This window comes from Chiroxiphia lanceolata, chromosome Z (genome assembly GCF_009829145.1).
Source record: "Chiroxiphia lanceolata isolate bChiLan1 chromosome Z, bChiLan1.pri, whole genome shotgun sequence".
Taxonomy (NCBI): Eukaryota; Metazoa; Chordata; class Aves; order Passeriformes; family Pipridae; genus Chiroxiphia; species Chiroxiphia lanceolata.
Genome location: NC_045671.1, coordinates 49,616,672 through 49,687,915, shown reverse-complemented (window position 1 = coordinate 49,687,915; position 71,244 = coordinate 49,616,672). Strand labels below are relative to the sequence as shown.

Here is a 71,244-nt window from a genome sequence, read left to right as displayed (position 1 = left end):
ACACAGTAGGTTCCGGCTGGAGTCACGAGGCAGTGTGCAAAGCCAGCCGAGACCAGTGATTCCGGCTTCACCCGGGCAAGAAGCCAGAAAGACAGGCTTCTAGGCCTTTTCTCTAAATGCACCTACGCAGACCCCCGTATCCATCCCAGAGAGAGAGCTCAGCAGTCTGACCTGTCCTGTGTGAAGGCAGCCAGCAACTCCCCCCGTGAGCTGGGCCAGCTACCAAAATCCCAATCTCCTTCTCCCCCCCCCCACTCCAGCTTTTGATGGGCCATTAGCTAGGAATGCGGCCTTGCTGGCTAGACTTTTTGTAAAGCTAGTTGATTCCCTTCCCCCTTCCCTATTCAAACTCCGTTCTTCCCACAGCGGAGCAAGGGAAGAAAAATACCACTCCTGGGATTTATAGCCTATAACTAGTGTATTTCTAGGTGAAAGGTTCTATGTTGCTGCACTGTGGATGTGTGCATTGTATTGTGTCATGACCTTTCCTGGTGTATAGTCTCCAAGGGCTTTCACTATTGAACTTCTAATTTAATTTGAGAGCAACGTGCTCTTGGACTGTGGTTGCTGTCAGCCTAATAAATTGGAAAAATAATACTGTCATGTACCAGCATGTGATACTTGTCTTCTTAGTTCAAAAGAGCTGTGGCTTGATGAGAGAACTGTGTAATTTTTTGTTTCTCACTATTGCTCTTTCAGTACTCTGTACAGTTTGTTTGTTCAGGATGATGGAAAATATTCATAAATTTGGATCAAATTTGCTGAACAGCTTTGGTCACAGTGCACATTTCCTTTGTTAAAAATTCTTCCAAACCTCAGACCACAGAATGATGCAATACTAGTTGTAAGTCAAATGAGTAACTCTGAAGCTAAAAGATATTGACATCAATGAGTCTCACTTGAGTAGGTGGGAAGTGCTGCTTTCCTGTATGATGAGATGGTTCTTTTTTTGAAGTCCCACTCACAATCCCACATCCACTGTGAACAATGCCTCTGAGGTATGATTGTCCCAAAAGAATCATGTAATAAATGGAAAATCCAATCACTTAAAGATACTTTTACTAGCAGAAAGATAGTTATATACCTGAGGTATATAACTGACAACAACAGTATAGGTAAGAGACTATCAGTTGGGAAGAGTCATACAGTGTCCTTCTCCCACAGGCTGAGACTTATTCCAATAGTCTAATTCTAATTCTGCCAGTTTCACCACTTTGGTAGAGCCCATCCTGAGATCGCTGAGACCAGTGTTAGGTAATGAAAAATTCTGCTGTGAGACAGAGCCTTCAGTAAGCTAACACTCACCATATGTGGATGGGCCTGATCTCAAGGCACCAAATAGCCTGATCCTCCACAACTAGAATTGAGCAGCCCTTCCACTGGGTGTCAGCAAGTGTTAACTGGATGAGGACTGGAGCCACTCACAGCCATTTGGAGTTCAGCTCTAATAGCAGAATATTTTCAGTTTCTTAGCAAATCCTGTTCACATGGGCTAGGACTCAGAATTTAAAATGCCACCATTACCTAGACTGTGAAGTGAGTGGTCAAGGGAGCACACCAAGTATTTTTCAAGAATCTGCTGTGACCTGATGTTTGCAGACCCACTTAGACTACCCAGCTTTTGTGATCAAGTCACATTTTTACACTTTGCATCATTTTATATATAAAATATGTTCAGATAAACTGTAAAGATTCCAATCTAGAATTTAAAAATTGTTTCTTTGGTATTTTTATATATTTTTAGAGACAATTTCTCTCTATTCATTGAAGTCCAGAACCTTGTCAAATATCTCACTTAGCTGTTAATGCTGCCATGCTTAGTCATATGAGAGGTAATGTGTGAATCTGTCTCATTCCAAGCCTACAATTTTGGAAATGTGGTAAACAGGTAAAAAACCACATTGGTAGCTGTTTTGCTGCTAATGGTTGGAAGTGAATTTGTAAGCTATCAATACCTGTGCAGTGCAATCCCTGGCAGCACCAATTCTAAAACACTGTCTGGTACAAAAGCTGTGTCAGCTCACTGACATCTGCTGAGGATCCTAAAACCAACCATGGCCTTAAAATTCGCCTGGTTACTTTTACCAGCCCTAAGTGGTCTGCTGAGTTAACAAACTTGCTACCTTGACCCTGAAGCTTAATTGTGTCTTTTAAGCTAGTGTTGCCTTTCACTTTTATCACAATCCTTGCCTGTTCTTAGCCTAATCTTAGCCTATTTTTGTAGACACAATAGTAACCCAAATCAATGGAGAAGTCAGCTGATTCCTTGGCAGTTCAAATTTAATTCTGATTATTAAACACTACTGTAGCTTTTCCAATTGGAATGTGGGCCTATAGAGTAGACTGACCTATCTCTGCCTAATGAAGACATCAGAGAAGAGTACTTATTAATTTTTTATTTACTTATGGCTACAATTACTCTTAAATGCCAGATCTAGTCTCAACCTCAGCCTTTGCTCAAGATCTGCCTCATTTAGCAGAGGCAGTTTCAGATATTACCACATCCGTCTCTCTACTTCACTCCTTTGCTGTGTGTTACCACTTTCGTAACTGAAGGGACAAAATGAAATGTATCCTCACTTCTGTCTAGCCCAGTCTATTAACACTTTTTGCTTTAAAAAAAAAAAAAATAAAAAATTCAGGCTGTAAAGTATGATAGCTGTAGTTCAGAAATGCTTTTTGCTCTATTATAAGGCCTGCTATACAAATCTGCTCCTGTCAAATACCAGCTGTGGAGCATGTAAGGGGGGATATGTTCAGAATAACACCCAAGCCCTGAGTTAGAAATCAGTATAATATATCCTTATTTTGTATCAAGGGCGTCTATCTAGGGAAGGATATAAAACAATTATCAAGAAGTTAATTAACACCTATGTTTACAGCACAATGATTTCTGCAGATAGGCAAGCTGTGGGAGACTAGTAATTGGCAATAGGTATGATCTTATTCAGCAATTTCATTAGTTTTCCAGAAAAGAGAACAAGCACCACATTGAGGAAATATGCAGATTTTTTTCTAAACCAGGAGGAGTTGTGAGCTTTTTAAAAAGAGGAGTACCACAAAGGAACCTAGAAGGAATAAAAACCTCAAAATATATACTGGTGTTTCAACTAATAAAAATAAACCCCACTACATTTTAAGATGAGTTTGAAGCACGAGACCGTGACGCTGCGAAACATGACTTCAGCTACTAAGCATCATACAAGAAACGAGTTTTCAAAGTCATAATTAATTATGTCCAGTCATATTTCCTAGTACTTACAACCAAAATCACTTTTCATGTCATAGACATTGAAAAGAAGGCTTCAAAATACGTGGTTCAGCTGCAATGTAGGCAGAATTTACTGCAGAAGAAAGAGGCAGAAGTAATTTTTAACATGGTCACGCAGATGCAAGCTGTAGGCTTGCCTTAATGCTGACACAAAACAGTTGTGTCAGTAAGAGCATTCAATACAATTTTATGGTCATTTAATCCACAAAATAAAGCAAGGAGATAATGTGTTATATAAGATCACTTTTTGAACCACTTTCTTGATAATGTCTGGAACATTCTGTTCAATGTTAGTACTAGACTATTAGAAATAAACTTACTTCCAGAAAAAATCTGAAGTGATAAGGCCATTATAAGGAAAGGTTTATGAGGAAAGAGAAAGGGTTAAGCTAGCAAAGTTGGCAAACTGCTGAAAAATGTAATGGGAGTTACCAGAACCATGAAAGAAATAGCTAACAGATAATACATAATATGGAAATAAATAGGGATGGAATCAGTTGAAATTGAGTGCTTAGTCTTTTGCATAGATGAATACCTAAGGTTAATGGATAAAATGTAGAAATAAACCCTAACTGGTAATATTTCTTTTAGATGTAGAAAAATCCTCGCATTTAGAGCTTTGAAGGCCAGTTAGAAAAACATTTCTCCCCTGATTCTCCAGGTGGCAGACCTGTCCTGAGAGATGGTGGGTTTACTATTTATAGACTTACTGTATCAGTCTTACAGTTCCTAATTATATGATGAGTCCACATATATGATTATCCCCATTTGTGTTTTCATCTCATGTGACTCTTTTCAGCTCAGTTAAAATATCTTCTATTCAGCCTTAAAGATCTGAGTCTGTTCTGAAGACTTCTGCTTTGTGTAAAAAATCTAAGACTATGTTTAACCCTTCCTTTTTGGGTCACTTTTCTCAAATAGCTTTACCTGTGTGCAAGAGAACTCTGCATGCAAGATGTGTATGCATTTTGAAAGTATGAGGCACATGCAAAAGAGAGCTAGGATTTCCTAGGTGACCAGGCAAAGCATTATTTGCTCACTATCCTGATAAAAAACTTCTACGGTGACAGGGTTGGTATGTGTCTTCCTTATATGTGCCTTCTAGCAGTGACTAAAAGATAGGAAAAAAGGAGAGGAAAATGTCATGTAGGAAGAAAATGGAAATGAAGAGCTGATAGTTTCAACAGACTTCTACTTAGAGATTATTTTTAAAAAATCCCTTTATTCCACTGTCTGACATCAACATCAACAAAGTGGATGATGCAGACTTTATGTATGGCCAGTCTTTGCGAACGAAGATTTGGGAAAGGTCTTTACCCTTTGAGCCTGCACAGTGGATTTTTTAGGTGAGACACAGAATGCGCTGAGCTGAGCCCACCCTTTAATCCTAAGGTTCATCTGCCAGGGCCGAGCAAGCTTGGACAGTGGCAGCGAGGTCCTCAGGACGTAGGTTTGTTTAGAGTGACCTTCTCTTAGATGGATGGCCTTACAGGGCTGACGAGCTCCATCTGCCCGGGGGAGTTTCCCTGACCGGGAATCGAACTCGGGCCGCAGCGGTGAGAGTGCTGCAGACTTCATAGTTACTGTGAAATTACCTAGTAAGTATAGGAGATTCCAGGAAATTCCAGGAAATTTATTTATGTTTGTAGTTTTCCATTATTTTCAAAAAGTAGAGCAGCAGGAACAAGCTGAGATTTACCATATCTCACCTATCTGAATGTCAGTTCTTGTTCTAGCTGGGGCTGGCCTTCCAGCTATTTTTCATTTTTTATAGTTTCTGATGTTTCTGATCTAGGCTATGCTGCAATGGTTAGTTAGTGCTACAAATACCTCATTCTTCTATTCAGAAATGTAAATTTGTAATTCTTACAAGATTTCATGTCAGAAAATATATTAAAAACTAATTGATGCATCCGAGTTAAAAAAGTCTGTTGAGGAAAAGAGAAGGAGGGCCAAATGTTACAAATAAAAGAGGCTTTAAGGTTATCACATTTACCTCAGCATTAGGGCAGCATCATATGCACTGTTGAGGAATTGCTTTCTTCTGTTTCCAAACACCAGGCTGCTTCTGGCTCAGTTGTTTTATAAATTCTCTCAGTCTCAAAGTTCTTTCTCAGTTTCACTTTTGTCCTACAACACATTTCTTTCTGAGACCAAAATGCAATATCCCACTAAATTACCCTTCATCTTGGATGCCTAATTCTCAATCCTGATCTGCATTGCAACCCTTTATAATATTTCTTTTTTGTTAACTATATTGGTGGGTAGCTAGAATATAGCTGAACTGGAAAAGAGTAAGAGCCAGCACCACCAGCTGCAACAGCAGAAAGAACAAACCCTCTCCAAAATAGGTCTCTGACACTGCTTAATCTCTATAATTTCCCCTAATAGCACAATGTTTCATAAGCAGCAATTTAAGCATCTCATAAATAAATACTGATTCTACACCCACTGCTTAGGTAACATTTGTGTTAGGTTATAAGGAAAATTGGTTCTTAATTCCTGTCTTTTTTTGTCAGTCTTTAAATTGTACTAGGATGGGATCAGTTGCATGCTGAAATCCCAGCAGTTTATGTTTCTCACATTTTAGTTCTATACATAAAAATAGGATTCCTGGAATATGTTATAGACTGAGCTACATGAATATCTCTAAAATATTTCATAAATGTCAAAGATGAGAAGGAGCAGAAGACACATTCTTTCCAATAGAATCTCATCTTGCTTTCACAATTATGAAGCAGAATTTTTCCAAAATGCAAATCTCTTTATTTGAATTCTCTAAAAATTTAAGCATCAAGTATATAATACTGTATTCTCACTTCTGTTTGAAATGTCTTCTAGGAATATCTGAAATAAAAGCAATAAAAGCAATGTTTGTTGGCAAGCCTAACATCTAATTATATTTTCAGAAGAAAATAAGTACTTCTGCCATTTTACACTGAACTTCAAATCCTCTCTTCACAAGAGACCACAGTTTTTAAAATAAAATATCAAAGGTAGTTTTTGTCTCTAACTGCCATTTGTATTATTCTGCAAAGTGTCATAGACCATTCTAAAATTTCTTTTCTTGAACTTCAATATGACGATTTGATTTTAGTAGCATTTTTTTCACTGGTGGTTAATATGGATAGAATGACTTTAGGATATTTAATTAATTATGAGGTAAAGGATTCACCCTATTGTCCAAGTTTTGCACATGCAGAAAACTGTGAAAACTAATCCCTCTGAAGTGAGAAGCAACACATGACAACAACACACAGAATAAACTGGTTTTAAATCATGGTCTTTAGCTGGATAGAAACTGATGTCCTACAGTTTGAATGTCAGCATAAAAGTTCCCTATTTATTTGCTAAAAGTAGGTAAGTTCCATAATGTATTTTGTGCCATTAAGAACAAATTTGTGGAAGAATGATGACAATAGATAAGTTTCCTCCAGGTCTGAAAAAAATATTGGTCAGCTGGATGGATGGTGGCTCAGTACAGGGTAAGATCTTAGAAAATATCTTTTGCCAAACTGAGATACAGTTGTGAAAGAAATAAAGTCTAATGTTGCTTCCTAATCAGCAGTGACCTTAACTTGAAATCAGGGTCCCAGTCGCTCCTAGAGAATTTGCTTATAACTAAACTTTAAGGAGTACAGCTCTATATTGATCTGTATTTATTTCAATGGAAATAGGAAGGTTCTGTGCAGGGTTTCCATGCAAACAGGATCTATACTTATGACTTAATAAGTCAGTGAAACAATACAGTTTTTTTAATCTTGTGTACTCAAATAATTTGGATTTTTTACCCCTCTGGTAAAAGGAAAAATGTCTACACTCCACTGATCTAAGAAAGTCAAAAGAAAGAGCAGAACAGATATGGAACTATTCTATAAAACTCAAAAATAAAAATAAAAATAAATGCACAAGATCATGTAAGTGTCTAGGAGCTTCTTATCAGGCAATTTCCTGGACTTGGACACTTCAAAGAAATATGACTTAACATCTACTTCAATCCCATTTATAATAATTATTATAATAAACTATTGAAATTAATAGACTTTCCCCATATTTTATCTTTTTTCCTATGATTTTTTTTCTAGGTAATGGAAAAGAAAGAATATTTAAAAAAAAACCAAACAGACTCAAAATTTAAACAGGAGGATTAAAATATTCTGTTATGAAGAAAAAAAGAAAGACTTTCAAAACTGATAGGCTGTAACAAACTTCCATATTGATATGCTTACATGTCTATATGTAAGTTCAAGAATCAAGTGGGATTGTTTTATATCTGTAGAGCCAAAAATGAACCTCATTGTCAGAATGTAATCCCTTAGACAACAGGTTCTTTCTTCTGCTGACCAGGCTTCAGATGCCAAGTGTCATCTGTTTGTCACTGCCCTGAGCTGTATGTCATATTTTTACATACAAAATTTCTATTTATACATCACTCACTGCCATAGTCCTGCAAAATGACATGAGGGGAGAGGAAGGGAGGGGAAGGGAGGAGAGGGAGAGGAAGGGAGGAGAAGGGAGGAGAGGGGAGAACAGAACATGAGCCAGCAGTATGCCCACGTGGCCAAGGCGGCCAAGGGCATCTTGTCTTTTATCAGCAATAGTGCAGCCAGGAGGACCAGTGAAGTGACCGTCCCATGTACTCAGCAATGATGAGGCTGCATCTCAAATCCTGGGTTCAATTTTGGGCTCCTCACAACAAGAAAGACATTGTCTTTCATGCTGTCTACTATGTGCTGGTGCCCCTGAAGCCCTCCCGTGGACACTTCTTCTGCCTGTAGCTGAGCACTTAAGGGAAGTGACCAGCAAAGGACTTGCTCCTCCTCCACATAGAGCTGCTTTGTACCTGGATGAGGGGGCAGCTGCTAGAGGACATGCTTCCTTCACCATGTCGAGGAGCAGCTGAATCTGGGTCCCAGTCTCCTAAGCACCCTCTGCTCCAGCCCCCACCTGGCCATGGAGAAAACACCCTCTAGTTCCAGATATTGCTAAATTCAGCTCGGAGCGCTTTGAATCTGTCAGGACCCTGCCGTCTGACGGTGCTGCCTCCCAGGTGACCCTGCAAGCTCGGGCTGACAACCGCTTCGCATAGAACCCTCCCGAGGGAGCTGATGCTTGGGTTGCAGCAGGGTGACTTGGGCACCTTCCTAAGCCTCGAGTATGAAGAAGCCAATGCTTCCAGCAGCACCTATCCTGGGACCTGATGCATCTGAAAAAGCCATTTGCAAGAAGCCTTGCAGGAGAGAATCCCCCGCCCTGATGGGATGGGGAGGAGAATTGGTTTTAATAGGTTGTTGAAGCTAGACACCAAATTAACTCGTTTGGTAAACAAAAGAGCGATCGCACCGTGGTTTTCCGGACTAGGCGGGACGGAGAAGCCGTGGCAACAGCTGCACCTGTTGAGCCGCCCTGCACCCCGGGCTCGGTGCTGGTGCTCGCAGCCACCCACAGGTGCCGCTGTGAGACAAGGAACTGGCGGCTCCGGCCCTGCTCAGCCCCTGCCCTGCTCAGCCCCTGCCCGGGCTCACCAGCGCCCACTGCCTCAGTGTCCACCGGCATAAGGAAGTGGCCGGAATTTTAAAGATGGAATTGGTGGTTTCCCCAGTTTACAATTTCCCCCCCCTTCCCCCCTCCCCCCCCCTTTTTTTAGCCATTCTTTTCTTTTCCATTTCTGGTAGCTTTTAGATTAGTCCTTTCTTCTCTTTGAAAAATCTACCTTCTATTGATAGCCCCTCTAGGCTTCTGTCCTTTCTCCACCATGATGCTGCACTGCTGCTTCTGGGAATTAACTCTCTCTCCTATGCTAATCTAGAATCATAGAATCACAGAATGGTTTGGGTTGGAAGAGACCTTTAGAGATCATCTAATCCAACCCCCTGCCATGGACAGGGGCACCTTCCACTAGATCAGGTTGCTCCAAGCCCCATCAAACCTGGCCTTGAACACTTCGAGGATTGTCTGGGCAATCTGTGCCAGTGCCTCAACACCCTCACAGGGAAGAATTTCTTCATAAATTGTTCAAAGAAATGTTTGCCACAAGTTTCCCCCATGAACTTAAAAATATATTTTTCTTATTCATGGCACTCCTGTTTTGACTCTTGTTTTCAAAAACCTGAGCCAGAGGCAGTGATTGTGCATATAGAGGTTACACTTATGACAGGACTGTCATGTTAACTTTAACGAAAAACAATTTAAATGTAGGGGTTAATAGCTCCCAGGATGAAGATATTGACTGGGCAAGCTTTCGGGTGTACCCTTGATGATGAGGAAGTCAGTATGCAGCCCTAATGGAGAAAACAAAGATAGACTGTAAAGTTGGTAGGCCTAGGATGTGGGAACCACAATAAGGCCTTGAGCTTTGCCAAATGTATCACCAATAGATCCTAGCCAATGAAAACACTGTTGCTTGCTTACCTAAAATAAGGTTATTGCTTGCTGCTAGCAAGGGGTATAAAAAGGCAGATGAGAAAATAAAGTTAGACATCTTTTCTGCACACAACTAAACTCTTTGTATGTTTATCAACCGTCATGACTCTACACCAACATTTAAAGTTTGTCAGCTTTAATGAGAAACATGCATGCATGTTGTAACTTTTTACATTTGTTTTAGAATTTAATTGTTTTCTGGAAAAAACAACTTCCTTATCTGCTCCATTTTCATCCATACAACATCTTTCTTATTTTCTAATCCCCTTTGTCTTCTCCCATTCCTAGTGGTTTGGTAAGGACTTAGCTGGATGCTTTGAATTTTTGCTTTTTAATTTTGAAAGACACTGTGCCCATAAATATGATTGAAAAATTTCTAAAGTCTCGAAGCCTTTGTGGAGATTTCCTCTTCACTTTTAATACTGCTCATTCACATATTATAATTGTTTTACAATAAATGAGGCTGGTGTTCTTTGATCCTGGAGTGGCAAAGTTTTTCAGCTTAACTCCTGGCAGAAGTACTGGAAATTGTATGATGCAGAAGGTATCTGAGTATTTAATCATTCTTGGTAAATGTAGTTTGATTACATTTTTAACCCATGTTGCAACTTGGTGTGTCTTCACTGAAACTACATCAATTTATATCACAAAAAGAATCAAGCTTGGCATAAAATGTACCAGCAATTTTGAAATATTAATAGACATTGGCATAAGCAGGGACCTGAATATGGTACATTTGTACTTGTAACACATACTTTTATTTTTATGCATGTCATGGTTTAACCCCAACCAATGCACCATGCAGTGCCTTGCTCACTTCCCTGCCACGGTCCGAGGGTAGAAGGGATAGGGATGCGGCACCACACAAAAGGGTTCAGACACAGTTGAAAGTCTGGGTGCAATGCCAATTTATTAAGAGCAGACAGGGATTTGTATAGGGTAAGGGTGAGGGGAGGATTCATCACTGGGGTGGAGCATGGGATTGACAACCTAGGGTAAGGCAGGATTGGGAGACAGGGGAAAGGTGTGTGTGACTCATGGGTATCCAGGGGAAAGGACCAATGGGAGCTCACTCTGCACTGCAGCAACCCTCAGCCAATCAGTGACAGAGGAGCGGGAAAGCCAGGGGAGAACAGGGAAGTAAACAACTTTAGGCGGGAAAAAATGTGAGGGCAAGTACAGACAAGCCCTGCACCATACAAACTAAGGGGAATAACATGGGGGTGTAAAACTGGGGAATAATGTGAAAGTCCATGAGATAACAGTCCTTTCAGGCTCCATAAATCTCTCTCCAAGCCTGAAATCGTTCCCATTCCAATTTTCTGTCCTCCTTACTTCCCCCTCCCTCTCCCAATAGGATGGAGAAGAGAATCAGGGGAAAAAAACCCAAAAAGGTAAAACTCCTAGTTTGAGGTAAGAAAAGTTTAATAATAGAAACAAAGTAAAATATAACATTTGTAATAATAATAATAATAATAATAATAAATTAGTAGTAGTAGTAGTAGTGATGCCTCGGAGATTTTTTTTTTAACTTTTGTAGATTTTAGTAGTTGTGTAGTGTGAGAAATGAAAACCCAGTCGGGCAATTTCCAATCAGAATTTATTATATGATAAAAGCAAATTCAGCGCTGGGTGATCAGGGAAGGGGTTCAACAACTCCCAACGCCTGTCACGCCCAAAGAAGACAGTTGTTCTACATTTATTTCCAGCTACTACATGAATATTCATTATACATAAGTATAAGCATTACACATTGTTAGGTACATGAGTATAAACATTATTTCTTAACAAGAATGTTATCTATAAGCATAATATATTGTTAAATCAGACATTCAGCAGATGTTTGCTTGTTATCTATAAATTTTAAGAAAGGTGCTATTATCTAGCTAACTAAACAAAATTCTCTCACTATAAATCCTACACAAGGTAAAACGGAGGTAACTTGTTTTATCTCTTTGTAGGGGCCCAATTAAGTTTTACAATTTGTTTTTCTTTTCTCTCTCCAGGTCATATTGACCTTACACTGTTTTCTCTTAATTAGCTCGAATCATTTTCTCAGTTTATCACATGTAGTGAATACAGATTTTAATGTAGCTGTATTATATCCCTTATCCTTAACATGGTAGTTACACATACCCAACTCTGTTACCCCATTCCATATCAATCCCTCTAAATTCCGTCAGCGTGTTTAGTCTTCTTTTCAAGGTAGAATTGTAGAAAAACACCCTAAGGCGCGGATCAGAAGATATCACACAGACACAGTGACCTTCAAGCCCAGAACTCTGGAGGAACTCCAAGAACTGTGCGTACTGTGAAGAAGATGAAGATGAGGAAGAAGGGGTCCCAAAGACCCCAGACCCAATTCCTGAAGGGCTGTAGTGGGGGGCAGAACCGGGGTGGACAGATCTGCTATTGGATGGACCTTATTACAAAATCATAGAACCACTGTCTGAGGGTGTATGTGTCATGTGTATTCCCTGGGCCTCAGGCCTGAGATTAAAGGGCCTACTCTCTTTATCTTATATACTAAATTGGCCTGGAGTCTTTTTTTCTCCGCAGTCGCTTAAGGTAACAGTAGACAGAGATTCTAGCTGTCTGCTACATCAGGCAATAGCTCACCTAAACTGATGAGAGCTGATCCTGCTCTGTCTTGTAAATGTATATGTTACACATGAACTTCACAATGTGTTTTGTCAGCATCTTTCTCTTCTGATGATTAAAGCTGATAATTTCCAGAAAGATTTTTTTCACAGCTATTTTTTTTGTTTGTTCATAATATGTGTCCAGGTGGATAATTTGACTCAAGATCACACCAAACCAACATTGGATATACTTTGCTCACTATTTAAAAGTCTCTCGTCAGCCAAAACATGAGTTTCCTCATAGTGCTTGGATTGATAGGAATATTGGTGCCAGTGCCAGTACACTACTGTAGTGGGTCGACCCCGGCCAGATGCCAGGTACCCACTAAAGCCACTCTCTCACTTTCCCTCTGCAACTGAACAGAGGAGAGAGAAAAAAAACCAGCTAAGGATTCATGAGTTAACAGCTGGGAGAGGTCAGTTACTGATTACCTTCATGGGCAAAACAGACTCAAAGTGGGAATAGTATTTATATTTATTAGTAACAGGATAAGAACCAAAGAGTGAGAAATAAAACAGTCTTAAAATCACCTTCCCCCCACCCTCCTTCTATGTTCTCCCTCCTCCCCCCCAGTGGTGCAGGGGGACAGGGAATGGGGGTTATGGTCAGTTGTTGTTTCTGCCGCTGCTCAGAGAGAAGAGTCCTTCCCCTGCTCCTGGGGGGTCCCTCCCATGGGAGACAGTCCTTGATGAACCTCTCTGGCGTGAGTCCATCCCTTGAGCAGCAGTTCTTCTCAAACTGCTGTCCCGTGGGTCACTCCTCCACGGGGTGCAGTCCTTCACCAATGAGCTGTACTGACATGAGTCCCCCACAGGGGCCACAAGTCCTACCCGGGAAAAACCTGCTCCAGTGTGGGGTCCTCTCTCCATGGGCTCCAGGTCTCCAGCAGAACCCTGCTCCATCTTGAGCCTCCCACGGGGTCACAGCCTCCTTCACGCATCCACCTGCTCCAGCATGGGCTCCTCCATGGGCTTCAGGTGTGTCTCTGCACCCCGATGGTCCTCCATGGGCTGCAAGGGCACAGCTGCTCCACCATGGGCTGCACCACGGGCTGCAGGGGCCTCAGCTCTGGAGCCTGGAGCACCTCCTGTCCCTCCTTCTGCACTGACCTTGGTGCCTACTTTGTTGTTCCCATGTTCTCACTCCACTCTTCCCTGGCTGGAATTGCTTCTGCACAACAGTCTTCTGTTCTCAAATATGTTATCACAGAGGTGTTACTATTCCTCCTAATTGGCTTGGCCTTGGCCAGTGGCAGGAAGTTTGTCCTGAGCTGGATGGCATTGGCTCCATGAGACAGGGAAAGCTTCTAGCAGCTTCTAACAGAAGCCATCCCTGTAGTCCCCCGCTGGCTACCAAAACCCAGTCACAGAAACCCACTACACCTACCTTATGTTTGGTTGATGTGAAAAGTAGAACCCAAGTTCTGGGAAGGAACATGAACTGGTCATGCTGTACTTACATGACAATCAGTATTTTAAGCAAACCTTGCAGCAGTGAAATAGCCTAAGGTTCATTAGGTCTGTATCTGCCCAGCCTGATCTCATAAATGCCTCTAAATTTACATTCTTTCAGAGGTATTTGTTCAAAGCACATCCTGCAGGTGTCCACCTGCAAAAACCAGCTTTCTAGGGACAGATTCACAGAGTCAGGCACTCTTTAACAGAATGACCAGTAAGAGACAGATAACTGGTGAGTCCAGATTAGAAATTTCTGTTCATGCTTTCTGCCAGAACTGCTGTGTTCTGACCTCCCTGTCCAGTTCTGATGTTCTTCTCATTTATTCACAAAGTAACCTAGAAATGGACAACCTAACCCCAAAAACAGACTTCATGGATGAAAGTCCATCTACTCAAATATCACTGTTATCTGGGATGTAATTTTAGTCATTCTCATAAAATTTGAGAAGAGATAATTGCTGGAATAAAATCTCCTTAGGCAATATTGAAGGCAACTCAAATGAAGGGAATAATTGTCACATAATTGTTATATTTGTCTTTGGACTGTAAACATATGCCTTTTTCTGTTGGTTCAATATATTTTTGATAATGAGACATACATGGTAAGTTTTTAGGTTTTATTAGATGTAAAAATAGCTGTTTAAAATAACAGAAAACTCACAGCACAATATTTCTTCTACTTGTCTAGATGTTAATTATTCTGGTTGAACTCATGCTAATTTTTAAATAGCATAAAAAGTTTAAAATTTTGAGAACTATGTCAGTAAAAGTCCCTGAATGATTGTCTCTGAGACTTGGTTTGCCGCTTTGAAAGTATATGTTCTCTAACTTGGTAATAAACCACCTTGGATTTAGAAGTTCTTTGAAAATTATGTAGAGTGCAGAGAAGTAATTTTAGAATATTTCTTAGCAGGAAACAAAACACAGTGTTTTACTTGTATAGCCATAGTGTTATTTAATCCAGACACATAAACTTTTGCATCTTATCTGCAGGGCATTTGGAGAACACTGGGGTTTTTGCCTATGAAAATAACTTTAAAATTCACCAACTACTAGGAAGAGGAATTCCATGTTTTAAAAAGTTAATTCTCCAGATTACAAAGTAATGCATAAAATCCAGCCAAGAAACTAAATTACGACACAGTAATATATATATGATATGATATGATATGCAAACAAGACAATTGATAAAACTCATATCTGGGAAATTTATGAAAAGGGGAAAATAAGTGTCTTGTAAACAAGTGTCTTGTAAAACATAGGTTAGATGATAAAAGAATAGATCTACGTTTTTAAAACAATGAAAGCCCCGATCCTGCTAAATTCTAGACATTAAAATAACCTGAGTGCATTAAGCTCTTTGATGGATTAAGGACTAAACCAAAATTTGTTTTTCAAAGATGAACAAAAATTATTATCAAAGATGATAAAAAAATACACCAACTGTACCATTAAAGCAAATGCTTAGTATTCAACCGTAAATATTTTTTTATTCTTGAATCTTAAAGCAATTTATTTTCTTTTAACAGTTTTGTAAACTCTTTAGTTATTTCTTTCTTCTGCTTTTGTCAAAATATCGTAAAATCATTTCCATCAGGCCTATGACTCTTTTCTATGCTTTCATTTAAGAACAATATTATAAAATACCATTATGTTTTAAAATCCCTAGTTCTTGAAGTTGTATAACTTATGTTTTTATATCAATATTTAATACTTCCCATTTTACCATATTTTTTAGGTAGTAGAAGGCTTCATATTTTCAAATAGTATAATACCATACTTTCTGTCTATATGACATCACTGTTTCGCCCACAGAAAGCTAAGCTTTCGGATCTTTATCAAGTTTCTTTTCCAGAAAAGTTAAGGAACATGGTGGAAGATCTGAATGTTTTTTATAACACATGTGCTTTATTGTACATTTTATGACCATATAGAACAGTATATAACACATGAGGTTTTTAGGAGTTTATTTAGTTAAGAACATGTGAAAAACACCAAGATTTTTGAAGAATGTATTCCATCTAATAGATGAGAAAGGAATGTTTGAGAATAAGAGCAAGTAGAAACCTTTAAATCAAACATGTTATTTCTTTCTCCATTAATTTGAACTAAGAATTTTGATTCCTTTCTTCAGTCTCTATTGTTTCAGAATAAAGGTTTGGACTTCAGTGGTTTGGACTATCTGGAAAGGTCCCAGCAGAAAAGGACCTGGGGGTGCTGGTTCACACTGGCTGAAAATGAGTCAGTGTGTGCCCAGATGCCAAGAAGGCCAACGGCATCCTGGCTTGGGTCAGGAATAGTGTGCCCAGCAGGACCATGGCAGTGATCATCAGGACACTGGTGAGGCCACACCTCAAATCCTGAGTTCAGTTTTTGTCCCCTCACAGCAAGCAAGACACTGAGGTGCTGGAACATGTTCGAAAAGGGCAATGGAGCTGGCAAGGAGTCTGGAGCAGCTGAGGGAGCTGAGGGGGCTCAGCCTGGAGAAAAGAAGGCTTGGGGGAACCTTATGAGGTGGGGGTTGGTCTCTTCTCCCAAGTAATGTGACAGGACAAGAGGAAATGGCCTCAAGTTGCACTAGAAAATGTTTAGATTGAATACTAGGAAAAACGTCTTCACTGAAAGGGGTTGTCAAGTCCTGGGACAAGTTGCTCAAGGCAGTGGTGCAGTCACCATCTGTGGAGGGATTTGAAAGATGTGCAGATAGACATAGAGCACTTGTGGACATGATTTAGTGGTGGGTTGGCAGTGCTGGGTTAAGGGTTAGACTTGACAATATTAAGGGTGTCTTCCAACCTAATTGATTCCATGATTCTAAGACATGGAAAAGCAGTTTATTCCAAGAATAGGTAACTTGATTTCCCAGGCGGCAGATAAAGTGTTAAATTTCTTGGAGTTTGATGAGCTGAAAGACTTTGCTTTGGATTTGGTTTGACATCTGTTAGGCCCATAACCTTCCATCTGACCCTTACTGGGTAAACAAGGGAAATTCAGACCTGCTGTGTAGAGCACCCAGCAGGAAGAACTGTTTATCAGTTCAACAGAAGTTTCAATTCACCAGAATTTTAAGTTCATGGCTATTAGACATGTGAGATGCCAAGACCACTCAGTTACAGATACAGTAAAGAGAAAATATATCTTTGGACTATTCTGTCTAGGCTTTCTGCGTATGTTTCATTTATCTTTACCAGCCAGTGAAGCAATACAAGCCATATTGATAATTGCAGTTAAGTTAGTCTTGTATCTGTTCAATAAAATCCACTTGTTCAGACAAAAAAACCCAAAGTACCAGCAATGGTTGCGGAGGGTACTACATATTTTCTTGCGTATTTTTATATCAAGGGATTTATGGTCTGAAAGGGCCCTGATATTCTGTTATTGCAGAAAGCAAAGCTATTCATAGCCCAAGTACATCTTATACACACACAGAAATTAGAGAGGAGAAGGATTTAAGAGGTTGTTATGCCCCAGTCTGCTCACTGGGTTTAGGGCAAGGTTGTTTGATTCACTCTGGGTGGTGTGCAGGAGAAACAACCAAATTCATAGGATGTTCAATAACAAACTTTTACTTGTAAACTTTATAACTTATTAAGGCAGAATAAGGCACTTGGCAAATTTTAAAGCGACATCCAGACTGACTTTAACTTTGCTAAACTTTGCTAACTTTGCTAAACTTTAACTTAGCAAACTTAAACTTAACCAATTTTAATTTATCCAGAAACAATAAGGCACTTAATAAGGCATCAACTGGAAATTTTTAGTCTGGCTTACAATATATTTTGAGAACAAGAAGTTAGGAGAAGAATGAGAGAAAGAAAGAGGAAAAAATTATAAAGATAGAAAGATATTACCACCCATGGATCCAGCAATGAGACTTGGCTGTTGCAATTTTGATGTCCGTGGGTTGAAGTGACAGCCACAGTCTTGGTCCCTCAGGGGCAGAGTAAGCCCACAAAACACATAATTCATTAGGTTAACATATGCTCAGACCAGTTGGGAGTGCCTGGGTACCTCCCTGTATGATGTAAGACTGTGGATCACAGGACACTTGAAGATCTTTGCTGGTTTATGACAGAACAGCTGCCTCCAAAGTCAGTGCAGTTGAGCCAATTTTTCCCCATCAGAAGCAATGAATACCCTCAGACCTACGTGTGAATGTCCTGGTACTTACCCAGGGGGAGTTTTCACACCTAAGCATGTTATGTAAGAGAGGACATTGGCATGATAAAAAGCACTATCCCGCCTCTGCAGGATCTGTTTCTTGTTAGCTCTTCCCTTGTCGGGCTCAAAACACAGCTTCTGGCCAAACAAAGGCTCATTTGGTGGTCCTCCTCTGGTGCTCGTGCTCTCTGCACCCGGACTGTTACCTTGACCCTCCTCAGCAAAGCACTCACTGCTTTCGCAAATCGTCTATTGTTTGAGCCATTGCCCATTAACGTTTCAGTCCCTCACAGAGCTGTATTTTCCTGTATTTTCCTGTTATACAAATGTGAGGTCCTGCTTGGCAGGCCTCTGCCCCCCTCAAGCACTCACCTGCCTCTGCTTCCAGGCACAGAAGCAGGGCTCCTGTATCCATGAGCTGAACTCCTCTTCTCCTGCCTCCTCCTGTCACTCGCAGCGCTGGGATCTGTTTCCTCTTTTCTGTGGCACTTTATGGTGAAATCTAGAATCAAATGACAGAGGAGAATTCCATACAAATTGGACTTTCTACCAACAGTGTAGAACCTCCTGGACTGTTTGCTCTTGGCTGCAGACATCTGTGTTGCCAGCAGACATCCCTACCTTGTTCCATTCCATCCCTCTTTTTGGTGCTCGTAACCATCCTCAGTAAAAAGGGAGCTTGCAGTTCTGTGAGATACGCAGGCCAGAAAATAAAAGATCAAGTTAGCTCAGAAATTTACTCACCTTCTCCAGGCTGGAGATTAGAGTGCAGCAAATGACCTAACAATGTTCTACCTCCAGGTACATATTCGCAATGGGCAGGACAGAGATTTAAACTCCGCATCCACCATGGGATCTGATCCTGCAGGTTTCCCACAAGCCAAAGGGAATGTGTTGTTCAAAGGCACCAGGAGCCCAGTGCTGGATGGAGAACTTTTTTATGAAGGTCTGACTCGGGAGGCTGTAGGAAAGGTGGTCAAAGAGGGGATAAGGGGCAGATGCACCCATGGTGCACCCACACTGTGACGGCCACTCCAAGGGCACTCCCTGCCGTACACGGGACATGGGCACTGCCCAATGCAGAGGACGCATCCCTCAGGTATTGACAACACAAATGCTATTCAAGTCTCATAAAAACACTATTCAAGTCTCATACAAACACAGGTGGGATGAATGTCTCTTTAGCCTCTACATTTGCAATGGGGCCTTGAGGCAGCCAAAATTTAGGATTCAGGGAAAAACAGTGGGAAAAGCCAAGCAGAAAAGCTGCTGCACACGCATCACCTGGCTGCTGCTGTGCTATGATAACTCAAAGAAACATTTTGGGGCCTGTGACACACCTCTGGGACCTTCCTTGGGTGCATCAGTGAGCCCTAGAGACCTACCTGTGATGGACAGAAAGAAAGAAGAAAGTTCAGAAGCCTCATTCCCCCTCCTCTCATTTTTAAACTGCTTTTTCTCTCCCTCAAAGGGCAGAGAAATGAGGTTCCCGAGCACTTTAGCTGTGACAGCTATACAGTCCTGGGGAGCAGCCACCAAGCACAGGGACAAAAGAGGGCACAGAAAGAAGGACAAAAGCAGTCCAAGTACAGAGACTGGAGAAAGCGAGACCTGGGAGAGCTAACGTGCTGCTCGATTCTCTCTGTAGGAAAACTCTTTTCTGTTTCAAGGCCCTGAAAGGCATGAAGGGCAGGGCAGTCCAAGGCAACCATTCTGCTCAGCCTCCTCCTTCGAGGATACAAAAAGGATCATTTTATGATCCCCGAGCCCAAGACGGCCTCCAACCCTCATGGCACCCACCAGTCCTTCTCTGTTCACACACAGCAGCCCAGGTGACTTCCCTTGTTGGCTCACTCACCAGCTGTGTCAGGAAAGTCTTTGCCACACACTCCAGGAACCTTCTGGACTGTTTGCTCTCGGCTGCACTGTGTTACCAGCAGGCATCCCTACCTTGTTCCATTCCATTTGCAGAGTTTCACACTTGTTATCCATGGGCAACTTGGAAGGGGGGCCAGTCACAGAGGAGACATGCTGGTTGCGCTGGGCAGGAACAAAACCCTCTGTAGTTGCAGCTGAAAGCCTGTTTCTGCACGAGATGTTGTGGCTGCCCCACACTTCATTGGGTTTTGGCTGGAAATGCAACTGCCCTTTCTTCCTCTTCTCAAAGTACTATGGCAAGGCAAAAACCCACCGGTGGGCCGTATTCCAAAGGCAGTTCAGCGCGGAGTTGATGAACAAAGGAGAACCTTCACCAATTCCAAACCGTACCTAAAACGCATAAACAGGACTTTCCATCCTTAAGAAACAATGGACAATTCAGAAGTGAATGTAGAGCTTATTCACAGGGTGGCAAGGAAGGGAATCTGCCAATCGAGTTGGAATTTCATAGTTTTTATTCAGAGTCCAATCAGAGAAGATGAAAGCTGTCCTGAAGTGGTCCTTCTTATCTCCTTTACTTCCTCCACTGCTTCACTGCCATGATCAGAGATGCCAGACAGGAGAGAGGCGCGGCTGATTTTAAAAATGGATGCTGCCCCAAGAGAAAGAAAAGAAGAAAAGAACCATTACTTTCCAAACCCAGCTCCTCACAGGCTCAAGTAGGATTGCTCTGACTCCCAGAAATACAGAGAAATGGAACTGAGGGGACCATCTGCACCTCCATCTTCATGTTTAGGACCCTGCCTCCCCAGGCAAACAGGGACCATAATCCCGCTAATCCGTTCATCAGGATGTCTTCAGCTTGCTGGGATTTTTGCCCTGACAACACTGTGGGAATACTGCTTGCTGTCCCAGGGCTTGGTTCCTTTCCTCAGGAAACTCCAACACCTCTAAGAAATGCTGATCTCAGTAGGATTTAGGTCCACGTGTTCTTCTGAAGACCACTGAGGCCCAGGTTTTTAGCACCAAGTCATGGCGGAGCGCTGATGAACTCAGCTCTCCTTTGCAGGGAGAACAGTGTCTACCTTTCCATCCCCTGCCCTTCCTGTGCTGGCTGGCATCTTTCTTCCCAGCAGGGACAGCCAAGAGGCACATTCTGCAGCTCCCTATGTGCCACACAACATGGCAGTAACCCTGCAGCAGTTCTTATCTACTCAGCTGTGCCAGGCAGCAAATGGGACTGGGACAAGTTCCGCTCAGCTGTCCCTGTTTTGGCGTCAGAAACCTCTACAAGTGGGGCTTGGTGGCAGAAACCTCTAAGAGTTGGGCAGCAGGGACAAGCTGGGGCTCCTCTGAGGCTCACAGCCCCTTCCTTCCCACAGCCCCTTCCTTCCCACAGCCAAATCTCTGACTGCTTGGCTGGCACTGGTTTCATTGGGTTCCTCCACCACCATTTCAGGCCTCCGCACCCAACATCCTTCTGCTTCCACAGAATCGGATAAAACTGAACACACCACCAAAGTACAAAACAGTCAGAGGATGAAGCACTACTCCCATGAGGAAAGGCTGAGAGAGCTGGGCCTGTTCAGCCTGGAGAAGAGCAGGCCCTGAGGAAACCTTATGGCCACCTTTCAATAATGCATAGGGGCTTATAAGAAAGATGGGGACACAGTTTTTAGCAGGGCCAGTTGCTCTGGGGAAATGGTTTTAAACTAAAAGAGGGTTGATTCCGATTGGGTCTAAGGAAGAAATTTTTTATGAGGAAGGTGGTGAAACACTGGCACAGAGTTTCTGTAGGTGCCCCATCTCTGGAAACATTCAAGGTCAGGTCAGAGGAGGGTTGGGAGCAGCCTGATCTACTTGAAGATGTCCTTGCTCATGGCAGGGGGTTTGGAATAGATGACTTTCACGAGTCCTTTCCAACCCAAACTGGTCTAGGATCCTCTTTAATTTTCATTTGAAAAGCACCAAGACTGGATATTGATATGAGGGAAGCCACCTGATGCCTCGAAGTTTACCTGAGGAGCAAACACTGACATCAGGCAGCTGTTTTGCCCGCAGCTGCTCCGCACTCTACCTGCAGGAGTTCCTTGGCAGAGTCTCGCTTGTCCTCATCCGTCTGCAGGCAGCAGTCCAGAAAGTGACACAAGAGGAAGGAGTGTAGCCAAGAGTTCTGCAGCTTTGGTGTCCCTCGTGTGGCTATCAGGTGGCGAGCCTGAAGAAAAAGGAAACATGAGGCTCCACCTGTTTCTTCCAGCTCCAGAGCTGCTCCCCTAGACCCCACTTTTTAAGCTCCAATCTCCACTGGCAGTTTCTTCCCTGGCGGAGGGTTAGAGATGAACTTTCTCTACCAGAACAAAAAAACCCAAACGCAGCCACAGCTCTTCTCTCTGGCGACCAGTGACAGGACTCAAGGAAACGGCATGAAGCTGAGTCAGCAGAGGTTTGAGTTGGATATCAGTAAACGATTTTCACCCAGAGGGTGGTCGGGTGCTGGAACAGGCTCCCCAGGGAAGTGCTCACAGCACCAGGCCTGACAGAGTTCAAGAAGTGTTTGGACAATACTCCGAGGCACATGGTGTGATTCCTGGGGTGTCCAATGCAGGGCCAGGAGTTGAACTCTATGATCCTGATGGGTCTCTTCCAGCTCAGCTTATTCTACAATTCTATGATTCAAACTGCCTCTCAAAGGGTATTGATCACACCTCTGAACTTGGCGCTGAGAAATTGTTGTCATTCAGAGATGGAGTTCAAAGAGAGTTCAAAAATAACATGTGAAATTCCAAGCATTGCTGAAGGCCAAGATAGCCCATTCTGAACTGGCTACGTGCCACTTCTCATCTGATGTTCTCCCATGGATGGAACCAAAGGTACAGCAGATGATGATCTGCTCCACAGACATTTTTAGAAGTGGATCTTGCTGGAACTGGTTCAGGCTGGTGGGAATGGGATTTTGTCTCATGAGAGACAGAACATGGGACAGAATAGAAAGAAGACACTGGTAGCTGTGCGGTGCTGGTAGCGCCTTACCATGAAAGTGGTCTCCTGAAAGTAAGGAGGTTCTCCTTCCACCATTTCTATTCCTACGATGCCAAGTGACCAGATGTCCACTTTGGGGCCGTATGGTTGGCATCTCACAACCTCTGGTGCCATCCATTGAACAGTCCCGACCATCGAGCTCCGTTTACTCTGCTCAGTGGTGAGCTGAGCACAGAGGCCAAAATCAGCTGAGGAGAAAAACAAACACTGTTAAAGCCAGCTTCAGTCAGGAAACCAGGCAAAAGGATTCCCCAGTCTAAGACTGAGAATGCACTCTTGACTCGAGCTGGAAAAGCGGCCGTGCTCTGTTTCCTCAGGGATGCGGCCAAAGAAATATGGAATTGGCCACTTAACAAAACCTCCAGGGTTCATGCAGTGAATTTTAGTTATTCACTGAGGCTTTAGAGTGTAACTCCCTCCCTCTGGAAGGGACACACACAAAACAAACCCACTCTTGACCTGTTTCTTACAGTACCTCTCTGCACGTTCCAATTGTGCTCTCAGCTGGCAGCAGGGGTCCCTGCACTCCCACAAGCACCACTTCTGGAGAACTGGCAGTACCTCAAAAGCAGCCCTCACAGCACATCCTGGAAATGCTGCAGCTGACCAAGAATACCTACCCAGCTTGACAGATCCGTCCAGGCCCAGGAGTATGTTGTCGCTTTTGATGTCTCTGTGGATCACCTTGTTGGAGTGAAGGAAAGCCAGTCCTTGCAGGCACTCAGGGGGAAAAAAGAAACAGGAGGGTAAAAATTAGTGATCTGATTTTGTCACACAAGAAAGGAAACTGCTCTCAAAGATTTAACTCCTGGGGGAATGGTCAGAAATGGCACAACATGGTATTGTTCTGAGGAAGAGCTTGTTGCTCCAACCCTAGTAGAGCAATATCTTTCTAAGTCGAGGCAGATCAGCTTTTGAAAGAGAAAGGGCAATTGCTGTTACAGACTGTGCCCTGCAAACCCAGCCAGAACGACTGCTGCTGCAGTGTATGTGCTCTCTCTCCATCCAGAGGACAAACGGGAGTTTGCCAAAAATGGTAGGAAGTGGATCTCTTTTGAGCAGGTGGCTGCATGACAAAGACTTTTATTGCTGGCCTCCACAGCAGACTTGGAAGTAGCTCATTAGTCAGTTTTCAGAAGCAAACCCCATTTTGGGTGCAATGCTATCTTTGTAAGCTGAGGACTGTGAAAAACGAGTCTCTATTTTTCTTTGCCATAAGTTTAACATTCTGCCACCGGCATGTTTGCTTTTACAGGCAAGGAAGGCAATGCAGACAGGCTCCAGGCAGATGTTTAGAGAGGCAAAATGGAGAATAGCAAATAAAAGGAAAAAAGAGAGAGAGAATGTATCACAGCAGGATCATAACAGAAAATGTGACACAGAGTAAGAACAGAGTAGTGTAAGTGCAGGCACACTGACAGGTAGTTCATTTCAGATGCTCTTTCTTCTCCATGTCATAACAGCACCACAGAAGCAAAGGTCTGAGTATGAAATCACTCCTGCTCTTACCACTTGTCTCAAAAGACAATCCTGCCCAAGCCATCAGAAGCACCAGAGGGATCCCTTACCTCCTTACACACAGCTGCTATCTGTTTTTCACCCATCCTGGTCTCGGTAATGACGTCAGTCAAAGAGTGTCCATCCATGTACTCCATCACCAGCCAGAGTTCCGTACTGACAAGATAGCTGAAAGAAGAAAACAAGGGCGTGGAGATGCATGTGCACAGCTAAATTGGCTTGTGGAAAAGACCACAGCTGAGTTTGCTTTCCAGGCCGCTTCTAAATGAAGACAGATTAAAATGGAGACACATTCCATCTAGGCTATGCAGTGCTTGCAGTCTGTGCAGCCTAAGTGAGAAAGGCACATCCTTAAATGGTAAGCAAAGGAAAAAGGCAGTTTAGTAATGGCAAAGATAAATCTGGAACCGGGTCACATCCCATCAGCTGGGTCATCATTTTAACACATAAATTCCACCATGAACTCCAGGAACAAGGAGACACAACTTTCACTACTTTTGTCAGGCGAGCAGTGTGTGCACCACTGAGGACAGAATTTGGTCAACCCTTTGGAAAACCTTGCATAAAGTGCATTCACCAAAAGGAAAAACAGATTTTAAACTGGCAAATTATGTGTTTCCGCGAACAAGAACCTAGGTTTTGGCACCCACAGCAATGGAAAATAGTGGCAACAGTCCAAGGGAAATAATTTCTAGGATGATTTATCAGCATGTATATCATAAGACACCCAAAACAGATCAAAGCCCAAAACAACAAAACAGCATGGAGAGAGTGAACTTACAGGCTGTTGAGTTCATAAGAGAGGGCTGATCCAGATTTTTGAAAACACTCTTCAAACTATGTGTGCCAGGAAAGACTAATACAGACAAAACGCAACATCCTCCCATACATTGTATATGAGTAGATTAATAAGGAGAAAAAGATAAATTTTCTGACCAGGAGTAGAGGGCTTTTTAGTCTTTGCCTTGCAAGTAGGTAAATGAACATTCACATGATAATACCAGAACTACTTACCTGCCTAAATAGGTAACAATATTGGGGTTCTTCTTGTCCCTCATGATCCGGATCTCTTTCAACAGTTCCCTGGTGCGCTGTTGTAGGAGATTGATTTTCTTTATGGCCACCTAAAATGGCATTGGAAACCATTGACTGGAGCAGTCTGTTGCACGAGACCGCAATGAACATGGAGTGCGCGATTTTGGAATGACACAGCTGAGCTGTGCCAAACTGCCTTGGGGTTTGACATCAGAGTACTTAGGAACTGACATTGCAACAGCCTGTTTCTCTGCTCCCTTGGCTGCCAGTCACAGGAGACATGACCATAGACGTTTTGCTTAGGAGAGGTCTTTGCTCTTGATAAACATCTCCTTAGTCCCGAGCTTGTGTCAACCAGCTTTGCTAGGTCTGAAACACATAACTGTGTTCCAAACATGATATCTCTTCCATTAGCTGTTGCATTGCACTTTGGTGAAGAAAATCGATGGGAAAAAATGCTAAATCCTATCTGTGTCTGCAGCTGGGATTAGGAGAAATTGGACCTGAGTGATGGCAGTCGCCATCAGCTGGTCAATGCCTATTTAGCAATTAAGACCGAGCCAGAGCATCCTTCTCTGAAAGATGCCACTGCCCTCCTTGCATTCTTCCTGGTAGTTCAGAAGGACAAAGTCTGTCCCAAATTCATTGGGCAGGCTGACACTAGTCTGCGCTTCTTTTGCCTTTGCAGCAAAGATCTACCAGCGACCCAAAGCTCCAGTAACAGCTCACACCAGAGAGGAAAGAACTGGAGAGCTGCAGAATCAGTGGGGGTTGTTGACACTCACCTGTCCTCCTGTGGCGGTATCGAGGGCTTTATAAACGGTTCCAAAACCCCTAGAAACAGAACAGCACCAAAGAAAGGAGAAACACTTTAGCCCCTAGGAGTGGAAGCCAGCCCAAACAGGACTGGCTTTATAAAACACCTGGCTTCATCTACTCTTCAACCAGCAGCACAGCAGCCCTCTGCCATGCAAGGTGTCCAAGAGAAAAAACTTAGGTCCAACAGGAAGAAAAAGGGCTGGTGCCAATCTCAAATCCACACCTGAATGATTTGGGGATTTTGTGCAAGTTTCGAGCTGGCTTCCCGCCAAGTCTCCAAAACTCAACAACAGAGCCTGCTTCCCAGAGAGGGAAGAAAAAAAACCAAACAGCCAAAGTATAGCAAAATATATATATTTTACATATAAAATAGATATGTAGTGAGAATACTATATACCTATAATCCCGGAAACACCAAATAGCTTCCTAAAAGGGAAGAGGGGAAGGGAGAAGGGAAAAAGGACAAAGAAAAGGATGCAAAGGGACAGAAACAAAACAGGTACGCACAATCTGAAAATCTAGTAACCAGCAAAATAAAGAACTGGCGCAATCTCACTACTTCCCTTAAGAGAAGCAGGACAGCTGGACGCGGCCTAGCACCCACCCCTCACGTGTGGCAGACAACAGCAGTCGATACAGGCCTCAGCTTCAGATAAGCAAGACCATGTAGGGATCTACTGTTCTCAAACCTCACCGGAAGAGAAGAGAGCGAAGCCTCTCCAGTCGGCTTTATTTATACCTCAGGTTACACAAAGGAATAGCATGGAATACTTCCTTGGTCACCTCCGTAGTTCCTTCCTGGTTACAAGTTGGTCTCCAGGAAGGCCTAGGGTGAAACCTATCACAGGTTTTCTTTCCCTTTTTCCTTTCTGTGTCTGTCCGTGTAGGTGTTTTTTCCCAAGCTGCGTATAATCCTGTTGGGCTTTCTCACTCCACTCTTTTGAACCTATGTGCCAAACTCAGGCAACACCTCACTGTCATTCGGAGAAGCCTGAACACATGTGACAGCTGTTCGAGGAAAGGATCTAGACACAGCTTTCTCCAGCATGCAAGGAAACCAGTCTCCAGCCATCCTGTGAGATGGCACAGCTAGAACAGGTTAAAGCACCATTGTTCCACACACAAGTGGAGGACTCAAAACAGAGGATCCTTAGGCAGCTTCCCTCTCTGTCAAGAGCCCTTGGTAGCAGCTTTTTTTAGGAGTACCAGGCACCTGAAGGACCCTCCTCTGGAGGTAATTTCTTTGGCTCTTGCCTCCTGACATTCACTAAGCAAAGCTGGGTTAAAAAAAGGGTGATTGTTTTCCATGAACCCCTAAAAACTGCAGGATCCACAAGAGGTCTGCCATTGGGCAGATGACGTGTTTTCCTCTCAAGTGCGTTGGTTGTCTGTCCATTCCTGCATTTTTGGGATTTATTGCCTCAAGTGGAAAAGAGAGTTCATTTTTTCATCCTGGTTTCAGTTTCTAAGCTATGTGATTATAATCCTGACCCCTGAATATTGTTTTCAGCAAAATATCAGAAAGAAGTATTACTGAGAACTGTTATCTGACAGCTATCACGTGCTAAGTTGCTCTTTTGGGCAATAAAGTTTCTTCTCCTTTCATTAGCGTGGTCGTATTATTTTGAGACATACGAAAAGGATTTCTCCTAAGAAAACAGGCAAATAGGTGCCACACACTTGAGGGACAGGAGGTCTTCCACATTCTGCTCTTTGCTGCTGGCAAGGCATTGCCAGCAAGGAGTTGTCTTTGACGATGCCTTCAAGCCACAAAGTCTGACCCGCACTGAGAGACGGGACAGACTGAACCCAGTGTCTGAACATTCTCAGAGCCTGCCTGACTTCATGCTTGATATTACACCAGCAAAATACCTGGCCCATGGTTTGGTAGAAGTAACTGTGGTTGCACTCACCCTTGGGCAATGTTTTCCCATCCAGTGTATTTCTTCATTGGATCTCCGACGTTCACAGTGCCCCCTGAAAGAAACAAAATGCAAGATGCTCAATTCAAAACAGCATCAAAACCAATTTCCAGCAGATCCAAAATGCAGCCCCACTGTCTGGGGGGGCTGGGAGCCCTTTGTGGTCAGTTGGGTAACAACAACAACAACAACAACAACAACAACAACAACAACAAGACAGGCAGCTCCGTACCAGAGATGCCCTGCAAAAAGTCTGATTTTTTACAGTCTCTTGAAGGGTTACGTTGACAAGAAAGTAAGCACAGGGAGATATAGTCAGAGCAGAGAGAGATCAGAAGAGAACAGGTACCAAGGCAAATGTTTGTCATCTATAAGCCATAAGGAGACAGCTGGAACAAACCCTTCTTTTCTTGGGAATGAACACTGTGGTGGATTCAGCAAAAGGTTTAATACTGCCAAAGATTAAATGCACCTTGGTATCTGGCATGAATTGTTATGAACAGATGCAATTGCAGAACAGGAAGAATGTTACAAAGTGTTTTCCAGGAGAGGAGGGCATCTTCTCCACCTTTCAGCAGTTGGCGAAAAGAATGCCTTTACGTTTTAAAGAACAGCAGGGATGGGTCCCAAGGGCAGAAGTGCTCCTCAAGCGCTGGCCTGACGCAGACAGCTGCCTCAATGAGATGCTGATCCTTTTCAGAGTCCAGGCAGAAGCGAGACCAGACCAGAGGCTGCCATCTTCCGGCAGCTCCACACTGCAGCGGTGGGGCAGCAGCTGAAATCTCAGAGCTAAGGAAGGCTCCAGCCTCTGCACTCACACCAGCCAGCAGTGGCCGGGCAGGTACAACCAAAGGACTGGTAAGGCCACAGCCAGTCTGAGCCCTGTTACAAGCCATTACCCCACTGCAAGACAGAACCTTCTTGGCTTTGTGACCAGACCCCAGGAGATGCAGATCAACCCACTTTTTTCCCAACTGAAGGGACCCCTCTCAGGAGTCTAAAGAGAATTTAGGAAGCCAACTATTCTGTTCTGTTTGGCCTCACACACGCAGGAATTCCTTAGGGCATTCGCTCACCCAGGAACATTCTGCTCACCTGGGAACATTCTGCTCACCCAGGAATATTCCCTGCTTTTGCCTTCAGCCTAGAGAGATGCTCAGGCAAACTCAAACCAGTCTGAGCTGCCCTCAGGGGCAGGAGGAACACCCCAAGTGCTCTCTGGCTGCCTTAAAGCACAACAGCAGTTTCTGTGGGGAGGTGTAAGAGCCTCTGTGACACTCAGCTGAGGAGGAGCCTTTGGTACAGCTCATGCTGAGACCTGCCCACAATACACTGCTCCATGGGACAAGAAATACAGCAGACATACTCAGTTGCTTTAGGCTCTCCTCCTCTGTCATCTCTGGCCCCCAGTCTGTGCTGCTGAACAAACTGTCTGTGCCTGAGTTTTCAGGATGGGGAGTGGAGGCTTCTTCAGGTAATGCTGCTGCAGCAGCAGCTTCGATGGCAGAACCTGTGTAGATCTGCGACAAGAAATGAGTTTGTGTCAGAGTCTGCAGCAGAGATGCCTTGAGATGACATTTCAAATGCAAGCCCTTAGGAAGATGCTCTTAACTGGTTGGGTTTTTTTTGATGTCCACTTCTCAAACTGAATGGGTAAAACTAAGAGGCTGATTTTACACAAGGTCATGGCCAGTTTCATATTACATTTTCACAGATTTTTCTGAAAAATGACTGCAACGATGACTGCTCCATTTCTTCCCAGAGACTTCTTTTCCCCCTCCAAGGACTGCAGACACACTTGTAGCTCCTTGTTCTGATTGCTGTTCCCTCCTACTGACTTTTCTTTTCCTGCACAATCTTATGCAATTGCTCAACCTCCAGCACATTCTGACTTAACAGTTCCCATGCCTCATTCAGATCGTGCTCAGCTTTGCAGCCAATCTGTTGCTGCGACTCATAAAATATTCTGGATTGAAAGGGACCCACATGGATCACTGCGTCCAATGCATAAGTGAATGGCCCCTACGGCCTTCAAACCCACAACCCTGGCCTCACTGACATTGTGCTCTAGTCAACCGAGCTAAACTCAGGTCTTTGGAGGCTGCTGGCTGAGATGTCGACTCTTCCACCTCGAGTCAAACAGAACAAAGCAGTCAGAGACCACAGCTTGTCACTGTCAGCCATAGCAGAGACTGAAAGGAAAGGGAAAGACCAATCTGCAATTTCACTCCATCATGAGGCCCAGATTCCCAATGGAACTGGCAAGCCGGTTTCAAATTCTAGGTGGGTCACCCTGTTGACTGGGAAAAAACACCTCAAAAAACACGGCTAGCAGTAGCAAACCAGCAGAAATCCATTGGGATGATTACTGGCCAACAGGCCAAGGGACCAGCCCTACTCTACTTCCATTTTAACCCTTGCTTCCTGGTGCTGATCTCCGGAGCCTGCCACGCTCTGTGCTCTCAGTGCCTGCAGCAGTCCTTGCCTCCACAGTCCCAAGACCTACATTTTATACCCTTGTTACTGTCTCTCACTCTGTTACCTGGCTAGTCAGGTGTAGCTGCCCATTCTCTCGACGCTCTCCCACCTCCTGCCTGAGCTGCTCTAGCTGCTGCCGTGTTTGGAATAGCTCTTCCTGAGTCTGCAGGAGCATGTGTAATAAATTAATGTTCTCACACTCCTTTTCTAGCAGGACCTGCACAGAAACAAAGAGAAGGCAGGTTTAAACGTCCCATACAACATTTGTGTGGCAAGACTCAAAGACTGATGGGCTCACGCATTCCCAAAGCACTGTGCTGCTGCTGTCGTGGGAGGCACAGATTCCTAAGTGAGGCTGGCAGCATAAACATGGTCCATGTGGGACTGAATCGCCAACAAACTCTTAGGTGGCTAACAGGAAGGGTGTGGTGTTTCTTGAGTGTCTGGCCTTGCTGCTGAAGGCCTCCCTCCTATAGTACTGGATTGGTAACTCCAGTGTTTGTGCCTCTGTGCTTGCGCAAGTTCTTCTTTTGAACTCGACCCGACTCACAGTGTTAAACTGGCTATAAAGAGAAATCAAGTCCAGCTGCACCCAGCCCCCTGATCCCCAGGACCAACTGGAACACAAAGGGCTTGATTTTCTGCTGAATTCCCATTCTCAGCAGAGAATCCCCTAGGCCGCCAAAGGGAACGGTTAACTGGAAAGGGATGCGTAAGGCCCTACAGGCTTGCCTGGCACTAGAAGAACTCCTTCATGACAAATGTCCCTAAAACACCCCAAAACTAGGTGTTTTCATGCAAAACTACTGCATCTTCCAGAACTGCCTCCTTGCAAACTAAAATTCAATCAAAATCTATTTTGGTGCCAGAAATTTGCCAGAAAGGTTGAGCAAAAGCAACTTTGCTTGCTGAAGAAAGTCACAATAAGCAGGGCTTCTCCTTCTGAGAAAAAAAAAAAAACAGTAAAAAAAGATGAGAGTGTCACCCACTTCAGTGTGTAAAGCAGTTGCATGCAATGAGGGAGTGCTTGGCAGGAAAACGGCCCGTGTGGTGAGCCCTGTCATTTAGTGATTTATTGAAGTCTAGCTGAAGGTCTCCCCTGAGCTTCCTTTTCTCCAGGTTGAATACCCTTCTCTGGACACACTCCAGCACCTCAATGTCTTTTGGTCATGGGGGGCCCAAAATGAACACAGCACTTGAGGTGTGGCTCACCAGTGCCCACAACATGGGGACAGTCACTGCCCTGGTCCCGCTCCCACACTACCGCTGATCCAAGCCAGGATGCCTTTGGCCTTCTTGGCCACCTGGGCACACGCTGCCTCATGTGTCAGACAGCTGCTGACCAGTACCCCCAGGTCCTTTTTCCCCAGGCAGCTTTCCAGCCACAAAGTTGCACGTATGCCTTAAAATACAATTTCAAAAACTTCAAGATGTCCTTCCTGTTCTGAGCAGTACAAGACAGCAGCCATGGACTTGCAGCTTTGTCCCTCTCTCTAGGCTCAAGCAAAGGGACTATGCAAAGTTGCAGACTTCACAACAAAAAGGATCAGTAGAGACAGGTAGCCCTGTTTTCTGCCTTGGAAACAGGCATCAGAACTACAGAGGTTCTTTTGCCACACATGCGAAGAGTAGCCTCCCGCAGATTCACGCACAACACAATCTTCTCTTTGCAGCGTATCAAAAGCCAAAAAGGAGGCCAACGCTGACAGGTGTGCTGAAAGTCTCTGTAGAAGCAGAGGACGACTCAGAGAACTACAGAACAGCTCTGCAAGCCATCCACAGGTCTGCAGAAAGGGGTAAACAAAACCTTCTGACCTCCAGCACTACCACCTGGCCCTTTGACAAGGGCACTGCCCGGTCCAACAGATACAACTTCACTGAGCCAAGCAGCTAGATGCCCACCTGGATGCACCAGTTTTTTGGTCTCACCTGATGGACTTGCTCTTGCATTTCTGCCTTCTCCTCCGCCATCATCATCAAATCCACCTGGAGCTCCTCCTGTTTCTCCTCTGTTTCCTGGAGTTGCTCTTGGAGTTCTGCCTTCTCGTCAGCCATGATGATCAGGTCCACCCGCAGCTCCTCCTGTTTCTCCTCTGCTTTCTGGAGTTGCTCTTGGATTTCTGCCTTCTCATCAGCCATGATCAGCAGATCCACCCGCAGCTCCTCCTGTTTCTCCTCTGCTTTCTGGAGTTGCTCTTGGATTTCTGCCTTTTCATCAGCCATGATCAGCAGATCTACCCGCAGCTCCTCCTGTTTCTCCTCTGCTTTCTGGAGTTGCTCTTGGATTTCTGCCTTCTCATCAGCCATGATCAGCAGATCCACCCGCAGCTCCTCCTGTTTCTCCTCTGCCTCCTCCAGCAGCTGCTCCAAGTAGGTCTTCTTTGCACAGATCCCTTTATTTCCTCTTTCACGCAAGTTCATCTTCTTTGCCATAGGGATCTTTGTTCTCTCCGTCTTGTCCACTTCAGCTGATGGAACTTCCTTCTCTTGCTCCAGCTACACTTGGAAGAACGGAGGAAATCAAATACAGGAAGATTTACCATGAAGAACGTTTGGCTCTCACAAAAAAAGGAACATTGCCATAGTCAGTCAGTCATGCTGCCGGAAGGCAAGAGGTCTGAGGAGAAGAAGCAGCTGTAGACAAACAGTCGGAAAGTCCCTTGGCAGCTCTGCTCACCTGCAGCACATGCTGGTTCAGGTGCATACAACGCAGTGCAAGAGCCCCACCAATGCCGCCCATCTTCACTGCTGCAAGATGGAGATCTGCTATTTCTGCGCTCAGCTGACTCTGAGCCCCTGTCAGCTCTGCTACTGACTGCTCTGCCTGAGGAGACCAAAGAACAGTATGACAACAAAGGCAGCAAAATCCCTGACTTCAAGCAGCAACTCCACATCCCCAGTGTGTCTCTGACATACTCTCAGCTCAGTGCTCCCGATAAGCTCGTCGACACTAACCACCCCAGGGAGCCTGTGTAGTTGGATTGCCATTTTCCAAGAAGGAGAACGACATTGTCCCCGTCTTCTACTGCCCCAAATACCATCCATCTGTGGTGGTCTTGCTACCACAACTTCCTCTCCCACAAGTGCTACCTAGGAAGAAGGTGACCATACCTTCAGCAGTTCCAGGCCAAACTCCTCCTTCTCTTCTCTATCTCTCAGCAGATCCCTCTGAAGCTGTGGTTGCTCCAGTGTCTCTCTCACAGCTCCCAACTCCCTCTGTAATAGGGAGTGCTTCCTCTCAAGGGCAGCTAAGCCTTTCAGTCTATGAGAAGGGGAAAGACAAACAAGCTTTTAAATAGCAAAACAGTCTAATTTCCAAAACCAAGGCTACACACCATGTCCCCAGTGTGGCAGTCTGAGTGATTTCCAACAATATTCTAGTTCCACCTAAAGGATTTCCTGACTAGAGCTGCATCACTCTTTGTCACTGACATTGAGAAAGTAAAACAAGCTTCCGGAAATCACACACCATTTCCAAAAGAGCTCAGGTATTCTCAACTTAACGGCTTCCTGCCTGCTAGGTCTTGTGCTCCTTTTTGCTACATTGGACATGAGACTTCTCAAAGGTCTTCTTTGGGGAAGACAGACTTGGTAAGGCCAGGTTAGTATTCCCACAGTGACTCTTGCCTTCAGCAGTGAAACAACAAAAGAGCCCTCAATGTCTGCGGGCAGGAGATATGTATGAATTTCCAATCCAATCATCATAGGACGACAGGATGATTCAAGCTGGCAGGGACCCCAGGAGGCCTCTAGCCCAATCTTCAGCTCACGGCACTTGGGGTCAGCTATGGGATCCCAGCAGGTTGCTCAAGGCTCTCTGCAGTTGGGTCTTCCAAATGTCCAGGCTTGGAACCTGTGCAGCCTCTCTGAGCCACCTGTTCGGCTGTGTGGTGGTTTGGGCTAGGCCTTCCTTGGTAACCAGTTTGTAACCAAGGAAGGGTCCAGATTTACCCAGTATTCCCTACGATTTTTACATAAGCCAGATTATAAGAAGAAAGGAGGAGAGGCCTTCACTCTCTTTCCTTCTGGCGGCTTGGAGGTGCAGGTTCCCTGCTGTTGAGTCTGCTGTGTTGGGGAGCGAGGCCTGGTAAGGCCTTGTCGACCTTGGGAGGGGGAGGTTGCCAGCGATCGTCCCCGAGCGACTCTCGGTTGTCCTAAGGAGAGTGGTGGGATATTCTCTTTGCTAACTCTTTAGTTACTAGATCTCGGGCTACTGATTGGGATATATATATATATACACATATATTTTATTTTGGTTTTGTTCCCTTTCCCTTCCCCCTTCCCCTTCCCTTGTGAAATTCTATATATTTTAAATTGTATATATTTCAATTGTAACATAAGTGTAAATATACTTATATATATCACTTTAGCTGTCTCTCTTGTTTCGGGTTTTCTTAGTTGGTTGTTTTTCTCCCTCCTCTCCCTGAGGTTTGGTGGTGCGGGGGGGGGGACACACTTCTGGTGGTAAGGTTTGGAGACTTGGCAGGGAACCAGCTTCAACCCATATCATGATTGCCTTCAACTCTTTCCTCTCCCTAACCCAGTCTGAATCTCTCTTGTTTCAGCTTTCGTCTGTCCCCAGCCACTCTGGTCCTGTATGGAATGATTTTTTTTATGGTTCATAGAGCAAGCACAAAGAGGCAGCTGTGCTGTGTGTCAGGAGGTAGCCAGACCTGCCCATGTGCTCCCTTCTCTGTTCTGTGCTACAAATGATGAGCGTGCAAAATTCGTTCTTTGACGATGGGCCTCCCAAAGTGCAGCACTGCCCATCCCTACCCAGAGAAAGTGAGAAAGCTTAACACTCACAGGAGCTCCCAGACACTGCACCCTCTGTGCATCCTCTCCTGCCACTCCACTTTTTTCACCTGGGCTGAGGAGTCCTGGCTGGCCAAAAGCTCTTCTACCAGGGCCTGCAAGGAGTGGGCAGGGAAAGAGCACAAACAAGCAATAAGGAGCAGGGAAGACGGCTCCGGAGATTTGGGAGAAGCAGCAAGCAGAGACACAGCTCACCTGACAGCAAAAGCTGTGATGAGGGGGTCTTTACAGGGGTAACAAAATTACTCTGGAGTTAGAAGGTAAGTGTCTGAATAGAAGCAGGGGGCATTTGCCTTTTCTGATCTGTTCAACTAACTTCCCCTCAGTATTTCAGGCTTTAGGGAGCAGCTGCTAGGAACTGCGTTCCAGCCCTTCAGAACCCGACCTTCTCTCTATGATGCAGAGCTGTGTAGGATTCTTCTCACCAAACCTGAGTCATGTCAAGTTAAGAGTGTAGTCTAAGTTGTGCCAGTGGCGACTTGGATATTCTGTGGAGAGGGGCAGGAGGTCCCTCCAGGGAACAATTTCTCCTGCGTATCCTGTGAGGCCGTGACCTGTGTCTTTGGACCACTTTATCTGCTGGTGACAGGGACTCTGCATACTGTGCACAGAGCTGCGCACTTTTACAGCGGTAAAGTGAAGCGTTATGTCATGGCATGACTCCAGCCCTCAGTGCCTTCAAGCCACGAACGGCAAGTGCTGTCTGACCAGAAACTTGCAGTTCTGTGTTGCACCAAGGACTGTGCTAACCTAAGCTGGCACTTACTGGCTTGGGATATTCACGCCATGGTCTGACAACAGGTGGAGAGTTGTCCTTGTATTCCTCCTCTTCAGCCTCTCCTTCAGGAACAAGTGGAGCCAGAGGAGATTCGGATGCTGGTTTTCTGCTTGGTGGAAAGACAGCAGCGTGAAAAGCTGGGATTGACCTGTCCTTTATAACCCTTCTCCTATACTCAGCTGTTTCTGGTGGCTCCTTTGTATCTTCCGCATCTTTAGCCTCTTCTTCTGCCTCTTCTTCAGGAAGAGGGGGAGCCATCAGAGCTTCTGATGCCACTTCTTTTTTCTGTGGATAGACAGTAGCATAAGGGACAGGGAGTAACCTGTCACTTATGACCTCATTTATATACCCAGCCCTATACCCAGCTGTGTCTGAGCTGTTCTTTCAGCTCCACAGATACTCAGTCTCTCCAGAGGACACTGTCTCCTATGCATCCTGCAAGGCTGTGACCTGTGTCTTTCGACCGCTTTCTCTGCTGGCGACGGGGACCCTGCTCACTGTGCACAGAGCTGCTCACTTTTACACTGGTAGCATTTACAAACAAAACGCTACTTCTGATCTGATACCAAGAGAGATTCATGTCCCTTCTCTGAATCCCAAGAATCTGATGCCCAAAGGTGAAAGTTCAAAACCCTTCTTCCAGGTGTCAGTGGCTGGGGTGAAGCGTTATGTCATGGCACGACTCCAGCCTTCAGCATCTTCAGCCGTGACCGGCAAATGCTGTCCGACCAGGAACTTGCAGCTCTGCGTTGCACCAAGGACTGTGCCAACCAAAGCTGGCACTTACTGTTTTGGGCTGTTCAGGCAGTGGTGTGACAACAGCTGAACATTTGCCGTCATTTTCCTCCGCTCTAGCTTCTTCCTCAGGACCAGAGGGAGCCAGAGGAGGTGCTGGTGGTTTTGTGCTCTGTGGACAGACAGCAGCGTGAGGGACAGGGAGTAACCTGCCATTTAAAACTTGATTTCTATTCAGCTCTATACCCAGCTGTACAAAGAACTCATAAACTTTGACAGAAATGGAATTCTAAGTCATTAGAACTAAACCAAAATGGGCTAATGAGATGGCACCACATAGTGTTCTGAATGTGATACTCCACCCTGGCTAGAATCAGCCAGCAACCTCCTTTCTGCAAAGCTAGCTTTTCTCTCTTGAAGAGCTCTTAGACAGAGAATTAGAAAATAGCCAGCGACCCCTTTCCTGCTGCTGCTGCTGCTGCTGCAGCAGACACTGAAATGGACTTTCTTTCAGCCTACCAGGCTGACACTCTACACTCTACTGCAACAGGCCAAGCTTGCAGCTTGCTCCACAATTCTTAAACACCAGGAACGTCAGAGATTCCTTTCCCACTCACCAAAGGATGCGCCTCTCTCCATCCATGGATCAGGTGACCTGCAGCGGGCAAGGGAAAATGAACCAGATGCTGTTAGAAAACTGCCTGTGGTGACAGAACAAGTCAATGGAGAGCATGTACCTTTCACAAGACTCCTCCAGGATAAACAGTTCTCTCACACAGTAAGCAAGAAGACAGGACAATAGGCTAGGTTGTGCCTACATGTTGCCCTGTTCATGTACTGACCTGTTTGGTCAGTATATATAGAACAGCAATTTGGTCAAGAAAATGCAAATTGTTCTTTAACAGCCGGTGCGTCTGTTCCATCCAACAGCTAAAGCAGCTTTTTTCTCCTCTCTTTCCTGTACTTTACTTTTTTTAATAAATTGCATGCACTAATTCCCATTGACTTGCTGAAAATATTTCCCCAGGAAAGCTTCCACAAAATCCCCTTTAATCATGGCAGTTCTATTCTGAAATAGCACAGGAACAGCTCCTGGGTTCAGGAGCGTACACCAACTGTTTTGGAGTTGGCACTTCATGGCAAAAGGAGTCGCTAGTTTAGCACCCAGCAAAGTGTCAAGTTAGAAAGCCAAATCCTTTAATGACGGAATTGAGAAAAAAATGATGCTTTCTCTCACTTCTGAAGAGAACCACAGAGTTTTCAGAGGTATTTCTGGGGAGCTCTCCCTGCTGAGAAGCTCTCTTGGCTGACAAGCTCTCCCAGTCTGCGTTTTAGAAGTTGTCTTGGTTGAACAGCCAACTGAAGAAATTACAGACTCCACTGCCACACACTATCCGGTGGAGGGAATGGAACCCCTTCCGGTTACATTTCAAATGCTGTCTGCACCCCGCTGGCTACAGACACTCCTTTTGGAGCTGAAGCTCTTGACAGGAGCTTTACCAAACTAGTGGCATGTTAATGGCATTTTTGTTTCAAATCAACTCAGTCACTCATGAAGAGCAGAAAGGACACAGTGATACCAAAGCCATATTTTGCTCCACCCAGGAAAAGCCTGTACTTACGTGCCAGATTGGTCAAATAATATCCTGAATAAGCCACAGTGAAAACACTGCAAACTGCAGCAGAGAGTGGCTCCATGATTTAGCAGTCCTGCACAAGTTTGCGGACTGTATTCCACCAAGGGGAAAAAAAAAAGACACCCCTGTGGGGTTCAACTGTCCGCTGAGATAAGGGAAAATAAAAGACACCCCTGTTGGGGTTTCAGCTCACCGCTGAGAAAAGGGAAAATAAAAGACACCCCTGTTGGGGTTTCAGCTCACCGCTGAGAAAAGGGAAAATAAAAGACACCCCTGTTGGGGTTTCAGCTCACCGCTGAGAAAAGGGAAAATAAAAGACACCCCTGTTGGGGTTTCAGCTCACCGCTGAGAAAAGGGAAAATAAAAGACACCCCTGTTGGGGTTTCAGCTCACCGCTGAAAAAAGGGAAAAGAAAGGACACTCCTGATGGTTTTTCACTGTCCGCTGAGAAAACTGAAAGAAAACGACACCCAATTGGGGTTTCACCATCCACTCAAAACGCCTCAAGCAGCAGAGTTCGCTTGCAATGAGCTAGCACCAGAGCTGCTCAGGACACTGAGGCCTTCTGGGCACCAGGGCAACGTGCCTTTGACACCACAAGGACATAGCAACATTGCCTTGACATCACAATAGCAGCTTCTCGAGGTTGGTTCATGAATTTATGCATAGCAACCAAACCTTCTCTACAGCAAACACAAAAATGGCCTGGAAAGTTCTCCTGTCTCGAAGCAGCACAAAGCTCCTAGTACTCCATAACCTGTTTCTGAAAGGATCCAAGAGTAAGTCAAACAATGCACCAGGCACATGCACCCTGTACCCCAGGATGAACACTGAGAAGAAGCCGGGATGTGACCAAACCAAAGGAAACATCACCTTTGGCCACTAATGCTTCCAACTAAAAATGGGAATGCTTGTTCCATTTACAGACCTGCTCACACACATCACTGTGCTGCTGCATCTCAAAGAAGCATCTGGGTCCTGTGACTTCCCTCTGGGAGCTTCCCTGGGCACATGGCTGAGCCACAGAGATCTGGCTCAGAGCCACAGGCATCAGGACAGCAGGGTCAGGAAAACAGAAAAGCCATAGTGATTCCAAAGTTTGGTAGCATCCTTCCCTCTCCTCTCACTTTGAAACCACCTTTTTTCTCCTTCATGAAAACACATTCCTGAGCATTAACAGCAAGTGGCTGGGAAAGTCACCTGTGGTGTCTTTGTCAGTTAAAAAAAAAACAAAAACAAAAACAAAAACAAAACAAAACAAAAACAAAACAAAACAAAAACCACAAACATAAAAAGAATAGAGAGGGCTTTTGCTCTTTGTCTAGTTCTTTTGAGGCCATGTTAGCATTTTTGAGTGGCTCTACTACGTATCATCAACACCAAACATCGGATACCTTTTTCTATAAAATCCATTCTTAATCTTAAATTTGTCAGCTACTACCTTTTAATTCTTCAAATTATGTGCTACAGTCTGTTTTGTCAGATAAGCAAATTAGTTCAAAGAAAATACCCCCTAAGATCTGAAGATCCTAACAACTGAATTCCCATGAATATATATGCTTGCAAATACGTGGGGCATTTGAAATAATCGTACGGTGTCCCACTCAAGTGGCTCTGCAGTGGATTGCGTTGATCAGCCAGAGTATTAATGTGCTGGGGTCTCATCTTTCAAATATAGGCTTCTTCCTTCCTTATTCAAGCCAAACATGCAATACCTAACGTGAACAGCAGCTTTCCCACAGAATGGACCAGGTGCTGCCAGTGCTTCTTTCCTTACCCTACTGAGTACCACTATAGTAGAAATACTAAGGACCAAAAAATTGGGAACATGGTCACGCTTACTAAGAAAAAAGAAAAGAAAAAAAATTATGTATATTTAAACATCAGAAGTTGCCCAGAGTTGAAAGATCCTATGGATAGAAAAAGGAACTGGCATTTTGACACAGAGAACTGTGGGAGCTGGGAGAAAAAAATGCTGAGAACTAGGAGGTTGTGTCCATGCTTTGGACAGGACTTTGAGAACTGTTCCCAGACCTGCAGACTATGGAAATGATGCAACACTTGGACTGGATCAAAGCAGTACAGGGAACAGAAAGATCAGTTGTCATCTTTTCAAAATCCAACAAAGAAAACCCCCACAATTACCAATGCCCAAAGAAAGCAATTTCAAAACAAACTCTTAAAAATAATTAAATAACCCCACACTAGAACATCCAGTTTCTTTTTGTCTCCATGTAACGTTATCCTCACTGGAAACATGCACAACACATGGTCAAAACAGCAGGAAAAGACAGGGAAAAAAGGAATACCTGCACCAGACTTACTAAAATCTATTATTGTAATTTACATAATGTGTATTATTTCCAAACTCTGAAGGTATATGCACCCATTGGCCACATGACAGATAAAGGCATTCATTTAACAGGCTGAGGCAAAGGCTAAGACAGTTTGGTTCATAATTGCATTCCCTACTGGACTTCCGTCAGGAATCAATGATTTCAAGAATTCGCATTGAAATACCATTTAAGCTTTCTTTTTTATTTCTTCCTCATGTCACGTCTACAAATTATCTCCAGAAGCCTCTTGCCAAGTCTGAGGGCAACATCGTATCTTCTCTCCACACCTCTTCACACTCTCCATATCTCTCCAAATGCTACCACACATTGAGAGTTCATGTTCCAGTAACTTGGAGGCAAGTAAACTGTGCAAATTCATCAACCGCTCTGACCTTCAGGAAAGATTTTTTTTTTTATTATGTCTTTTCTGATTTTTTTTTCTTTTTCAAATGGTCCTCTGTATGTTAACTGATTTTAACTGGTAACTGGTTAGTAGTAGCATGAGAAGTCTGTCATTGGTTTTCTTATGCCGCATGTTATCTTCCTTGCTTGAATTACTCAAGTCTCCCAGTGCCAATGCTCTTGGAACTCCAGTGCTTATAGCACTTGCTACTTTCCTGCGAATACAAAAAGTGTTGCTAGAAACAGAAACTCATTTCAATGCATTTTCATGGCATCTCATTGTATTTTCAGAGGATAAAGGAAGTACCATGGAAATAACCCTCCTTTTATTCTAATGATTTATAAAGAACATGACCATTCAGTAGGTGGTCAGCAAGGACCAAGATGGAAAATGAGAGCCAGAGAAGATCTCTCTAGGGAATTAAGAACCATATGTCAAAGTAAGCAGAATGAATGTAACTTACAAAACAGGGGAGAAGTTCATGAAAGAGCGGGGAAAAAAGAAAGAGTTTACCGAGTTCAAAACAAAAGGAACAGAAACATTGAGAGAAAAAGAGAGAGAGAGATTTGTCATCCTACAAAGACTCAAGAAGAAAAAAGCCTCTATAGCTCTTGCTATGAAAGTAGAACTGCTCCGTTAACTTTTTGCCTGCAACTTCAAGCATATTCCTTCCCCCTCCTCTCACTTTGAAAACACTTTTTTCTCCATCATGAAAATTCATTCCTTAGTGCTAACAGCAAGTGGCTGGAAAAAACACCTGTGGTTTCCTTTCTCAGTTAAAAAAAAAATAAAAATAATAGAGCTTGTTATGATTCGGTTTTTAAAATTATTAGAAATGTCTCTGCCCAAATTAAGGTACAAGCGAGACCATATGCCAAAGTCAATAATATGGATTTTATTTAACAGTAAGGCAGAAAGAGAGATATATAAAGAAATAGGAAATAATAGAAGGAGGGGGGAGAACAAGAGTAACAGAGGTTAAGTATGTATTGTATCACTTGTATCATATGCAGTACCTCTGGTGGTAAAAGGTCTTAGGAATGAGTCTGGGCTCTTTGCGGGTCTTTGATGGTTTATGACCCCTTCTGCTGCCTTTCATGTGAATGTCCCGTGTGTATGTGGTCTTTCTGAAGAGAGCTAGTTTACTCCTGTTTGGTATGGAGAAATTTTTCCATCGTACACCCAAAATCCTTCACCTCCACCACCCTCTGAGCCCAGCTAGGGGTAGTGATACAGCTAAGATAATACAGATCATTTACGGTGATATTAAAAGTATTGTTAGTACCACTAATCACAAGGTCAGGAGTGGCCAAGAAGGCATATGGGTGAGAGGTACACACCATGACATTATGCCAGTTAGTAAGAGTTAGTTGATACAATGAAGTATTCCTAGAATAGTGTAGGAACAAGTTAATCCAGCAGCACCTGCATTCAGTTAATTAGAATCAGAAGGGAATATTTAGGCCTTGGAGCTGAGAAGGAGCGTGTGAATCAAAACACTGAGTTTGCAAAAAGTCCTGGAAATTCTAATTAATTGAATGGCAACACTAGGTGCTGTTTACATGAAGAGGTTAATAAAAGGGGAATGCAGAGAGAGCTCTGTGGAGGATCCTGAAAACTAAATCATTGTGTGTGTGCAGCCTCATGTGCAGCTCTGAGATATGCGAAAAGATTTCAGCCACCAGTCGGGTGAGGCCCTTGTGACCTGGCTGTTCCCATGCTGGGATATCATGGCCAGCGATATGAAACCAGATGGTACTGAAGCCAAGCAACTGGGATCCCTGTTCCCAGGATGTGGGCATTAACAGGGTGTATTGGGGCTGGCTGAGCTGGAGTTCATTTCCCCACAGTAGCCCTCACAGTGCTGTGCTTTGCGCTAATAGTTAGAAGGGTGTCGAAAACACACCAGTGTTTTGGCTACAGCTGAGCACAGCATCAGCACTGTAACCAGGGGGATAAGGGCACAGGAGGGTCTATGGGCAGCAGTTTGAGAGCACCTTGGCTGTCCCAGAAAGTGGTAAGTTCCGAGGCCCCTGCAAGCTCAGCTGGGGGCACCTGTAGGGGACACGGGTGATGCAGAGGCCACCTCCCGCCACTCACTCCCGCCTCTCCCCACAGCCCCACATGCCAGTGAGGGTGATGGGGGCTGAGGATGTTCTGGGTCCAGGTGCTGGGTGGGATCAAGGTGTTGTAGCGCCTCAGGGTTCTCAAAGGGGTGAGGATTCTGTGGGATTTGGAGTGGCCGAGACCCCAGGGCTGGGTGCTGGGGGAGCAGTCCTGCACTGTGTGCTCAGGGCTGAGGGAGTTCTGGGCTGGCTACTGGGAGCTGAGTGGCTTCCGGACTGCTGCTGAATGCTGAGGGTGTTCAGGGGTGGTGTTGGAGCACCAGCAAATGCAAAAGCTGGAGGCGGAGCCGGTGGCACCGGCACAAGATGCATTGCATCACTCGGCATTCTGAACATGACACTGTGTGGTGATTTGCAGGTGCCACATCGCATGATATGTGGATTTTGTAGGCAGAATTGCAGCTTGTTTTTCTTCCCCTTGAGCCCTGGATGGGCTTTCCCTGCCCTTATCCCCATTATGTTTCCTGCCCTTTTCCCCTCACTTTTCCTGCTGTTTTTTCACTCTCATTTCCTGTCCTTTTCCCTGCAATTTTCTTACCGTTTTCCCCCTCACATTTCTTACACTTTTCCCCTCACATTTGTTGCCCTTCTTCACTCAGGTTTCCTACCCATTTTGCCCCTCACACTTCTCACACTTTTCTCCTCATGTTTCCAATTTCCCCTCATGTTTCCTGTTCTTCTCTTCTCACATTTCTCTCACTTTTCTCCTCTTGTTTTCCACCCTTTTCTGTCATGTTTCCTGGCCTTTTTCTCCTGTCATGTTGCCTGCCCATTTTTCACTGTTTCTTGCCCTTTTTCCCTCATGTTCCTCACCCCTTTCCCCTCACATTTCCTACTCTTTTCCCCTCATGTTTCCCCTCTCCCATATCCTCGCCTTTTCCTCCCCTCATGTTTCCCAAACTTTTCCTCTCATGTTTCTCACACTTTTCCTCTCAATTTTCCCATCCTTTTATCCCATCATGTTTCTCTCCTTTTTTCACTCACATTTCTCACTGTTTTCCTCTCATGTTTCTCACACTTTTCCCTTTTATCCTGCCCTTTTATCCCCTCATGTTTCCCACCTTTTTTTCACTCAAATTTCCTGCCCTCTTCCCCCTCACGTTTCTCACACTTTCCCCCTCATGTTTCTCACACTTTCCCCCTCACTTTTCCTGTCCTTTTATCCCTTCAGGTTTCAATCTCCTTTTTCACTCAAGTTTCCTCCCCCTTTCCCACTCACATTTCTCATTTTCCCCCTCGCATTTCTCACATTTCTCTCCTCATATTTCTCTCCCTTTTTTCACTCGTGTTTCCTGCCCTTTTTCCCTTCACATTTTTCTCCCTTTTCCCCTCATGTTTCTGCACTGTCCCCTCATGTTTTCTGCCCTTTTCCCTCTCACATTTCTTCCCCTTTTTCACCAACTGGTTCCTCTCAGTGACTGTTTATCCTCATTGGTTTGTGAGCTTGCCTTCCTCTTGCCTAGGAGTCTGCATGTTGCTGAACAGAAAGACTGTGCTCAACCTGAAGAATCTCATTAAGAACAACCTAATTGGAGTGGACTTTCTGCTGGAATTTTGTTGGGGTTTTTTTTCCCCAGTTCTACATAGTCTTCATAATGACCTAAAACAAAGAGGTAGACTTCAGAATACACAGCTTAGATGAGCAATCATTGTATGATCTGCTCCAAGTACATCTCTTTCTGAATCACCTTGCAGGCACTATGACTCCTGCCTGAAAGAGATCTACTGTGATGCCTCTTTGAGTTAAAGAAAGTCCATCTGTACAGGAAATGCTTTTGGCCCTTTATTGGTTTGATCTAATTTTCAAAGGGAGTTTCTTCTTGTTTCCACCTATTTCAATTGACTTAACATCAGACTAAAGAACTGACAGCCAAGGTTACCATCTGGCTTGTGTATCTTGATATGCACAGAACAAAGATGCAATACTGGATTATTTCACTGGTTGTCTATTAATGGTGACTGAAAGTGGGGCCTCTGCCCACCCTGTGCTCCTCCAAGGCCCATCCTGCCCCAGCCACCATGTTGTGCATGGCGGTAGCCCCGGTCCCCATCTTGTGCATGGTGGCTGATGGCGGGAATGCACGTCCCTGGACAGGGGTGTGGGAACTGTTTCCAACCGTTTACTTTCCCAGACTGGGATTTGGAAATGTTTCTTCTTTCTTGGGTTACACTGCTTCTTCCTTGTCCATATGTAAGCTGCCATCTTACTCATTTTACATTAAGAAATGGGAATAAAAGGGTTCAGATGAGCATCTAAATGATCTCTGACCTCTGCAGCTTCAGCCCCCTGACTCTCTGCTTTGCTCCTCCAAGTCTTCTCTCTGCCACAGCAACAGATATCACTCAGCCTTCAAAGTTTTCCATAGGGTCTGCTCCTCACCCATCTCATGTTCATTAGCTGATTTCTGCCTCCAAGCTCCCCATAAGGCTGGCTTCTCTGTGGAAGCATCTAGGCATGCACTTCTGCTCTTGTTCTTCATTTGGAGAGGACCAGCCTAACATTACAAGATAAGGATAAGACTAAAATAATTTTCCAGGGACTGCATTAAAAATATAGGTGATTAGTACAGGTTTATGTATTTTCTGTAGCCTTTCAGAACCACAGTTTTGAAATACGTTTTACAAAACTGTTTTTGCTATATAGCATTTCAGAAACAGCTCTTTATTTAAGAAAGAAAAGGAAGATTTTAAAGACAGATATTTGGGTTCCAAAATCACATTTCCTAAGCTGAGTACAAACTACAGACCTTCTTGAGGTGCCTGTCCATACCTAAATTGAAGCCAGGCTTTCTTTGTGTCTATCTGCTCTATCCATCTTCTCTTCAGCTGTGCAGGGGAGAGAAAATACAGTGAAAGACTCATGGAGTCAAGACAAGGACAGGGAGAGACCAGACATAAATTACTGTCATGGGCAAAACAGGCTCTGTTTCAGGAAATTACTTGGGTTTATTACCACTTAAATCAGAGTAGGATAATGAGAACTAGAACCAAATCTTACAACACCTTCCCCCTACCTCTCCCTTCTTCACAGGGTTAAACTTCACTCCCAGTTTTCCCTACCTCCTGCCCCGAAAGGCACAGGAGGATGGGGATTGGCGGCTGCTGTCAGTTCATCACATGCTGTCTCTGCTGCTCCTTCCTCCTCATGGGTAGGAGGCCTCACACTCCTCCTCTGCCCCAGTGTGGGATCGCTCCCACAGGAGACAGTCTTCCATGAGCTTTTCCAATCAGAGTCCTTCCCATGTGCTGCAGTTCTTCATGTACTGCTCCAGTGTGGGTCCCTTCCAAGGGCTGCAGCCCCTCAGAAACAGGCTGCTCCAGCTTGGGTCCCCCACAGGATCACAAGTCCTGCCAGCAAATGGGTTCCATTGTGGGCTCCCTCTACCGGGACACAGGTCCTGCCAGGATCCTGCTCCAGCACAGGCTTCCCACAAGGTCACAGATTCCTTCAGGCATCCACCAGCTACAGCATGGGATCCTGCATAGGCTGCAGGTGGGTCTCTGCTCCACCATGGATCTCCATGGGCTGCATGGGCACAGCTACCTCACCATGGTCTTCTCCATGGGCTGCTCTGGCATCTGGAGCACCTCCTCCCCCTCCTTCTTCACTGACCTTGGTGTCTGCAGAACTGCTTCTCTCACATACTCTCACTCCTCTCCTTGGACTGCTGTCACTGTTCCACAGGGTTATTTTCCCATTCCTGAATACGTTGTCCCAGAGGCACTGCCACCATCACTGATGGGCTCAGCCTTGGCCAGCAGCAGGTCTGCCCTGAAGCCAGATGGCATTGTCTCTGTCAGACACAGGGGAAGCTTCTCACAGAAGTCACCCCATAGCCCCCAAAACCTTGTCAGGCAAACCCAAAACACTATACTTGACTAAGTCACAAAGAAATCAGCTGATCCTTTCCAAATGCATTGATTTTTCAGAATGCCAAAATACTGAAATTTCACTCTTCTAGTACCTGTGGCAGAGTTAGCTCTACCAGTAAAACCAGCAATTGTCATGACTTTCCCCAGTGCTGCCATCCCAAGGCAACTGAAAAGTTCCTTTGTATTGTACTTTACAGCTCCTCTCTGGAAGACATGGGATCACTGGTTAGCGTTCCACATTTCTTCCATTTCTTTCCAAGTTTGGAATTAATCATGCCTTTCTAAAATCCTACTACATATTAAATTCAAGGAACATGCACAAGGTAGAAATGCTCTACTTTACCCACCTCCACCCTTCTTCTTCTCCAACAGTCACCTAAAAATGGTTGTTATGGTCTAACAGTTGATAAAACTTTAAAAATTAGACTTCTGTGTTACTTCAAGCACCTCTAAACATCTCCACTCTTGATCTTTCTTGCCCAGAACTGGAAATATTTTCATGTCTCCCTTTTAGTCTTTCTCTGGAGTAAATTTGTTGATTCTTATTAAGCTGGATTTTCCGTGCTGCTTCCAGTATTTCTTCCATTCTCATCTGACTTACACTTTGCTCTTCTTTTGCCAGCATAATACTTCCACACATTAATCATCCACCTTATTTGTGATACATCTTTGCCAACTCTTTTAATCCTTAATGGCCTTCCTTGAGAGTTTTCATATGCATATTCAAATTCTTACCTTTGTTGTTCAAGTGCATTCCATGCTATCACTTTTGCCTTCTTCTTCTCACTCATATCCTAAGTGCTGCCCCTTCCTGGAAATCCCACTAGTTACACAGTTCAAAGAATGTCCAAACCCCACACAATCTTCAGACTTTCATCCATTCCTGCTCTACTTCAGGAACAAATTCATCAAATGATACAGAAATCTCTACTTTTAGATCTCTTCATGCTTTAAACACAAAAGATGAAACAGAGTAAATTTAACCTAAAATTGGATTGGTAAATAACGCTTCATCATGCACTTCCCAATTTTGTTTTCCCTTTTATGTCCCCTATCAACTCTCACTATATACCATTTCTTACAGCATGCCAGTTCTTGCTGCCACCTTCAAAGCTTGCAAACTTTTGGATCCACACGTTAAAAGTAGGGAGGAAAACAAAAAAAAAAAAAAAAGAGAGGAAAGTGTAGGCTTGATCAGGCCTGTATCAGGAACAGTGTGGCCAACAGGACCAGGGAAGTGATTCTTGCCCTCAGTGCTGGTGAGGCCACACCTGGAGTGCTGTGTCCAGTTCTGGGCCCCTCAGTTCAGGAAGGATATTGAGGTGCTGGAGCAGGTCCAGAGAAGAGCAACAAGGCTGGTGAAGGGACTCAAGCACAAGTCCTATGAGGAGAGGCTGAGGGAGCTGGGGTTGTTCAGCCTGGAGAAGAGGAGGCTCAGGGAAGACCTCATCACTCTCTACAGCTCCCTGAAAGGAGGTTGTAGCCAGGTGGGGGTTGGTCTCTTCTCCCAGGCAGCTATCAGTAAGACAAGAGCGCATAGTCTTAAGCTCTGCCAGGGGATGTTTAGGTTGGATACTAGGGAGAAATTCTTTCCAGAGAGAGTAATCAGGCATTGGAATGGGCTGCCCAGGGAAGTGGTGGATTCTCCATCCCTGGAGGTTTTTAAGATGAGACTGGATTTGGCACTTAGTGCCACGGTCTAGTAACCATGGTGGTAGTGGATCAAGGGTTGGACTTGATGATTTCAGAGGTCTTTCCAGCGTGGCTGATTCTATGGTTCTATGATTCTATGATCTGAAAATAAGACAAGGATTTCCACACACACACTGTCTAGAAGAAATCAAGAGAAAGCACTTGTAATTCATTTCCAGAAGACAACTTACTACATGAAACAACAAAATAGAGGAGGGAAACTGTCCTTTTCACCCTTAAATATTCATTACCTGCAATAACATGTCCTAACTATACTTTATACATGGAGATTTGACTAGGCTGCATCCCAAATATATTCTAATTTAAATATACAGAAAACTAAAGATACCAACACACAGTCAATTGACTGTAAGAAATATTGTCTGGCCAGTTTGTTCTGTTCTTTCTGCTGCCACTCTTTCAGCCACAGCAAGGGCTACCAAACATCTTGGCTGAGTGCAAAATACATGACACAGAGTTCCATTGTTGTAACAGCTGTCAAGAAGAAAGTGAGTGATCTGTGAAGAACTGGTTCAAATTCACTTTTTTTTTGAGCCAGTCATAGCTTTTTTACCACAGTGAAACAATTTAAATGCATCTCAATATTACAAAGGTTGCAAAAGGTTTCTCACTAGCATTATCACTGCAAATGTAAATGAAGGGACATAAAGGCAGCAAAAAAGAAATTTATTTAATTTAAATAAATTTGTTTTATTTTCATTTTCTTTAAAAAGAGATTTCAAGTACGATATGTTTTTAACAAAAAACAAAGTTGAACCATCTCTCTCCTGCTTCAGAGAAATCTGTAAGAAAAAGCCCTGAAGATAATCTTTCATTTTAACATAATAAATACTATTCTGGATGCTAAGAGCAGAACTAGCTTTAGAAGCAAAAGGATTGTAGAAAAATCATAGCTACTTTCCCTTCAATATTTTATATTATTTTAATGAAAAAATGAAACCTATCAGAAAATTCTGCAGAATCATTTATGCTTTTCTGGGGATTTAGAATTTCAAAAGCAAGAAAATGAATTGGAACACAAGATTTTCAACCACAGAAAATAGAAAAACAAAAGCCTTAAAACTAACAGAAAGTAATTGCTTATTACAAATGTTACAAAATTGGCATTAGTTTTATATAAATACTGATATCTTTTTTATTTCACTAAAGAAACATACTTGAGCAGTTTTTCCCAATCAAGTCTCTCCAATAATCAAAACAATTTTATTGTTCTCTACCATTTTCACAATTTCCTCCTGTTTTTCAAAAACCAGTAGTGATTGCCTGAAGGAATCAAACTCTGATTCCCCTCTTTCCACTGGATCCTGGGGGATACCGTCATTAAGTCATCCACTTGTCTTGTTCATTTCTTTGTTTTCTGTGAAGAGCAAGTTACAAATACACAACAGAAGAACACTAAAACACTGCTTAAAAATTGTACTTCAAAATTAACATTCCTGACTTTATGTTCATCCCTGTCGGTAAACTGACAAGCCCATCACACACTTAGAACTCATATTCATAGCAACACGTCCTGTTACAGGGGTTGAAATAAATATTTTTCAAAGGAGGTACCCCTTACATAGACACTTTGAACAAAAACAGACTATCCCAGTGCATTGATCTCAGTCAAAAAAGGTTACAAGCAGAAAAAAGGGAAATAGAAATTAAGCAAAAGCAGGCTGGTGTATTTTCTTGACCTTTGCATCTGTGTACACATTCACATCTGAGCAGTTTGCCCAGAAATATCCACTATATAGTTAAACCAAGCATGTAGTCTGACAAAAAAGAAGTAACTTCACTGTTCTGTCTTACATAACATAATGGTCTTGTCCAAGATTTGTTCTTAAATCACACCAATTGACCTGTGCTATATCTAGAGCTCTGGACCCATGCAGCACAGTGGGATGTATTAGAGAGCAATGCATAAGTAGCCAAAGAATCTGCACATCTTCTAAGGAAACTACTTCACATTCAGCATTGCAAATGCTATTCTATACTTCCTTAATCATTATTTTCCAGAAGAATGGAAAGCTTGCTGTAAATTCAATTATACATTTTTAATGTGATTAACAGATTGATACACTAACTTATAAGCTCTATTTTACCAAGCCAAACACAGACTAATAGATTAGGAGAACCAAAGATAAATTTTACTTTCTTGAGAAGCAAAGATAAATTTTACTCTACTCCTTAGTTTATGTCTTATATACCTAAGGAATTGTGTTTCAGTACTTTTGTTATAGCTTTCCTCTGTTATTAAAAAATCCTATTAAACAATGAAACAGCTGGAAAAAAATAGCAAAGTAAGCACTTAAAGCAGGCACATCATGAATCAGATACACTCAATAAAACAAGCCATACTGGTACAAGTTTTTTCTGTCCACTACACCCAGCTTGCACACAGAAACAAAACATAACTCTTACACTCATAACTGTTAAAGCAATAATTTTATTAAAAGCATTGGGGTTTTTTTTAAAAAACAAAACAAATATTGTATCAGAAGTTTATCTTCCAGTGAACTCTTTTGCATTTTTGAAATCAAGAAGTCTCTTAGGAAGAGACTACTCTCTATTTTCAAATTTTTAAAATCTATTTTATGAGGTGAAAAAACAAAAAATAAACTTCTTGCTTTATCAAGAACGTGAATTTCTACAAGCAGAACAGCCAGCCTCATTTCCTTATGAGGGTGTTCTTACACAGGATCACAGTGACAGCTGTCTCTTCAGACTCACCCCACACAACTTATGTGAAATCTAGAAAATTAATGTGTTTGTTTGGAGGGAAGGGTGTCAATCAGGACAGGGTAGGAGACAGAACAGAAAGGGGTTTGTTTTGTTACTTGGATTGTAGGCTGTTTTTTTCAAATGGTGTTGGTTGACAAGTCCATATCAGAAGACACACTGAACATACCAGATTCAACAGCACATGCATTTCCTCACTCCATCTTTGGCAGAAGTTTCATGTGTTCTTTATTTGTGACAGGAAAACTGAATTAAACTCCATACAGCATACTTTGTATGGAGAGCCAAGTCATAAAGCCCACTACGGGCTAGTTCTGATACATCCTTCTTCCTTACAGTCAGGTATCGATTTGCTCCTTTTCTGGGAGGGGAAAAAAAAGTATTTTAGGAGTAAGTAACCTACTATAGTTTCACTTTTATCTGTCAATGTATGAGCTTCTATGCAAAACCTTTGAAAAAAACAGAGCAGGTCATGGTGAGAAGTCTTTTTTATGGACCCATGAAATCCACAAAACAGTATAAGCACAGGCTATCTCAAAATAGCAGGTCACGTGCTCCACTGGGGAGAGGAGTAAGAGTGTGTGGCTGAAGGCAGAGGGTTGGAACAGGATGATCTCTAAGGTTCCTTCTAACCCAAGCCTTTCTATGAGTCTGTGATAATCAGCCCTTCAAGTGTTGAAGAACTTTGGAGAGACTTTTTCTGTTTTAACTAAACAAAACCAAACAATTTCTAGCAGTTAAACCTAGTACTACATGGCAACATTTATATTAAGAAAATCACTTTCTTTTAGTTGCTTTTTTTGGTTTTTGTTTTTTGGGTTTTTTTAAACAGAAGCTATTTCTACTTCAAAGATCATTAAAAGAAAACTCCTTACACTAAAGTTTTACATACCAAAAAACCCAGCTGTTAAGGTAAGAACAAACATGCAATTAAGAACTTCTATGGCATCCACCTAAGTCCAGGATGAGAATTAATTATTTTTAAATACTTCACTGCCTTCTTTTTATGGCATTAAAACTGTGTGCATTTTTCTGCCAAGCCAGAAAAAATATTACTAAATAAATATATAAAACATTTCATTGTTTCACTCTGGCCATGAAATAGCAAATATTGATACCAACTTTCAAAAATATCACCTCATTCTGCAATATTTTTGGAAATAATTGCACTATTGCATGGATAAGTGTCCTGGTTCTGGCCAGGATAGGGTTAATTTTTGCAGTAGCCAGGAGGTGGCATGGCTAGGACACAGACCTTATTCCATGCCACCTCATGTCATTGCCAGATACAGGGGAAAGGGACTCATTTCCAAAGAAGAGGTTCCTTCAGGTCCAGAAAATGTGGCAGGTGGAGCTGCCCAAAGCTGTCTATTGTCGGAGGGTTTTTCCTATCTGAATTGTTTATTTTCTTATACTCTCTGTCATTGGTATTGTTGCTGTTATTGTTCGTTTTCTTACCCCATTGCTGTTTCCAGTAAATTATTCTTAGCTAAGCCCATGATCTTTTCATTTTGTGCCTCCAATTCTCCTCTCCATCCTGCCACAGCAGGAAGGGAAGGGGAAGATAAGAGAGCAAGAGACTGGTGTGTGATTTGGAGAATCTTGGTGGGGCCACTGAATCGGGGAGTACCATTCCTAAACCATGACACATGGATCTTGTGAGGATAAACACCTCTGAGACAGAAGATGGACAGTAACTCAGCTGTGCCATGCACAAATACAGCTACATGGCTTCTGGAACACAGAGAGAATAGCCAGGGTGAGCCCATATCAGCCTACAAAAGACATATGTAGATGTACCCTTGCTGTGACAAGATACAAAATCAAAGTCAGCTTCAGGGAATGCAAGTAGCTGTTACTACCTTATTATTATGAAATTATTATTATTCTGCTAGAGCAATACCAAATGAAAAGGAGGTAGGTGTTGCCTCTTAGTAGAGGAGAAAAGCATGAATATCTCTTGGAGAGCATTGAAGAAAAAAGCAAACCATATGTGACATTTGTTCTCACAACCACAGCTCCACTGATGAATATCAAGTGATTTACAGTAAAAGTCAAAGGTTTTCTTCCTAGGTTGTGGTAATTTACATTCATTTTAATGGTTAATGAAGCTAAGATTTTTGTTTTGTTCTGAGGTTTTTGTTTGCTTTGTTGATTTTTCTTTTTTTTTTTTATTTTGTTGTTATAGACATAGTTGATAAAATGAAGAGTTTCTTTCTTGGATTTTTGTTTTCCAGAAGCTTTCCTAATAAATAGGAATCCAAGGTAACCAGTTTATCGCTGTATTTTGTATATATATTTTGTATACGCTATTTTGTATATTGACTATGCTTTTCCTGAGGAACCATATCACAGATTCACAGAATCATCAAGGTTGGAAGAGACCTTCAAGATTATCTAGTCCAACCATCAACCCAGCATCACCATAATCACCCCTAAAACATGCTTCCAAGTGCAATTTCCAGAACAGTTCTAGAGACGGTGGGTCCACCACCTCCCTGGACAACTTTTTCCAAACATAACCACTTACTCAGTGAAAAATTTTTTTCTAATACCTAATCTGAACCTCCCTTGGTACAATTTAAGACCATTTCCTCTTGTCATTTCACTTGAGACATGGTAGAAGAGGTCGACCCCCACCTCATTACACTTTCCTTTCAGGTAGTTGTAGAAAGCAATGAGGTCCTCCCAGAGTCTCCTTTTCTCCAGGCTAAACACCCCCAGCTTCCTCACCCAATCCCCATCGTACTTGTGCTGCAGACCCTTCACCAGCTCCATTGCCCTTCTCTGGACTTGCTCCAGCACCTTAATGTCCCTTTTGAAGTGAGGGAACAAAAACTGAACACAGGATTCAAGGTGTGACTTCACCAGTGCCCAGTACAGGGGCATGATCACTGCCCTGGTCCTGCTGGCCACATTATTGCTGATCCAAGCCAGGATGCCCTTGGCCTTCTTGGTCACCTGGGCACACGCTGCCTCATGTTCACCCATCTGTCAACCAGCACCCCCAGGTCCTTTTCCGCTGGGCAGCTTTCCAGCCACTTTTCCCTAAGCTAGGAGTGTTGCCTGGGCTTGTGACCCAAATGCGGGGCTTGGCACTTGGCCTTACTGAAACACATCCAATTGGCCTCAGCCCATCAATCCAGCCTGTTCAGATCCCTCTGCAGAGCCTTCCTGCCCTCCATCAGATCAATACTCCTGCCCAACTTCGTGCCATCTGCAAACTGAGGGTGCACTCAAGCTCCTTGTCCACATCCTCAATGAAGATATTAAACAGGACTGGCCACAGTACTGAGCTTTGAGGAATACCACTGGTAACTGGCCCCAGCTGGATGTAACTCCATTTACCACCATTCTCTGGGCCTGTCTGTCCAGACAGTTTTTTATCCAGTGAACAGTACACCCGTCAAGGCATGGGCAGCCAGTTTCTCCAGGAGATGTTGTGGGAGATGGTGTCATATGCTTTATTGAAGCATGCACAGACACACCCTTTCCCCCATCTACTGAGCGGGTCACTTTGTCACATATATTGTCACAGGTAGAGGTTGCTGGATATAGACAAAAAGTGGTCTTTAAAAGGCCTGCTTTATTTCTATGATGCCTCCTGTACTTAAACCTGGTATAGAAGCACAGGGTGGTGTAGGAAGTACTGTGTGGTTCACCATACGGTACATGTATCTTTATCTATATCATGAAGTATCTAAACTGATGTCTTCTAATGCGTATCACACACACCGAATGTAAAATAAAACTGTTCAAATTTAGGCTTTTTGTTACTGTGATTCAATATGTAAGTAGAAAAAAACCCTCAGATACTAAAAAAGGTCTTTGATACTTGCATCATTTCTTCTTTTAGTGATCATTACTTTTTTCCACAACTTTGTAGGACTTCACGTTTAAATGGGAATTAAGTTTTGCATGTTACGATCAATTTCTTAAATCCAGGTCTGCTATGCCTAGAAGAAAAATGTGATGAGCACATATAGATCAGGCAAACTTCCAAGCATACACATATATAAAGATGGGGTCAGGAAATTGCTAAATTGATACAACGCATGGCAGTAAAGATAACATTAATGTATTTGAACTCTCTGACAGAGTCCTATGTAATTCCCATAACATAAAGTATATTTTCTAGTGTTTTTTTTTCCTTTAAAGACCTATAAAAGTACACCATGCCTATATCAAAGAAAGTTATTTTCACCCTTCATTTAGGCTTGTTGTAGAACTGGTCAAAGTCTTTTCCCACGTCAAGTCTCTCACACACACACATACACCCAGACAAACAAAATTCTGCCTTTGGTCGTAAGGTGAACCTGCGGTGCACAAGTCCGCGGTGGGATTGGAGATGCTGTCCACAGGGGAGCAGCTCCCGGCTCAGGCATTCCACCTGCCTTCTCGAAAACAAACCACAGCTACTTCAAAATCCAGCAGCTCTTCTTGTACCGACACGTCCGTGTAACTCTGCTATTTGTCCCGGTTCTGCTGCGGATGTTCCGCGAGCCTTGATGGGGACGAGTAGGCGCTGCGAACCCTCTGGCTTCCAAGAAAAGTCCGCGGATGTGGGTTGTGCCGGGATGGGTCCGTCAGCAGCAGATCCAGCAGGTCCCACCCCTGCCTGGCGACAACCCCTGAGCTGCTCCACCCGCGGGGCCCTGCCCTGTCCCGGCGGTGTTCCCAGTCCAGTCCCGGCAGTGTTCCAGCCCTATCCCAGCGCTGTTCCCAGGCTGTCCCGGCGGTGTTCCCAGCCCTGTCCCGGCAGTGTTCCCAGCCCTGTCCCGGCCGTGTTTCCAGCCCAGTCCCGGCGCTGTTCCCAGCCCTGTCCCGGCTGTATCCCAGCCCTGTCCCGGCCGTGTTCCCAGCCCTGTCCCGGCCGTGTTCCCAGCCCTGTCCCGGCCGTGTCCCAGCCCTGTCCCGGCTGGGACAGGGCTCCCGGTGTTGCAGGCTCTATCCCGGCAGCGCCCCCTGGTGGCCGCTTGCAGCCCCTCCCGCCGCTCGGGGCCCGTTGAGCGCGGTACGGGCGGGCGCGCGACCGCGGTGACGCACAGGGGTGGGCGGGGCAAAGCCACGGGAGGGCGCCGGGAGTGGGGGTCACTCGTGACAGACAGCAGGGGAAGCCAATGGAAAGCGGCACGGCGGGCGGGGCGGGGCCGCAGCGCGCTCGGAGCCGCGGTGACGCAGCGGGTCCGGCCCTTTGTGCGCGCACAGACCCGACCCGGCCTGTCCTCTGACGGGGCCGCCCCGTGGAGCGGGAGGAGGAGCGGGAGCCGGAAAGGCTGAGGAGGAGGGCGAAGGAGAAGCACGGAGGAGGACGTCGCCCGCCCGCGCCGCCGCCGCCTCATGCCGCGGCCCCGTCCTGCCGCCGGGGCTGAGCCGCGGCTGAGCCTTCGGCCGCTCCTGGCCCCGCTGGGGCTGCTGCTGCTGCTGCTGCTGCCGGGCGCAGGTACCGCGGGGGGCGGGCGGCGTTGGGGCGGGAGCGCAGCCGGAGCCCCCTTCCGTCAGGTAGAACCTCTCCTGGTTCTGGTTCCTCCGGGAGCTGGGCCTGTTTATCTAGCTGAGAGGGAATCTGGTTACTGCACATAAAATGTCTCCAAGGCGGGTGCCGAGAGGATGGTGCCAGAGTCCTCTCGGTGGTGCCCGCGACAGGACGAAGAGCAGTGGCCATGAACTAAAACACAAGAGGTTCCACCTCTACGTAAGGAAAGCTTCTTTACATTGAGGGTGGCAGAGCCCTGGAGCAGGCTGCCAAGGAAGGTCTCCAACTCTGGAGACATTACACATCCAGCTGGACGCGTTCCTGTGTCACCTGGTTTAGGTGACCCTGCCTCGGCAAGGGGGTTGGACTGGAGCATCTCCAGAGGTCCCTTCCAACCTTAACAATTCTGTGAATCTGTGATTTATTCAACTGTTGACTTGACTGACTTGCTCAGCTAGCCTGATTTATATATGCTCAAAACAATATCACGAATACAACTGAGGGGAAATAAATTGATACTTTGAAAGTCTGTCTTTGAACCCACGATTACCTGTGTTATTTTGCCTGTCATAGGGTGTTTTTGTTTGTGTATCAGAAAACACAGAATTTGACTGGATTTTGTGCAGTTTTTTTGTGTTTTTTGCAAAGGTACGTGCAACTCTGCGGTTGCACAGTGATGCACAAAGATGAAGAGAAAAACTTCTGCTTACACAATTCATGGTCACGCTTTGCTGTAGGTGTAGAGTGCCTCATTCTACTAGAATTTCTATTAGAAATTGCTAATATCCTCTCATCACTGTGCTACAAGACTGCCCTGCAGTCCGTTTTTCACTTCTCATGTCTCAGGAGTTTCTGTTAAATATATTGCATTTTCCCCTTTTTTTTCCACACTTCCATTTATCTTTGGAGGCATTTTTGTGGTGTTCAGAATCTGTTTTATAACAGTTTGAAATTACAGATTAATGTTTCCACAGTTGAGTTTTATAGGTCATAAAAATAACAATGCATGATGTTTTTAGTACGTAGTTTTGCATGCCTGGAGATCTGTTGCATGAAGTTGTGCACATATTCTTTATGAAGAATATGGATGGGAGGGAATCCTAGACTAGAATCCTCCTGGTTTTAAGCCCTGTGAACCCTGTGGCTCCGTTTCCCTTAGTGTGTGTGCAGTCTTGTTCATTTCGTTTCTGCTCCTGGTAAGTTCTTGGGTAAAAGTCACCAGCAGAAGACCATTGCTATGTGCCATGGGAATCTGGAAGGATTTCAGATCATGACTTTGAGAACTGTGGAGGAGAGGACTATACAACTCCAGTTTGCTTGCTGGGATGGTAATTGTGCTCTTTTGTGGAAATCAAGTAATCAGATAAGGCCTAACTGCTTTTTTCATGTAAAGTGAACTGTGTACCTGTTGTGTACATCTGGTAAGTACTTCAGGCTTTCGTGGGGAAAGGGTTTCTTTGCCCCTAGTCTTATTATTGAATTACAGTGTAAGAGAGGCTGCTGTTGTTTAGATGTCTTAGTTGGAAACTTGCACACTGGACAGCTGTGGGTTTTTTTCACTTATTAGCTTCCAAAAAATGAGCAGTGAAGCTTTAGGTATGATAGTACCAGAGAAATAAAGCAAACTGCCTGCCCAGTTTCCTACCATCCTCCCCTCTGCCCTGCTTTCTAGAAGAGAAACTTTGATTTCTACTTCATTCATTCTGTTTTCACTTGAACATATGTTGCTTTGCTGCCTTCACCACATTCTTATGAGGGGCAGCATTCTGTAACTTGTGTAAAGCATTGAATGACTAAATGGAGACTTTCTTACTGACTAAGTGATTAATTGAAGCACAGAATTGCATCATCACCTTGATATCTGAAAAGAAATGTTTGGCTTATACTTGGCAGGACCTAGTGCTCTTTTATTTTCATCTAGACAATATCAGGTGATGGATTAAGACATGCGTGGGTCCTGTCATCATCTGAGATACTTTCTATTCTCTATCTTTCTGTCTCACAACACCTTTTTCTCTATTATGTATTGTTTCCCTAATGGGTGAGCACTGTAAGTATTGTAAGTATGGTACTGCCACCCAAGAGGTTTGCTTGATTTCTCTCTGCCGTCTCTTTTTGTGCTTAGGTGACTGCCAGCTGCACACATCTTGTGGAATCCAGAAGTGCACCACTGATTTTGTGTCCTTCACTTCCCATCTAAACGCAGCTCTTGAGGACTTTGATCTGGAGTTCTGCAAGGCCCTGCGCGCGTACTCTGCGTGTACCTATCGCAATTCCAAAGTATGCCGTGGAAACCTGGTCTACCATTCTGCAGTGCTCGGGATCAGCGACCTCATGGCCCAGAGGAACTGTACCAAAGATGGACCAACATCCTCCACCAACCCTGGAATGACCCATGATCCTTGCAATTACAGCGGCCACGCAGAAGCCAGAGAACATCAGGGAGGGGAGAAGACTCCTGCTCCTACTTATCTATTTTGTGGCTTGTTTGGTGATCCACATCTGAGGACTTTTAAGGATCACTTCCAGACATGCAAAGTGGAAGGTGCTTGGCCCCTCATAGACAATAACTACTTGTCAGTGCAAGTGACCAACGTGCCTGTGGTCCCAGGATCCAGTGCTACTGCTACAAATAAGGTACAGATTTATTTTACACTCTGTGCATGCATGGAGAAATAAAAGGCCAAGACAGCGAAGTAAGTCATTTAGCTCTTAACTGTTAAAGAAGTGTAACAGCTTGACAATCTTCTGTGCAGTAGTACAATAGAGTAAAACTCTTACCCTCTTTCCTTCTGAGCATCAAACGAAACTTGAAACAGGTTCTTTTCTTCCCTCTGCTGCTGCCCATGGCAAGAAAACTTGTGCTTATCACCACGTAAGCCTGTAAGGACACTAGATGTAACACTTCAAAACAGTTATCAGATTACTGTGCATCTGTGACTGCCTCTGCATTAAGCAGAAATTTTAAAAAATCATAGAATGCTTTGGGTTGGAAGAAACCTTAAAGAAGGAAAGAGTGTAAGTCTTTGCTTTTCATTAACTCTAAACGGTATGGCTATAACAGTAGAAAATGAAAAATACTGACAGTGGCACAACAAACAGGTTATTAAAACACAGATGGTTCAGAGCAGAAACAAGAAAGGAACTGCAGAGAATTAAAGGAAGCAAAACAATTACGTGGAAGCTATATGGTTGTCAGAAGGTCTTAGCACCCCGGCTTTACTAAAGAAGCAGCATCCTTAAAATTATGCTGAGAATATTAAGCCCCTGCTGAGACAGGCAAGAGTTAAGATTGCTCTCCTCTTACGTACTTGAGGAATAAATGCACTAGTATTGATAACTTATGCCATTTCCTTAACTTAAGAAAAATACTTGTCTCTCTCTGCTGAATGCAGGCAGCAGATGTCTCTGTCAATAAAAGAAATTACTTAAGTGTACATTTGAAGTTGATGCTGTCACATACCTCATTCTCTTTTCTGGAGTGAAATGGCCTTTTTTAAGATGTGGTAGTGTAGCTCTTGTATTGTGAAGGTCAGGCTGTGTGAACACCGTTTCAACACTATCTATGTTGGAGAATTTTCATCATTTAGGTAAGCCTGGAAGTAGGTTTTTTATTATGGAGTTTGGAAGCAGGAGTTGCTGGTCACAGTAAGTTAGAGCCTGCACATCTTCCATGGAGTTGGCTATACAGGAGTATTAATAAGGGAAAATCAGCTTTGCTATTAAATTTGTGCTGGATCCTGAGGTACTGACTAATGTCATTGCGTGTGTGAGTGAGCAGAGGCTGGACTGAAACTTAGATTAGCTTGTGCCTGTTCCAAGAACAGTCTGCATTGTGAATGAGTTCTGAAGGTTTATAAAATAAGGCAATGAGGCTAACCTGAGTAAGCTTTGGAAAAAATGTCCCTTGCAATCTGTTCTAGTGGCTTTTTAAGACTCCTGAAGAACTGCAAGAAAAAGCTGTATTTCATAATCTGCAGTAAGTTTTTGTCCTCAGTTTTGCTAAACTCTTGCAAAATTTTCTTCTATTTCCTTGTTCCTGGTAGTAGTAGAGGAAAAAGTTGAGACTCTTGTGTACAAATTGTGTGGGTGTGATGGTTGTTAGATAGGTGATCTTAACTTTAGCCACATTCTGAAAATGATTGACTATGTAGCATGTCATACTGGTTTAATATCTTTTCCAACAGATAAGAGGACGACCCAAGGAGATAGATAAATGTTTGTACATATTGAGGGGAAAATATGGTTTTAAAGGACATGCCTTCTATCTTTATTTATTGTCCTTTTTTTGCTGATTTTCTTTGACCTTTCATTCTGGGAAAAGCAGCAATACATTTTTCTCTTCTGTAGTAATGTTTTATCATCCCTGTCATTGCACGAGTACAGCTAAGTGTGAAGAAGCAATTAAATAAGACATATAGCTTAGGATATTAGAAATGTCTTTAACAGAATTATACATGTCTTTCCTTGAATTTTTTTTTTTTTTTGGCTGGTAGTCAAACTTACCACACCTGTTTGTAGGCAATGGAGATTGGTTGAATGTACAAGTAACTTAGCAAGATAAGTTTTAGTATCTCTAATGCATCCTTCTGCCTCTTTTGTTTCTTTATGGAACAGGCTGCTATAAAAGAAATACAAAAGTCTTGTTAAACTGTACTACTACTGCTAATTTCATTCCTGTAACATTTTCCTCTGCAAGAATTCCATTTTTACTGTAGTACACTATCTGCTGCTGGGTGTACTTGACTAATTTTGGCCACAGGGTAGCTTAAAGGACTTTTAAAGAGGTACAGTTCAGTGATATCTACATAGTGTAATCCCTAGCTAAGAGCATCCAAATAGGTCTTCTGCCTTCACAAGAAAAGTTTCCAAAACATTATCCGTTGTTAGTCTGGCTGTTTCTTCATTGCAGAATTTGAAATATAAGTTTATTAGGAAATAAGAACAAAGGTATATGCTGGACATAAATTGTGTAGAAGCCAAAGCAAATACTAACCTAATTAGCCTACCCTAAAGCAGACCTAATGAAAGAAAGTGCAATAAGAGTAGAAGATTTAGTTTTTCCTGTATGCATTTTTCTTAGGGTGATTTATGAAGCTGTAGAAACAGAATATTTAATCTTCACCCCATATGTAGCGTGCTTTTGAAAGGTGCAAACCGTCAGTTGCCCTTGTAGGAAATTGGTACTTTTGGATTTGTCCGAGCTTTCTGGTGTACCAACCTTTGAGGGAGTCAGCAACTAAGGGAGCGTTATTTGTAAAGTAAGTTTTCCTCTCTCTCCAGAACCTATGAGATTTGAATAACCCCAATAGTGTGAGGGCTATGCATTAAATTCTTAAAGGACAAGAGAAGGTCAGGAGGACACCTCAAGTAAGAACATGAAGAATAAAAGTATACTGTTCCTCCTCCACCCCCCAGTGTGCATCTGGCATGAAAGTATGAAAAGCAGGATTTGGAAGGGCATGTCTTGTGAGAGTTGGGTAGTTATTCACAAAATGCTCTTGGCAGTTTGTTTGTAGGTGGTTTGCATATTTGTGTTACCCAAAAAACATCTGTTTTTCTGCTGTGAACAAAGCTATTGTATATTCTGTGGTCAAGCTGAAACTTGAAACTCCAGGTTTTTTGAGCTTGCCTGATGTTCTTATGCCCCTGGGCATAGGATCCTAGGGCTTTTCAGATGGAGAATGATGGATCATCACCAAGGAGCCTGGGAAACTGAGTTCGAGCTCCTTTTTTCTTTTTCTTTCTGTCAGACTTCTTGTATGGGTTTTGAGTAGGTTACTGGCATCTTTTATGTGTGATTTCTCCAGCTATAGATAAAGAGGTCCCCTTTCTTGGAACTGGTTTTGCAATTTCCTGAGGATAAATGTCTGTTACAAGGGGCTGTAGAGGGAGTAAGTTGGAAGAGTATTGCAGAATGCATTACATAAAAGGTTGGAGGGTTTTTTTATTTTATTTATTGTTTGCTTTATTTGGAGGTGTATAAAGTCTCTATTGCCTTTCATCTCTGTGACAGCTGTTCTAGATATCTTGAGAGTAGTTGTCATTGAATAGCAGATGAGGCAGAAGCTTGGCTTGCCAATGGAAAACTTTCCTTCTTGTTTGCATTAATTGGAAATGGAGGTTTTCCTATCCAGGTGTTTTGTAGTAGATAGTTTGAGGGTGAGATTGTGAATGTAAGGGCATAGAGAAGGAAAAAAACCACTGAACTTTTTACTGCTTTGGCAGTGCGGTTTCTGTTTTTGCAGGAAATCATTGCAGAGTGATCACAGTGTACTTAGTCTCCTGTAAGTAATATTAAAATGTTTATCTCCAACCTTTCAGTTGTTTTTTTAAGTAGGAGCATCAGATGTCTGGTTATGTGTCATTATTCTTTTCATCTTTGTGAACATCTTGCCTACGGTGGAGATGAATTTGTCTTTCTCAGAAGTAGTACATACTGCAGTTTTGTTGGAGGATATCATGGAATCATTTAGGTTGGAAAAGACCGTTAAGACCATTGAGTCCAGTCACAAACCTAACACTGTGAATTCCACAGCTAAACTCAGTCCTTGAGTGCCACATGCCTTTTAAACGTTTTTGAGGATGATGACTCAAGAGGTTGGGCAGCCACGTTCAATGCTTGACAACTCTTTTTCAGTGAAGAAATTTTCCCTAATCTGAACCTCTCTTGTGCAGCTTGTGGCCATCTCCTCTTATCATGTCACTTGCTACTTGAGAGGATGATACCCCCCTGTCTACAACCTCCCTTCAGGTGCCTGTTGAGAGTGATAAGGTCACCCCTGAGCCTCCCTTTCTCCAGGCTGAGCAGCCCCAGCTCCCTCAGACATTCCTTGTAGGACCTGTGCTCATATCCTTTCCCAGCTCTGTTGCCCTTCTCTGGACACACTCCAGCACCTCAATGTCTTTCTGCACGTGAGGGGCCCAAAACTGAACATGATGCTTGAGGTGTAGCCTCACTGCTGCCCAATACAGGGAAACAGTCACTGCTGTGATCCTGCTCCCACACTACTGCTGATCCAAGCCAGGATGCCCTTGGCCTTCTTGGCCACCTAGGCACACAGCAGTTCATGTACAGACAGCTGTCAACCAGCGCCCCTAGGTCCTTTTCTGCTGGGCTGTTTTCCACTCTCACTCTTCCCCAAGCTTGGCAGTGCTACATTAATGGTTGGAGTCCATGATCTTCAACCTGAACAATTCTAGGATTCTATTAAATGCATAGTAAAATAGCAACATACAGGGATACCTACAGCACTGTGATTGCATTATAGCACTAGGGAAGACCAGTACAAGAACTCAGAGTTGAAAGTCTTGATTTTGTTTAAGGCACCATTAACAAATACATTAAGGTCATCTAGAAACTGCAGTTTGACAGCTCAGTAACACCATGTTTGAAAGGCCTTGGATGTGCAGTGGAATTTAGAAAATTTTTGTGATCAGTGCACTCATCAGTACTGGTATCAGTAGCAGTGGGAGGATGAAGTCCAAAATGAAATGTGCAGATTGGATGTGTTTTGTTTGTTTTTGATTTAGTACTCTTACAATAGCTGATGTTTGTTTACTGTACCTTCAGATAAGTCTCTGGAAACCTCTGTATTCATCTTTCAGGGTTCCTCACTGCAGAAGAGCTCTGTGTGTGACCACAGAACAAGGCTGAGATACCAGTACTTTCAAAAATCTTTCTTCATCTGGTATTTGGATTTTTCAGTCCTAGGTTTAGAAAGGGCAGCTAGTCTCTAGTCTGTAAACAGTACCCCACAAGCAGTTTTGTGGAGGTATTCTTGCAACCCAGCCAGAGTGTAAAAAGTGCTGTAGGTACATAGACACATATAACACACGTTAAATTTGAAATAACTTGTTCACTTTCTAGTGCTTTCTGTTACCTTAAGAACTTAGATAAAGCTTTGTAAGGAAATTTGCTTTATCTCCCTTTGCAACAAACTCTGGAGTATCTCTTAATACCAGGGCATGATATTGAGGTAGGAGTATGTGATAAGGGAAAGACTGTGCAGAACTCTGGTTTTACTAATCTAGCCTATGGATTAGATGGATGTCATGTGACATACAACACAATATTCAAAACTAATGTCTTGAGTTGCAGTGTTTAAATACAAGTATGTCCTTGGAAAGTCTTAATCTCTTGAATCTCTGTTTGGAATGTTCTTGCAGCCTACATGGAGGCCTTTATTCATTTTGTAGTCATTCAGCTCTCATTCACCATGTAGTGTTATTGCTAATCTTGAGTTAGGGTGCAGGCTTCTCTTCTCCCTCTGTGTATCTGAAATTGTGTGCATTTCATTGTTGCAGAGGAGGGGGTTTTGGAGAGAACAATTTGGTGTCTGCTTGCTGATAAATTTTGCCAGGTGCCTTGCTTAAATGTTTTTATCCAGCAGCCGGTTCTGTGTCTCATTAAAACAATTAACTCTTTTTGACTTCAGGCTTGTTCAGGTGCTGAGCAGACTTAGAGCTTTACTTCTCAAGATGTGTAAATCATTCTCTCCTTGCAGAGCAATACAAATGTGCTCAAGGAAAGAGGAATGCTTCTTTGTCTGAGCAGGTGGAGACAGAAGTCTTTTTCATCAAAACTGCGTTATACAAAATAAAAGACCAGATTTACTGCATGAAGGTCTGGATTATATGCAGAAATACTAATTCCTTGAGAGATCTCAGGTTTCTCTTCTCTGAGTTACTGAGATTACTTTACTAAGCACAGAGTTGTGAGGTTGTCTTTACAGCGGTGAGGGCACTTGTGTGTTTTCTGGATTTTGAATGTAGGCATTCCACAGCTTAGCTGTGGTCCACAGACATCAGTTTACTAAATGACTTGACTACAGGTGGTCTTAAGATATATAGCTGATACAACTCAAGCTGTGTAACTGATTGACACGAGGAAAAACCGTTGGAAAAATACAGTCATCACCAGTGGGAACATACAAAGTATGATACAGGAAGTATCGTCTGTGTTGTGAGACAGAAAGACAGACGAAGCATCAGCCACCTGGGACAAGCCAAACAGTGAAAATAAATGTAATACTCTTATTGCAGTAAGAAGTCTGCACACTCCACAGGAGAAACTGTTGCAATGGGAGGAGGGAGATGAGGAGACTTTTGTTTTATACAAGTAATACGGAGAGGTGAGGCTAATGAGGGTAGAGGTTTTATCTGAATTGTCTGTAATCGGCTCTTTTTGAACCTCTACCGCTTACTTCAAAACAGAGGGGCAGGAGACAAAAGCTGTTGTGCAGAAGTGTGCTGGTTAAGTGATACTAGTTGTTCTTCCTGGTTGTGATTGTACCTTTCCGTGATTTGGCATGGTCTCATTCTGGTTTTGCCACAGTGGCCAGCATTGTGGGAATTACTTGGCACTTACACTTCTCTGTCATTGCAGGAGGCATTTCAGAGCATTAAAAAACTATCAGGCAGGAGGGAGTTCTGATACCTAATTAAATAGAAAGCCTTTTCCTTTCCAGACATCACAGCTGTTGCCACATGTTACTAGTCCTTCTTCCAGGACAACCTAAGAACAAATCTAACAATTGGTAAAATATTACTTTAAGCATGTGTACAGTCTGTTTTCCTTAAGACATGACTTGTGGACAACTACCAGGCTCTGAGGTAGTGGTCAGTCCCAGACATATTCAGCTGCAAAATGGAAAAGGGGTTGAGATAATGATTTTTTTCCAATAACTTTGCTTTTTTTTCCCCCTTCCCCTCCAGATAACTATTATCTTTAAATCATACCAAGACTGTACAGAACAGAAAGTGTATCAGGCAGTGACTGATGACTTGCCTGCAGCTTTTGTGGATGGTACAACGAGTGGAGGTGATGGGAACACCAGGAGCTTGAACATCGTGGAGAAGGTCAGTGGGAAGTACATCGAGATGCACGCCCGGCACATCGGGACCACGGTGTATGTGCGGCAGCTCGGACACTACCTGACGCTGGCCATCCAAATGCCTCGGGAACTGGTCATGGCCTACGAGGAGGGCCAGGACCTGCAGCTCTGTGTCAACGGCTGCCCCTCCAGTGAACGCATTGATGACAGCGGTCAGTTGCCATTGCCTGTGATGAGCAGATTGCTTCCTCAGGGCAGTGCTGCCCATCCCCAATCAGTGTACACACTGGAAACCGCCACCACCAAATGCCATGAGAAGATGCTGGTGAAGGACATCTATTTTTACTCATGTGTATTTGACCTGCTCACTACAGGTGATGCCAACTTCACGGCTGCTGCTCACAGTGCCTTGCAGGATGTGGAGGCTCTGCATCCCAGAAAAGAGCACTGGCATATCTTTCCCAGGAGCAAAGCTGGTGTTGTGGGGAGGAATAGCAAATTCTTTGTTCATCTTGGACTCGTGTCCTTTATCCTTGTTGTGTTTTTGTAGTTTGGTTTTTTTTTGTCTGTAAACAAAGTTTTGAAATATATATTGTCATAATATATTGAGTAAAGAGGAGTATATATGTATATACCATGTATATGAAGGGATGTTTTGTCTTGGGACACCCACTAGATTGTACATATTGTGTTAACTGTTTTCGTATATGTTTGATGCAGTGTTCTTTGTATCTATTTGTTTTACAGTTGTTGAAATGTTTTATAATGTCCCTGCACTGGGACCTGATAGAGAGCACTTTATTTTTTACATATTAAATATTTAAGTGTATATCTGAGTAACTGTGTATTACACATAAAATACTCAGTGCTCCCTCTAAGTACTACTTGGTTTAACACATTTTTTTAAATTGAATTAACTTGTGGGTTTTTCCAAGAGAGCTTTACTTAATGCCAAAAGTGGATATTTTGAAGCTAGTGAATGGTCTTTGGAGAGAGCTTAAACTTAAAGGGAACGCTTGCTTTTTTTCACAGGCCCTCCAGTTGTCTGTCTTTTAGAAGCCTATAGATTTATATTTTTTTCATGCTTGGAAACCCCACAGTGTGTCAGTCTTTGCAAAACATTTTAGACGTGGTTCATCAGTATACCAGTAAGTATATGTGTGTATGTGAAAGAGTGGCTATGCAGTGTATAAATATTTTGAATTATTACAGTAGAAGAATAGTTGCCTGCCCTGCTGAGGAACGTCAGTAATGTGGTGTAAGTGACCCCTGGTGGGGTGCAGAGAAATTGGGGATGTAGGCCACATACTGGGCAGGCAATTTATAAATAAAGGCTGTTTGTCTCCTAGCCAAATAGGATGGATAGGATATTGGATAGGAATGTGCTGAATACAGTTCTTATACTTCTTGCAGATGGTTGTTTTCCCTCTACTAAATAAGATGTGTAGTTAAATTTATGACCAGCAGCTGTAAACCAGGCCAGTTTATTAAAGAGATAGTGTGTGAGGAACCAAGAGCAGGAACCATCCCCTCAGGATACCAGTTGTACAGTTCCTTTGCAATGTTTGTGGAGATACTTAGAAGAGCTTTAGCACAGTTATCTGTGTTACTGCTGCATTCCTCCTGAGAGGTGTTATTAAAATCCTCTTTTTAAGTTATTGGAGAACTCTCAGACCAGAAGAACCCTGGAATAGAAAATTATTTGCCATAAAACTAAAGAAGAGATGGTGAAGTTGGAAGAAAAAATTATATAGAAGAGTCCATAAAATTACAGAACTTTTTGAACAGGATGATCTGCTAAGTATATATGGAAGCTATAATATTTCATCTGCAGGGCTAATCACACAGTGTGAAGGTAAATTGAAAGTGCCAAAAGTCAGATACATACCAAGACAGACCTAAAAACGACGGCTTTGAATGTTACTTTGCTAAGCTCGTGTTACAGCTAGGATTTGAGCTGTGTGAGGAACAATCTTATGTGGTGAATATATCAGCAAAATGATCTGTGGAAATTGCTGTAGAAAGCAAAGGGAGCTTTAAATATATATATGTTTACTGTCCACAGAAGGCAGCTGTCATACCTGCAAGGATTCACTCTCCCAGCTGCTGATCTATCACCACAAGCTCTGCAGAAGGCAGTGTAACATGTTTATCAGTATTTTAATGCCACAGCCTGTCAGCTGTTACTGACACTACATGTTGTTTGCCTTTGTCTTCAACAAGCTAGGCAATGCCTTGGATATTAGTGGCTTATCCAAAACAGTTTTTTAAGTATCTTCTTAACCAGAGTGTTTCCTAACCATATGCTAACAATGGCTGGTGATGGTTCTCTGTAGTTGTGGAGTCTGGCAACTTCTATAGGAAGCATGTTGCAGGACTGAGCAGAGACTGTGTGCTTAATCCTTCATTTTGTATGTACAGAAGACTCCTAAACAAAGGTATTATGAAAGGAAATAATAGGCTTAACTGCCTGTCAAACCAAAAATACTTTTTTATTTCCTGACCGGAAGAAAAATCTCTATAGAGCATCTGTTAAGTGGAACGCAACCTGAAAGAACAACCTGGCTTTTGTTCTTATGGTCAAGTTACAGCCCTTCAGTATTGCATTTCCTTTCAGACTGCTGCTGTACTGCCAGAAAATAGATCATCAACTATTTACATTCTCTTACCTTAGCAGTATGGTTACCATGCATTTGTTTTATGAGTTTTGAGGCTGTGCAAGTGCCTATTTACTTATATACACTGCAAAGTGGAGCAAGCAATGTTGCAAGCTTTGTTCTGTCTAATGAGAGTTTCATTAGTGGACATGTTTTGAAAAAAAGCCCAGGAATCTTATGGCTTTCTTCTGTTTTGACAGACACACAGAACAGTTTACAATCTTGCATTTGTTTTCTTCATGTAAGTACAGCTGTGGTGTTTTACTGAAATTTTCATGCTTAGGTTATTTAATTCCCATCTATATCTTGACTGGTACGAATTCTTTTCTGTCTTTCCCTATTCCGGTTACTACAGACTGCTATCTACACAATGTCCAAACAGGACTAGTAACGATTCCCTTTTTTTTAAAAGGTATTTTTTACAAGATAAATGTTCTCTGTGTTGTGCTGCTACTTCTCTCCAGATGCATTCAAAACAAACAAGAATTGTGGGGATCAGTGTTGTTCATTAGATTTTATCACTGTTATTAGTTATCATCTTGTAGAGAGCAACATAGCCACGGATCAAGTACAAGTATACAAGTATGCAGGTAAATTTGTGATGCTGATGTAGAACAATTGCATCTGATCTGATTCTGAATTCTTTATCTTTGTAAACTAAAGTTCATTGAAATTAAAAGCTGCTGATAGTAAACAACTGTGAACAGTAAGATTGATTACAGTCTTTGTGCTGGGCTGTGTATCAGAACTCATAACTAGATATCAAAAGGACATTGTGTCATATGTGGAGTGCCAATAACATTTATAGGGATTATTTTCATGATTACACTAGTTTTAAAGCTTAATTTCCACTTTTATCTACACTCCAACGGTAGACAAATACTCCATTAAATACACAAAATATGTACATGTCATTGATTCTAGTATGTGCTGAGGGCTGGGTCTATGAAAGATTTTATATGTATGCTTGGTGTGTCAAGCACTTAAATCTGAAACTGAGACACACAGTTTCAGCTTGAACCCAGATGTTTCTTTAGGATCTCTGCTTTCCTTCTTAGACCAGTAAAGCCTCTCAAGGAATCTGTATTTTGCTGATGAGCAGAGGAAACAAATGCGGTCTTGAGTTTGTATCTGCACACTAGTCAGATTTAAATGTTGTTCATTTGTCTGGTTTACTTGTGGGACTTTTTTGGCAGTCACCTGACCTGCTCACTCGTGTTTGGCAGATAATGGTAAGAGTTATTTAGACTGTAGTAGTGTTAAGCACTCTGCTGGAGTTTGGGAGAGGCAAGTTGAAACTCCTCTTCTGTCTTGGTCTTTCAAATCTGGTGTGACTAACAGCTGGGAGCTATTATGGAATAGTGCCATTCTGTGGTGTTAGGAAGGGATAGCTTTATCCAAACAAGGTCTTAGTTGCCTTAAAGGAGACGAGGCATGCTTTAGTGATTGAGAGGTATTTCATCTAAATTAGGTAAACTGAACGCGTAAGCC

At 43.4% G+C, this 71,244-nt stretch overlaps 3 protein-coding genes across 4 annotated transcripts; 2 read left to right on the top strand and 1 right to left on the bottom strand.

Annotated features, from left to right (window-relative positions):
- Nucleotides 1-20,407: 20,407 nt before the first annotated feature.
- On the bottom strand, nt 20,408-45,504 carry LOC116781095 (serine/threonine-protein kinase PAK 1-like). The gene is made up of 17 exons (XM_032676696.1): nt 45,457-45,504; nt 37,025-37,144; nt 36,226-36,522; nt 35,451-35,554; nt 33,756-33,906; nt 33,322-33,468; nt 32,574-33,140; nt 30,709-30,861; nt 29,533-29,686; nt 28,158-28,221; nt 26,211-26,259; nt 25,405-25,514; nt 24,441-24,558; nt 23,493-23,592; nt 22,864-23,060; nt 21,911-22,048; nt 20,408-20,485 (listed from the first exon to the last, which is right to left on the bottom strand). The coding sequence occupies exons 1-17, from the start codon at nt 45,502-45,504 to the stop codon at nt 20,408-20,410; spliced, it is 2,595 nt and encodes an 864-aa protein (XP_032532587.1).
- Nucleotides 45,505-46,832: 1,328 nt separating this feature from the next.
- Nucleotides 46,833-49,023, top strand: LOC116781094 (the record flags this gene model as incomplete). Its single annotated transcript, XM_032676695.1, is given in 4 exon segments — nt 46,833-46,967; nt 48,563-48,597; nt 48,599-48,646; nt 48,648-49,023. Coding segments are annotated over 4 exon segments (594 nt in total), but the record flags the coding sequence as incomplete, so codon positions are not given.
- A 7,952-nt stretch (nt 49,024-56,975) lies between these two features.
- RGMB (repulsive guidance molecule BMP co-receptor b) lies at nt 56,976-70,676 on the top strand. 2 transcript variants are annotated; one of them, XM_032676892.1, is made up of 3 exons: nt 56,976-57,227; nt 59,467-59,897; nt 66,978-70,676. In XM_032676892.1, the coding sequence occupies exons 1-3, from the start codon at nt 57,125-57,127 to the stop codon at nt 67,644-67,646; spliced, it is 1,203 nt and encodes a 400-aa protein (XP_032532783.1). In that variant the 5' UTR covers nt 56,976-57,124; the 3' UTR covers nt 67,647-70,676. The 2 variants fall into 2 exon arrangements, with proteins under 2 accessions (XP_032532783.1, XP_032532782.1); XM_032676891.1 differs by having other exon boundaries at nt 59,386-59,897.
- The last annotated feature ends 568 nt before the right edge of the window (nt 70,677-71,244 follow it).

Coding starts and splice junctions, on each gene's coding strand:
- LOC116781095 (XM_032676696.1), bottom strand. CDS start 45,504: ATGCACAACATGGTGGCTGGGGCAGGATGGGCCTTGGAGGAGCACAGG. Junction 28,222..29,532: donor GGAGAGCCTAAAGCAACTGA/GTATGTCTGCTG, acceptor TGTTTCTTTCAG/GGGGCACTGTGAACGTCGGA. Junction 24,559..25,404: donor ATTGTTACCTATTTAGGCAG/GTAAGTAGTTCT, acceptor TTCTTCTTTCAG/CTATCTTGTCAGTACGGAAC.
- RGMB (XM_032676891.1), top strand. CDS start 57,125: ATGCCGCGGCCCCGTCCTGCCGCCGGGGCTGAGCCGCGGCTGAGCCTT. Junction 57,228..59,385: donor GCTGCTGCTGCCGGGCGCAG/GTACCGCGGGGG, acceptor TTTTGTGCTTAG/GTGACTGCCAGCTGCACACA. Junction 59,898..66,977: donor GTGCTACTGCTACAAATAAG/GTACAGATTTAT, acceptor CTTCCCCTCCAG/ATAACTATTATCTTTAAATC.